Source organism: Artemia sp. Qi Xiang Cuo, chromosome 8 (assembly GCF_049724085.1).
Source record: "Artemia sp. Qi Xiang Cuo chromosome 8, ASM4972408v1, whole genome shotgun sequence".
NCBI classification, from domain to species: domain Eukaryota; kingdom Metazoa; phylum Arthropoda; class Branchiopoda; order Anostraca; family Artemiidae; genus Artemia; species Artemia sp. Qi Xiang Cuo.
The window spans coordinates 21,384,756-21,456,844 of NC_142801.1; the positions used below are offsets into that span (position 1 = coordinate 21,384,756).

At 34.9% G+C, this 72,089-nt stretch overlaps 1 protein-coding gene across 3 annotated transcripts; it reads left to right on the top strand.

Moving 5' to 3' along the window:
• The first annotated feature begins 16,639 nt into the window (after positions 1 to 16,639).
• Positions 16,640 to 59,028, top strand: LOC148949241 (GPN-loop GTPase 1). 3 transcript variants are annotated; one of them, XM_089092888.1, is made up of 2 exons: positions 16,640 to 16,691; positions 57,939 to 59,028. In XM_089092888.1, exon 2 carries the CDS (start codon positions 57,942 to 57,944, stop codon positions 58,965 to 58,967), a length of 1,026 nt encoding a protein of 341 aa, XP_088949014.1. In that variant the 5' UTR covers positions 16,640 to 16,691; positions 57,939 to 57,941; the 3' UTR covers positions 58,968 to 59,028. The 3 variants fall into 3 exon arrangements, with proteins under 3 accessions (XP_088949014.1, XP_088949013.1, XP_088949012.1); XM_089092887.1 differs by lacking the exon at positions 16,640 to 16,691 and adding an exon at positions 26,867 to 26,917; XM_089092886.1 differs by lacking the exon at positions 16,640 to 16,691 and adding an exon at positions 27,719 to 27,855.
• The last annotated feature ends 13,061 nt before the right edge of the window (positions 59,029 to 72,089 follow it).

The following is a 72,089-nucleotide window of genomic DNA, read 5'->3' on the forward strand; positions in this document are numbered from 1 at the left end:
ACCAAGGAAGCCCCTGAAGACAATGACCTGATGAAAATCCAAGTCGCCCGAGACTAGTACCAGGTAACACTACCCAAACTACTATTGGCGAACCAAGAACCCCATATATATATATATATATATATATATATATATATATATATATATATATATATATATATATATATATATATATATATATATATATCTGAATTAATGATTACCTAGAGAACCACCCCGACCAGTCATGTCATAAAACTGCATAAATATCCGTCAAATAACTATCTTTAGACGGCAAGGTCCCAAACATTAAATCTTAAGGACCAAGAACAACCCTAGAGTCAATCCCTCGTAGATTATATATCTTAAGCCCCAATTCAGAGACAATTTGACGGAACAAGAACCAAGTTTAAGTTTTGAACCTATCCCAATCATTATTAGATGTCGCAAAACCAAACCATCCTCCATGAGAAGAAGAACCAAACATAATCAATTTTGTGGGAAATATAAACTGTACGTGCTAAATTTTTCCCAAAATGAAGTGTTCAGAGAAGAGAACCAACCAGTTATTATTGTTTTAATCCCCATCATTAATCCCTCAATGATGGTGTATCATTAAAACAAAAATCAAAGACAATGCGTCAAACACAGAATCCGAGATCAAGTTTTTGCCCAACCATAGTTACCCTGACGTGTTGTAACGTAACCCATAGTACAAATAAAAGAAGGACTGAACGTGAACAATTTACGGGAAACACAGACTCTAGGAGTATTAGATTTTCCCAATGATAAAAGTGCCCAAGAAGAGATACCCAGCCCAGCGATCAAGATACCCATTTCATGTAATCAATTCTCCAAGAGTTATGTACCTAGTAAACATTTTAACAACTCGGTAACATCAATCCCTCGTATTTGACGTGACACACCACGCACGGACAATTTTGTGCAAGTAGTCATACTTATGAACAATGTAAACGCTTATCCCAAGCAACAAGTGCCAAAAGATGAAACACCATGAAGACAAAACACAAACAATTAGCCGACACATTAATTAGTTCAACGGAAGCTCAAAATTAAGTGACTACGTATGTGAGTATTATAGACACGTATAATGATGAAGTAAGTGTGAATCTTATGTATCTAACTTATAAATTTAGTGAATATTGAGAAACTTTTCATAATCAGATGAAAACAAGTGTAAATTACATTATCACAATATTGCAATCATACATCAAGTTTAAAAATTATATTGTGAAACCTTTTATTTGCATATCTTTTAATTTATATATATATCAGTGCTCTTGAAGTCAGTTATGTATCCTATCATTATAGCGTCAGGTGGAAGTACAGTCAAGTTTAGACAAAAAGCAAAAATGTACCATTTTAAGGGTTAAGATAGTCGCAAAGACAGAACTCAATAAGTTAGAACCATGTAGAAAATCAGTTACGCATCGTATCGTTATAGCGTCAGGTGGAAGTATAGTAAAGTTTAGAAAAAAAGCAAGTACGTACCATTTTGAGTGATAAAATAGTCGCAAAGGCAGAACTCAGTTAGTTAGAACCAGTTACGTATCGTATCATTATTGCTTCAGGTGGAAGTATAGTCAAATTTAAAAGCAAATATGTACCATTTTAAGTGATAAAATAATCGTAACGACAGATTAATTAGTTAGAACCATGAAGAATTATTATCATATCAGGTGAAGGAATTTTAGTATCAGGTGGAGGGAATAATAATTATTACATAATCATATAAACAAATGTGTTAGTCAATAGAAACTCTTTGACCCTTTCGTCAAATAGAGTGTATAGGTGGTGGACTTTAAAGTAATGCTTTAATGCATGTATACTTGTAAAACAATCGGGAACATGAAAAGAAAAAATATATATATCTTACCAACAAAAAGTTAATTCAAGTAACAAGTACTACGTCAAAATTTAAAAAAAAAGAGGAAAGCGAGATCAAAATTTGAAAGAATAGAAAGAGCAGGGTAACACAACGATGAGGACATCGTTAAGAATGGGAAGGATGATATGTAATGGAATCGATTTTCAAGACCCCGAAATTGTTCAGGTAAAATAAAACGGCTCAGAATATAAACACAAAAAATTCAGGTAACACTTGAATGTCAAATTTAAAAAGTAGTAAAACATTTTATTACAATTGTAACTACGAAAAAACCGTTCGCACTAAAAAGGTAACAGTAATAAACATTCAGAATGAGTAATTTCACATAACCTGCTACAAACCATGTAATCTAAATCTTGAGTTTGAAGTTCCAAACGATCAACAGATGGTCGCTTGAGATAAGAAATAAAACTAAATATTCCGCTATAATTACAAGGTAAAAACTTTAAAAATTAGTTTCTCGAGATACAAAAGTAGAACTAAATATTCCGCTGTAATTACAAGGTAAAGCTTTAAAAAATATTTTCTTGAGATACAATGTAGAACTATGTAGTTCACTCTAATTATAAGGTAAAAACTTTATTCCGTTAAGAAAATTTCCAAAGTGAAGTTTTAAAGAGTCATAAATCGTATCAAAAGCTAGTTAAAATCGACTAGCTGATTGGTACATCACTGACCAATAGTAATAGAGGACAAAAAATTTGAACCAATAGAATTAGTATAATGCGCTCTTTAGTAACGCCTGAATGTAACCTTAGGCGAAATCACAGAGTATAGTACTTTCGAACTTAGCAAATTTGAGTTAGTCTTTTTTCAGTTTTGGAGTCAGTCTTGTTTTAGTCTTATGGGAGTCTTACTTGAGACTCGTGCCAGTTTTATTGTAGACTAATTTTCAACCTATTATCCTATGTGAGTTTAATAGACAGTAGTACTGAACGTTACTTACATTGCCTGTGAGCAGTTCTAACCCATTGTCACATACTGCAAGTGTTTTAATATACCCGAAGCTCTGTTCCAATATATGAGCAAAAATATGCATCAGTTTCGTATTTTATTCTCCTTATGCTAGTCTTTCTGAAGATAGCTTGTCCTTGTGGCTTCACTTATTCTCGAGGAAACCTGACGCTATTCGATCTGATTTCGACTCAGTATGGCTGTCGATGACAGCTCCCTATTCAAACTGCTAATTTCAGTTCCCCACATGCGAAATTCCGCCTCCACTCAGGTATGCTACTCACGAACCGTCAACTAAGAGTTTAACTGAAAATTACCCATAGAAATAATTAAATGAGGAATTCATATGCAAAGAGATAACTTAAGGTAGATAAAAAAGAACTCCCCCTTTTTTATTAATAACTCCCCCCCATTAGACTAGTAAGAGAGGATCACGTCCAATGTTAAGAAATATGATAACCCATAACTCCTACAAATAGCGTCAGATCAAAACAAAAAGTACACTATTAGAACCGCCTTGTCTAAAACCCGTGTATAATAAACTTTCTGTCAATTTTCTTTAATAGCAAGGGAAATATATTGACTTGAAAATCAAGAAAAGTGGTAGCTACTACAGCATTCTGCCTAAACGGCATCTTTTTTTCTCTCTCTCTTTTTTTCCAGGGATAGCTTGGCACTGGAATATCGTAGTGAGTTGTTCCATGGCTCATTTTAAAGAAAATTTTTAGATCTAGTGTTATTTGTGGTTAAATTGTTTTTATTTTAAGTAAAATCAATTCTTCCACTAAAAACTGGATTTTTGTGGCCAATCTTGATGAATGACGTTAAAACCGTAGGTAGTAACCATATGTGAAGTAATAAGTGAATACAATATTTATACAAGCTTATATTTCGACAATATAATATAAGACATACATATTATATCGATATAGTTCATCCGGTTTGCAACGGTAGCTAGTAATCGTAGAGACGATCACGTCCAATGTTAAGAAATATAAAAACCCATAAGTCCTAATAAAAAGAGATAGGCCAAAAAAAGTACACTATTAGAACCGCCTTGTCCGAAACCCTGTATAGGCAGCTTTCTGTCCCTTTGCTTGAACAGCAAGGGAAATATATTGGCTTGAAAATCAACAAAAGTGGCAGCTACTACAGCATTCTGCCTAAACGGCATCTTTTTTTTCCACAGATAGCTTGGCACTTGATCATCGTAGAGAGTTGTTCAATGACTCATTTTAAAGGAAATTATTGGGATTGAAAACCTTTTGAATATAAAAGAAATTATTTTTAAAATACAATCAATTTTTTACGTGAAACTTTAAATTTCATGTTAAAGATTGATCAATGACGTCATAATCGTAGGATGAAGCCAGGTCGTCTCTTACTATTTAAGTTAATGTTTTCTAATACGCTGAACCTGATGGTGTTACTTTCATCAAGACTCTGTGACTGTTAGGGGTGTTTCCCCTAATTCGAAAATAAGAGACATTTTCTCAGGCTCATACCTTCTGATGGGTATAACTAAACTTTTTGAAACTTACATATTTAAAATCAGCATAAAAATACAATTATTTTGATGTATATATTTGAGTAGGAATCTGATAAATTCCTTTTATCAGAGATTTCGGCTACTATAGAGACAAGTCGCTCTTACTATACAGCTCGTTACCACGAACTGTTTGATAATAACCCTGATTACAAACAGGAAAATCCTACGGCTTTTTCTTATCTAGAATAGTATGAGACGAATCTCAAGGAATCAGGCAGCTAACTAGGGTCCAATATATGCAATGGCTTGGTATTCTAATGATAGTCTTTTAATATACAACATAAACTATTTTAAAATTGGGTCATTAGAAGCCTACGTGGCCCAGTGGATAATGTATTGAAATTCTGCTCCAAAGGTCACCGGTTCAATTCCGGACGAAGGCAATTTTTATACATTTGCCTTTTTAAAGTCTAAGCAAAACCTCCATTAATAACTACTAGATGACATCCTCTTGACTGACACATTTTATGATGAACTACTATACAGTTCTTATTATACAGTTCGTTACCACGAAATTTTTAATTGTTTCAAAAATCAAATATCTTTGAAAAGATTGCAATATGAAAAGACATCAAAAATGCATTTTTTGTAAAAATTTAATTCTGTTTTTAAATTTTTTGTTTCTTGATTCAATAGGCACTAGAACTTTTAATATCCGTTTAAATGAGCCCTCTCACGACATTCTAGGACCACTGGCTCGCTACGACCACCCCTGGTAAAAAAAAAACAGTAAATAAACACGCATCCGTGATCTTTCTTCTGGAAAAAATACGAAATTCCACAGTTTTGCAGATAGGAGCTTGAAACCTCTACAATAAAGTTCTCGGATACGCTGAAACTGATGGTGTGACTTTCATTCAGATTATTTGACTTTTGAGGGGTGTTTTTCCCTTTTTCGAAAATAGGGCAAACTTTCCCAGGCTCAAAACTTTTGACTAGTAAGACTAAACTTGATGAAACTTAAATATTTAAAATCAGCATGAAAATCCACTTCTTTTGATGTATCTATTGATATTGCAATTCCGTTTCTTAGAGTTTTGGTTGCTATTGAGACGAGTCGCTCTTACTATATGTCAAATAAGGAATGACTCGGCCCAATAGTAACCGAAAATCAAAAAAGCAGAATTTTGATAACAATAGATACATGAAAATAATTGGTTTTATACCCTGATTCCAAATATATAAAATTTATTAAATGCTGTGTTACCCACAAGCAGTTACGATCACGAGAAATTTTGCTTGATTTTCGAAAAAGGGTGAAATACCCCGAAAAAGGCAGGGGATCTTAACGAAAATCACACATCAAATTCAGCATAACAGATAACCCCGCTGTAGAGGTTTCAAAATCTTATCTACAAAAGTGTGGAATTGTGTATTTTTTCGCCAGAAGAAAGATCATGGATGCGTATTTTTTGCTGTTGTTTTTCCCAGGGGTGGTCGTATCCAAGTAATGGTTCTAAAAGATCGGGAAATGGCTTCTTCGAAAAACAATCATAAGTTCTAGTGTCCTTTTTAAATAATCAAAAAAATTTGTGGGCAGGTAGCCACCTCCCACACCCCCTTTTCTCCCAAGGACATCTGATGAAAATTTTGAGATAACCATTTGATTCAGCATAGTTAAAAGGTCCGATAATTATTCCTTTGAGGATGACCTAACCCTTAAAGTCCCAGGGGATAGGGCTGTAACTTACACAATTTGCCCATTGTTGACATATAGTATTTGTTTTTGAAAAACATACTTATTTCTTTTTTTGGGGGGGGGGGGGGATTTTCCACGGGGATAATTTTCCATGGAGAGGAAAGTTTCCGGGGAGAAAGTACCCAGTGGAAGTTTCACCGGGGAGGAGGTGGGGGAGGTTTCCTAGCATGAATTGAAAAACGGTCAAAAACTGAAAGTAAGGAGCAACTTCAAAACCTAAAACGGATTATGTGTATGAGGGACATTCTCCTTACTCAACCCTCGCTCTTTACGCTGACGTTTTGTCAGAATTCTTTAAGGGCGACTGCTCAAACACAAGGGCCGTTGAATTTGAATGAGAAGTATTTTAAGCTCTAAGACTATATATGAATACTAAGTAATCTGTTTGCTAAGGATACCATTTTATTGTCTCTATAATTACCACGTTCACTCTTATGACCTTTCTTATAGAAAGGTTTAATTAAAGTTTCCCTAAAATCGCTAGATAATTCTCCTTTTTCAAAAATCATATTCCCAATCTTCAGTAATTTATCTCTAACTTTATAACCACTATATTTAAAAACTCGCTTAGTAAACTATCAGCACCTGGGGCTTTTTTTATTTTTTTAATCCTTTTATTACTGTCTCTAGTTCTTCAGGAATGGTAACTATTATTTTGACTAATCCCAATGATGAAAGTTTATTGCCATGACATATTTTTGGGGATTTGGAAAAATAGTCTGAAACTCCACAAAAGCGATATAAGATGAAAATAAAACTGCATTGTTGAATCTCCATAGCCTAAAACTCCATTTATGAAAATTAAAGCCCCCCCCCCCTTCATTTTGATCAACAAGGAAAATCACTTTCGCACGGGAATCGGGGATGTGTCTCCTTTTTTTCCTCTCGCCGCTAGTGGGGCATTGAAAGGTCACGGAGAGATGTTTAAGGGATCATTTGAAAGGAAATCACTTTATCTAATGCGTTGTGTATGTGATAAATGTATATACGAGATGATGCAACACACGTATGTTTTGACAAGACAAGACAACACACCTTTTGAAAGGTTACTTCTCTGGGGTATACTTTTATGTTTGAGTGACTCCATTGCCCAATTCTCTATGATTCGTTCTTTACAAGCATAAAAGGGAAGGTCATTGGCTTTCCCTTTCACAAGCGTAAAGAATAATGTAATTATTTCACGAAAATACGTCACGGACGTAAACCAATGAAACCACCCAAATTTTTACCGCTGAATTATCGGAAGCAGTCTCTCTTTTCTTTTTGTTCAAATAAATGGAATTGCTCTTTTCTCTCTGTGTTACTTCTAAAATATACGTCTTGTATGAAACATCCTATAGGATTCCCTGCAAAGAATACATAAAAGTTTCGAAACTATGATCTTCGTTGTGATCAAGGACTAACGTCTCTAGAGCTAGACGCTAGGGGAGTAGGTTTTGATCTTACCATTTGCCGAAGTTCTTTGTTTCATTCATAGCGAATCTCATCCTATTATCCATTACTTCTATGTTGGAATATGGCGGCACCTGTAGACTCAAAGAGCACAAGTGACTTTCGGGTGAGCCATATTCTACCAAGCACCTTATTTCTAATTGCCCAGAATGGTGAGTCACCCAAAAAATCTTGAATCCTCCAACAGGAAAGTTCTCAAACCTTGTCCAAAATTTTAAAAGCTATCTTTTATCATTTTCACCAAGTGAAAATACAAAGTCCCAAAATAGAGTAAGGGTCTACTCATCAGGTTTGTAATATGAATAAGTCCTACAATCCTTCCACTTCTTAACACCGATATGGCGAAGCCCAACAAGACTATCTTTTCGCTGCTTAGCTGTTAAGTTGTTCAGCAACTCATAGGGTATTATGTCGTTGAAACCACCAATTATACCATTTATTTCTTCAATGGAACTTGTACCTGCCTTCCAAGAAAACATACTGTCAATGTAAAAAATTTTATTATCATTAGTTGGTTTGATAAACTGCCCCTCTCCAATTAGGGCCCATTTTTAGCTTCATCTACAGTAAATTGTAATCCAAGGTCATCGTTTTCCATAATAAAGTACAAGTTTTGTACGAATTTTGTTTGTTATATTCAAGGTCATTCTATTCGATTTCTTGCCTTAAGAACTGTTTATAAAATATCTTGGTGAAAGCTGGAAAACATGGACACTCATCTATTACAGACAGGGCAATTACTCTTCACAAAAAATGGAACCATTTCAAGTTTTTTTTATACAAAACTCACTTCGTCTATAAACTCGAATAACCCAAAACTAGTAGTAGTGGGGCCTCTATTGATTCAAACGCATGCCCTCCCTTTTTCGTAGGATTTCAAACGAATACCCTCCCTTTTCCATCGTATTCTAAACGTGTGCCCTATTTTCTAGCAGGAAATCCTCTAATATCACAACACCCCTGGCAAGAATCCCAGGTGCTATGACACAATATAATTACTTGTAATGTGATTGGGATAATAGAGAAGCATCAATAATAGGGATAGGGGTCGGCACCGTTTCTTTTTCCGTTTCTGCTTCCGTTTTTCTTCCATTGTTTTCTCCGTTTTTTTTTCTGTTTTTCTTAGAAAACGGAAAAACAGAAGACAGGTAGCCGTTTTCTTACAACCGTTTTTGTTTCTGTTCCTTTTTTTCGTATTGTTTTTGCCGTTTCTGTTTTTCTTAAAACCCGTTTTTCTTCATTTTCTATGTTTTGGTTGCTAAAAGAATCATGTTGCATTCTTGCGACTTTTATTGGATTCGGACACTTGCCATGTACTTAGTCTGGATTAAGCATGGGCACTGTTCTGTTTTTCTGAAGAAACAGAAAAAAACAGGGCTTGAATGAAACAGAACAGAAACAAAACAGGTCAACAAAAAACAGAAGACCTGTTTCTTTTTCTGATCTGTTTTTTGGTAAAAACAGAAAACAGCTGTTTACGTTCAAAAAACAGCTGTTTAAATAGCTGTTTTTCAAACACTTAAAGGTTAAAGAAGAGAAAAATTGTAAATGATAAGTTTTGGTTTAGTGGCGAAAACTGTCTATGCCCACAACATCGCCATCCTTTTTTATGGTTATTTTCTTCAATTTTTCCGTTTCTTTTTTCCAAAAATACGCTTTTATATTCATACAGAATCTCCTCGAGTTTCCCCAACATGCATACTAGTTATTTGAGACGTTTTGAAAATAAAATCATTTTCGTCGTCAAATTGCGCAGTCAGCTCAAAGTCATTAGTGTTTAAGCAGAGCCCATAGTTGCTTTTACGGGGGACAGTCTCCCCCTCCAGACAATGCTTTCCCCTACCCCCCATGCTGATTCTTGGAAGCCGTCTAAAACAATGTATCAAAGAAGAAAATGTACGGGAAAATGACACTTCTTTCCGCCAAGTCAAAAATTTTCGTTGCCTCGCGGCTCAAAACAATTTTTTAAGATTAATTATTTCCTAGCCAATTTGTGCGAGAGACAAATCAAAAGTAAAATTCATGTGTAAGGGTACTTTGCATATTTTTACGCCGCTTTGTGCTAAAAAACAATTTTCTAGGCCCTCCACCGAATTCATTCGGTGTAAATATGTAAAATGAATTCAAGTAAATATGTAAAATGAAATTTCTCAAATTCTGAATTTCAAAAAACTTAGACCATTTGCTACACAATAACTTTCTTTAAGCATTCTCTTCTCTTATATAGGTTTTCAAATGGATGCAACTATAAGAAAAACTGTACTTTTTGATAACTTAGTTGAAAATTTCTTTCGCTTTGCGACAGAAAATACCTTTTCCAACCCATATACTTGCTTTATTAGAGAAAGTTTTAATACTTCAAACTTTGGTTTTAAGAATACGAGTGAGCATACTTTCGATTATTGAGGCACGTTTTCATGGTCCATTCCCAAAGGAAACGGGGTAGTGACAACCTCGACTATTAATGTTTGAGCAAGTGTAACGTGTCTTCGGATAGCCTGTGCTGCAACCTCGTTTTTTGACAGACTCCCAGCTCCCCACTCTTCTTCTCCATTACTTTCACCGCCCTATTCCTTAGACACTGCTTCAGTTTATTCAGATTCTTCAGCAAACATATCTTCATTTCAGGAGTTTTCAGAACAAGGAACAGAAAGACCGTCTGAATCATTTTCACCAGTTGGATCGACATAGGCTATGCTTCGAGTGGACTAAAATCCAAAAACGCGTGGAACAGATGAATGAAGATCATGTTAAAAACATAAAGTCAAGGAACGGGCTCATATCCTACAGGCTTCGGTGACATTGTTCCCAGAATCAGTCACAACGCGGAACATCTTATCTTTCATTGAAAACTTCCTGATTACAACTTGGATTGATGAAAGGATGTTAGTAGTTATATGAGAATGCTTATGCCCCTTGAAATGTGAAAGATAGTGGTGCAACCTCTGCTCATTTTTCGTCTTCATGCAGTAATAGGCAGTGATACCTATAAAGCCAGATCCTTTTGCAGACCAGCAGTGAAAAGTCCAGCTAGGCTGAGTGGTAGATCTTAAAGTAGCCTTCAGAACTTCTTTTTTTCTGGAAGCAAAACTTATGTGACGATGGACCCCCAAACGATGCTTTCAAGCCCCTTGTTTTTTTTTTTTTTTTTTTTTTAAATAATATGTTTCATATCTGGCTTATCAAACACAGAAAGTGTCAATTTGCCCTTAAACAGGTTTGGCAGCAGAGCACCCGCAGACTAGCTTGTTTTAATCGATTGGAAATAAAGAACTGTCGTATTTCTGCTCTTCGTATTCCAGATTTCAAACAATCCATTGCCCTCTGTGTCACATGCTTTACTAACTGGAGCTTTCTCAAGGGAAGCAGCCTAGCTTGATATATTCTTTTTTAGTTGATTTGGGTTTGTTATTTTCTGCACCAGCCGCATATACTTTATCTTTGTGCATATCAATTGTATGCTTTCTTTTAAGATAGTATATAAATGTTATGGCAGAGACTTCCTTAGCCTTTAGAGACGCTCCTCAGAAGTTGCACCTAATACTTTCTTTGCTTCTTTTTTTCCGTAGAGTACCCAGGGAGGTGTCTTGGAACATCCAAGCCGTCATCAGAAAATGACATCATGCTTGTTATAAAACAAATGTTGATTTTAGCATTTCTCACAAAATTAGAAGCAACTTCCAGTGGCCTACCATTTTGAAAAATGCACCTCCAGCCAAATATCTGACCTCTTTCACCTCAGTGGCGTAATTAGGGGGAAAGGGGCCAATTCCCCCCTGAACGGTTTCGTTATAAACGGAACGGTAATATAAATGTATTTACTTTTATAACTTTATTATATCAAATAATATTAACATTTTGATTACTAAATATCAGTATATGTATAGTAAACTGACAATGCACATTCATTTGTATTTTTTTCAGTAAAGTGCAGCTTATGTTCTGGCCTTGGGAAGGCATAGGGGTTTTGAGCCCTACTCATGTTAATTTCTGCTCGTTTTGAGTTTGACTTGTTTATTTATTGTAATTTCTGTTCGTTTTGTGTTTCATTTATTTATCGATGTTTATTTATGGTAGTTTCACGCTTGGTAGATTATTTGATTTTATTTTTGTTCATTTTTTGTTTAATGGAGTTCTTTACTTTCCTTTGAAAAACTTATTTTGTGGAAAAAGTTTTTTTAATTAATTTCTGTTCGTTTTATATTGACATAGTCTTTTCAGGGAAGAAGAAAATAATACTTTAAATCTTTTCGTTTTTTAAGAATTTATAGTTTGGCCAGCTATTTGTATGCTGGAGAAAAATTTTCAGCAATTTTTAACAATATACTGTACACCCTTTTAAAAATCTGGACACAAATAGTAGTGTTTAATTTAGTTTCATACCTCCTCTAGTTGACCTGATACATAAAACAAGATACCATTCGCAAAAAAAAATCTGTTTATTTTCTTTGATAGTTTATACACTTACGCTATTTTGATTTGGTTAAATTTTAAGAGCAGAAGTAGCCCCAAAAGTTTGAAAATAATACCCTCAGTCGTTCTTGGGATACTGATGAGATGTCAAACTGGGAATTATCATTAACACAGTACATTTTGATTCAATATTAAGGTAACATTTAGTTTTTAAACATAAAGGGCAAATGGAAGGGTGGGCGGAGAGGGACTAGTTGACCTCCAATCACTTTCGACTATAAAAAGGGCATTAGCCCTTTCTATTTTCAATCGAATGAGCCCTTTTTGAAGTTCCTACGACAACTCCTTCGATACAAAGTGGCCTGGTCTAAACAAAAGAAAAAAAAAAAAAATACATTGTACCCACATCGATCTTTACTATAAAAATGTCAAGCCTTCCAATCACTTTCGACTGTTAAAAAGGGCACTAGCCCTTTCAATTTACCATCGAATGAGCCCTTTTTGAGGTTCTACGACAACGTTTTCTATAGACGCCTTATATGCACCTAGGGCATACATTAAAACCCTTGTCCTGAGGGCTGTGAGGAAGTTGTCATCCTCAAAGACCTAATTTTCAGAACTTTCAACTACGTTAAACATAACGGTTATCTCAAAATTTTTCTTGGATGTGTTTGAAGAAATGATGGGCGTGAGAGGGGCGTTAGTTGCTCTCCAATCACTTTCAACTATTAAAAAAGGAGTCCTTTCAATTTCAAATCAAATGAGACCTTTTGAAGTTTCTACGACAACGCTTTCAATAAAAAGCCTATATGTCCCATGAGCAGAACTTACAACCCTTGCCCTGAGGGCTGGGAAAGGGGGGATTGTCATCCTCAAAGACATAATTTTCTGACCATTCAACTATGTTAAAGAAAATTGCTACCTCGAACTTTTGATTGGATGTGTTCCGGGAAAAGGTGGGTGGGAGAGGGGGGTTAGTTGCCCTCCAATCCCTTTCGACTATTGAAAAGGGCACTATCCCTTTGAATTTCCAATCGAATGAGCCTTTTTTGAAGTTTCTACGACAACGCTTTCTATAGAAAACCTTATATGCCCCCAGGGCGTACTTACAACCCTTGCCCTGAGGGTTGTGGGGGAGTGTCCTCCTTAAAACCTTCATTTCTCTCTGCAAATCAACTACGCTGAACAAAATGGCTGTCTCACAATTTTGATCGGATGGTTTTCGGGAAACGGTGGGTGTGGAAGAGGTGTTAGTTGCCTTCCGATCACTTTCCACTATTTAAAGGGCACAAGCCACTCCAATTTCCAATTGAATTAGCCCTCTTCGAAGTTTCTATGACAACTTCTTTGATACGAAGTTCCCTGGTCTAAAGGAAAAAAATAATAAATAATACATTGTGCCAACATCGTTCTTATATGCCCCCAGGGCATAACTTACAACCCTTTTCCTGAGGGCTGGGGGGAGTGTCTTCCTCAGAAACATAATTTCCAGAATTTATAGCTACGTCGAACAAAATGGCTATCTCAAAATTTTGATTGGATGTGTTTGAGGTAATTGTGGGTGTGAGAGTTGTCTTAGTTATCCTCCAATCACTTTCGACTATTAAACAGCGCACATCCCCTTCTAATTTCTGATCGAATGAGCCCTTTTGGAAGTTTCTACAACATCACTATCTATAAAAAACCTTATATGCCCCTAGGGCATAACTTACAACCCTTGCTCCGAGGGCTCTTCCAAAAGGCCAACTTCCAAAAGGGCTCATTCGATCAGAAATTAGAAGGGCATGTACCCTGTTTAATAGTCGAAAGTGATTGGAGTTAATTTCTGCTCGTTTTGAGTTTGACTCGGTTATTTATTGTAATTTCTGTTCGTTTTGGGTTTCATTTATTTATCGATGCTGATTTGTGGTAGTTTCACGCTTGGTAGATTATTTGATTTTATTTTTGCTTATTTTTGTTTAATGGAGTTCTTCACTTTTCTTTGAAAAACTTATTTTTTGAAAACAGTTTTTTTAATTAATAATATGATACACCGTCATAATCATAGGTAGTGACCATATATGAAGTAATAAGTGAATGCAATAATAATGCGCGGTTAAATTTCAACAAGATAATATAAAACACACATATTGGATCGATATAGTTCATTATAAATGGGAAGTATGTAAGTTTCAACGGATATCCGGGTTGCAGCGGTAGATAGCAACCTAGTAATAGACGATCACATCCAATGTTTCCGGGTTGCTGCGGTAGCTATCAACTTAGTAGGAGACGATCACCTCCAATGCTAAGAAATATAATAGCTCATAACTCCTAAAAATAGAGTCAGATCGGAACAAAAATTACACCATCATAACCGTCTTGTCCAAAACCTCTGTATAAAAAACTACCGTCTCTTGACTTGAACAACAAAGGAAATATAATGGCTTGAAAACCAAGAAAAGTGGCAGCTATCACAATATTTTGCATAAACGACGTCTTTTTTTGTTTTTCCGCTTTTTTTCCCTCCTCAGCTAGCTGGGCACGGGAGATACATTGAGACCTGTATAATGGCTCCTTTTAAAGTAAATTGCTATATGTAGTGCCTTTTTTAATTAAAAATGAAATTGTTTTTAAAATACAATCAATTTTGACAAAAAACTGCATTTTCGTGTACAAGCTTGATGAATGACGATATAATCGTACAAGTTATACCGATATATGACGTAATAAGTGAATGCAATATTTATACACGCGTATCTTTGTGCCAGATAATAATATAAGAAATTACTTTTGCCTTTAGTAAGGCAAGGATTTTCGCTAGAAAATTTAATATCTACTGGTGGCGATGCATGTTGCTATCCTGGATATCTTACTGTAGTTGTTTCTAGTAATCGGGCCAAGTTTTGGGGGCGGGCACTCTGACTGTAGATCTTATAGCCTATCTGTTTTTAACATTTCCCAGAATTCCCTAATGTTATTTTCTCTAAAGCACTTTAAAAGAGTGGCTTGTTCTTTTCTTTTATAATTTTCCTTTTTCCTTTTTATTAATTTTTTGTGCTCTTTACGTGTTAAACGGTATCTTGTTAGAGCCTCGATTCCTGATTCATCATCCAGTGCACTCTGTACATTGTTTAATATTTTATCAAGGAGGCACACTTGTGCCTCTTTAAAGAGGCGACCCACCACAATGTTAAGTGATTTCCAGTCCTAGCGGTCACAGAGAGACGGTGGTGAAAGCATTTTGTAGCCTAAGCTCAAACTAAGAAACATGCAAAATTTCACCCCCCCCCCCTCCGCCTTTTTCTTCATGGGGGAAAGTGGGCCTGAAGTTTCGAACCTCCCACCACAGCCCCCTTTAACGTTGCCCGATCGGGCTGAAATTCAGAAGATAAGCTTTCCTAGGGCCTGGGAGCTTATCCTCAAAATTTCAGCTCAATCCGACCACTCCTTCCCTGTTTTCCAAAAAACAAATATACCCACTTTATGTTCATCAAATTTTTTTTTTGTTAGCCACACCTACAGGCCACAGTTGGTAACGGGTCCGGGTGAATGAGGACTCATTCGAAGCGGAATTCGACCTGTTAGGGCCTTTTGATATTTTCAGACCGAAAAAATTATCCCCGTAATTTACATTTACGAAAAACCTCGTTTTCCTATAAGAGCCCATGTTAATTTTTGAAATTTCTAAAAGTATAGTATTTCATTATTAAATTAGATCAAAATAGTTCTCTTAACCTGACAAGACCGACTGCAAGCTTCCAAAAATTCCAGCTCTTTCCCAGAAGTTTTTTTTGTCGAAAAACGAAAATCTTTCCTTTGTATTTGCTTGCGTCGAAAATAGATTGCAGAGACTAAAAATAAATTATCATCAGTCTCTGATGGTACAGTGGTCACTATTGTTGCCTGTCATGTGGAAGACCTGGGTTCCATTCCCCGTAGGAGTGAATTTTTTATATATAGAATTTAAAGTAGTATCTCTTAAATTTAAAATTTAAAAAAGAAACTCAGTTTCTTTTTTAAATCCAATCTATTAAATACTTCGGCTCAACAGGCGTCTCCAGAAAAATATCACAGTCGGACTTCAGCTTACAGGTAAGTCTCCACTGATTTGATAACATGCAGTATACCCGCATGCTCGAAGAAAAGTTGAAAAAAGAAAATCTTACTGTGCATTTGATTTGAGTATTCAGGAATTAAAAGCCTTTTTTTCAAATATTCTAGATTAATTCTGAATTTACAAAATATTTTTAAAAGAATTATAAAATATACCTTTCTTTTTCTGGGCTGGTTACACTGATGCCAGTGATTTGCTTAATATTTGTGAAAACCTACTCGCTAGTGTGTCCGGGTCGGCGTTCCGTATCTCGGCCTCATATTTCAGATGGTATATTTCTTTTGCTATATTCACTTTTGCTAACAGAATATATTTGAAAAATGATCTTTTTTATTCAAAAATATCACGTGTAGGTCCAAATTTCTAATAGTGGAAGATAGCTTCATTTTCTGATTAATTAAAGTGATTTCTTCAAATGAATATTTTGGATGTACCTAAATATTTAAGCAATAAACAATTGTTAAAGAATTTCTGGCAGTTGAGAGCTCCAGGGTGCCTTTTCTTCAAACAAATTAAAAAATAAATGGTTATCGATGGTGCTGCTACCTAATCAATCTTCATCTTTTTGGCAATAAATATGAGCTGTTAGAGACGTTAATATTTTCATACTAAGCATCAATCAATCAAAATTTCATATTAAGTAGGCAAAAAATAGTCTTGATTAAATTTTTCTTATTAAAGGAATTTTAGGCATAATTATTGTTAACCTAGTCATTATTCTATGACAATAGCACAGGAGAATGGTTGTTCAGAAGTAAACACTAATAAAAAAAAGTGTAGCCTTGTTCCATTAGGCTAGGTCCCCCAGTTGATGCACATACCAATTATAATATTTGCTACTCTGACGTTGCACCTCACTCCCCCTAATGGTCTTGGATATAGCCCCAAATAATAGCCTATTGATTTTAATCTCTTAATCCTTACTAGGCTATTTCATTGGGACATCCACCACAGGGCTAATATGGGAGTAAAGTTTATTTTTGATGCAAATGGGTATTATATTTAGATTGAAGATGCAATTCTATGTATATATTTGCACATTAGGAGGGTGAGGGTATATACTCTGTGAATTTATAGGTTCTAAGAAATTCATGAATTTCTCAGAAAAACAAGGAAAAAATTGAAGATAAAGGCTCTCCCCCTGCAAAATGTGTTAACTAGGATTATTCTTTATTCTGGAGTAAGAATTGTCCTCTTATTATGTTTCCTTATGTCCAGCTGGACTCCTAGCCTATGCTTAAAATACTGGTTGGCCAGTTGGCTAATTTAAAGATTTGTATATATATACACTGTCAAATAGCCATCTGGTGGTATCCCATTTCATTGCTATTATGCGACTATAGACTATTTCATTACTATTGGGCAACTCTAGGCTATTCTTTACCTGTCAAAAGTATTATCTGATTGCAAAGAATTGAGATCAGCTTATTTAGTGAACAAACTTTATTTCTAATTAAAAAGATATAATGTCACTAGGCTAAATGAGTAATAGCCTAAATGGACAGAACAGAAAAGAATCCAGTAAATTTTTTGTCATTCATATTATTGACTTACAAATAACATAAACATATCAGTCAACAATGAGAGGTAAGTTTAAACTTTCCCCTCACTTTTCTAATGTGCAAATATATACCCTGAATTGGTATATATAGGGGTGGGGGTTAAAATTCATTTCTGACAAAAATGATTATTATATTTGAAAAGAGCATAAAAAAGGCATCAAGTAGTAGGTTTGCTTTATTAGTAAGTCAATAATATGAATAACAAAAAATTTACCAAGAATCCAATAAGAAATGCAGAAATTACAATAAATAACTGAGTCAAACTCAAAACAAGCACAAATAGTCCAGTAAATAATTTCTTAGACCAAACTGCTTTTCCATTTACAAAAAATTAAGCAAGAAAAACGGGTTTTAATTTTTATAAAGTGGTGAATACAATAAAATAAACACTTAATTAAACAAAAATACTCCAAATATTTTGGCCCCACGTCCAGGGGCCTTTCTTGACAGAAAAAAAAGAAAAGAAAAAAATGAAACAAAAAATGTTCTTTTTAAAAACCTTAACTTACATCAAAACAAAAACATACTAAACACATAAAGAAAAAAAAGCAACAAAAGAAAAAATATAAATAAATAGGAAACAAAACTCACATATTAAATAAACACTTCCATTCACTGGCATATAAACAAAATCAAATGTCTATATTGATTCAAACAATGCCTCCTCATAGTACATAAATGGAAATCTATCAAAAAATGAAGAATATATTTATACTTAAACCAAAGCAATAAATTCAGTTATTTTTTAACTGACATTTATTATTTTGGTTTAAGTATAAATATATTTTTTAAGTATAAAAATGTAAGAAATGAAACAAATCAGGGAACTTCAATAATCACAGTAAAAGATAATTACAGATTATATTGAACTAAAAAGGATAAGAACAAGCATTTGTACTAAACATTGTCTTCTTCATTGTTATCAACAAAAACATCTTTATTGGAATGCACAATCCCTTGGCAGTCTTTGCAAGCAAGTGTGCAAGACAATCCATTTTTTGGCAACTACAACATGAACTGTCACAGTTGGGATGCATACAGCTGAAATGAATCACATTTAACAGATGAGGCAGAGAAGGTCCAATGTCTGTCATGATTGGAGTGAGGTGTCTGTCATGTAATTGCCAACCCCAGTCTTTTGGGTCAAGTTCTGATGCAGTATTACACCACTCCATTATCTGATAGAAGATTCTATAAGAATGAAACTTTGCAGCCAATGGTGTTGGTGGAAGTTCAGTTTCTCAGAAAAACCCTGTATCTAACTTTGCTGAGACCCTCCCCTTTCCTAGCCTTGTAGAAACACAGCAAAAGATTTTCACCAACTAGCTGGACTTCTTCCTTCCTAGATTGCAGATTAATGAACACTTCACAGTTATTCCTTAATTCTCCATGGCATTTTAGGAATGACAGGACAGGCTGCTTTCCTATCCCAAACAAATGGGACGTCATGTTGCAACCCAGAAGAGCATGGCCAACAGCAATATAGTGACAAACCTGTCCCAGCAATCTTTTGATAAAGTTGATGTGCCAGTATTTAGTTGACGGCACTCTTGATTTGGTACTGGTTTTGAAGTAGAGATCCCTGGCTTTTGGAGGCGGGTTATCAAGGAGAAGGACAATAAATCATTATTGTTTCTGGCTACAGTGGTAACCCCTTCCTTGTCGGCATCAACACCTGTCAATGCAATCAGAACGTCTGCATCTCTCTCTGCAGGAAGGACAGTGAGGCTGGCTTGGACAAGCTTCTTACCAATAGCTCAAATAATTTACCGCTTATTGTTGGGATTCTGCAAGAAGTCCTCCTTCGTCCTTTGCAGTTTTATACTCAGTGTGAAATTGATGGTTGGACACTGGATACCTTTTGTTTGTCTAACTAGGGTGGCATCTTTGGTTGACAGACCTAAAGTGTAACCATCAAAGCCAACAGAAGCATTTGGATACTCCTGTGTCAGGAAGGAAACATAACTGTTGCAAATCTGTTCAAAAGTGTTTCCTTTTTCCATGGAATATGTAGGAGTAGCCATCTGCCATCAATCATGTGTTTTTCTGGCTCTTTTGATAGGACATTCACAGGTTCTGCCTGTGCTAATTTCCAAATAGCTTTTGCTCACTCCTCTTTATCTGGCTGTCATGGCAGGCTTGACGATTCAAAAAGGGCAGTAGGATAGATGAAGTGTTCAAATCTGAGATTTTCTTCCACATCCCCTCCAGCTCTAGTTGCCACTGCTGCAAGACGTTGGAATAGAAGACTTGCATCAATTTGTATCTCTTCACTGTCAGCATCAGAAATGTTGCCTTGATAGGCCATTGTAATCGCTTTGCTTTAAGATTTGAAAATGTAGCAATCAGCATTGTCTATTGACTTCAGAATTTATTTTCCCATTGCCTTTGCTTCATCTGCATTAGCATCCGTTGATGCTGTCATCTAAATTTTGGGAAGGATCAAACTTCATTGAGGCAGCAAAGCAGGGTTTATCAGATGCCATGTACTTGCGGAAGCTCATATGTGGGACGTACTAACCAGAGTTTGGAAATGAGATTATTACAACACAAAGATTCTATTTCTTCGGCTTTAAAGCAAGATTCTAAGTCTGAAGATTTCACTTTAGCCCTTTCAGAACATATTTTTAATTTTCCAGACCATTTTATTTTGTTTGAGAATGTCTTTTTGATTTCTAGGGATTGGGGTTTAAAGCAAAAAAAAAAATTCTTGAAATAAAGAAAATCTTATTCAAGAATATTGCTTTGAATTGGGATACAGGTGAATATGGGCTGAACTCTATCTATGATAATTTATTAAAATCTGACAGAGTAAAGTTCAATTCACCCAATGTAGTTGACCTTTGTCCAAATGTTATATCATTGAACGCTAATGAACCGAATCCAAGAAGGTCAAAGAGAATAGTTTCCGCCTTTGCTTTGTAAAGAATTAGAGATTTAAACAATATGTAGTGGTATTTGATTTTGTATATAAACTTTTGTTTTAAATTGTTTTATTTTAGTTTTACTACTGATGACGGTCACTGTATATATGACCAAAATATCTCGTATTTTTGTGAATTTCTATCACTGTTATCATCATCACTGTCTATTAAAAGAATTTTATCCCTATTTGAATTTTTATTTATCGTCATGGAAAGGCAGTGTGGTCTCTAAAATTATCTATGTTATTTTGTGGGAAAAGTTTTCTTAATTAATTTCTGTTCATTTTATATTGACATAGTCTTTTCAGGGAAAAAGAAAATAATACTTCAAATCTTTTAGTTTTTTAAGACTTTACATTTTGGCCTGCTATTTGTATGCTGGAGAAAAATTTTCAGCAATTTTTAACAACATACACCCTTTTAAAAATCTGCACACAAATATTAGTGTTTAATTTTGTTTCATATCTCCTCTAGTTGACCTGAAATGGAAAACTTGATGCGATTTGCAAAAAAATCTGTTTACTTTCTTTGATAGCTGGATACACTTACACTATTTTGATTTTGTTAAATTTTAAGAGCAGAAGTAGCCCCAAATTTTTGAACATAATACCCTCAGTTGTTCTTGGGATACTGCTGAGATGCCTTATTGGGACTTAGCATAACCATAGTGCATTTTGATTTAATCTTAAGGCAACATTTAGTTTTTAAACATAATGGGCAAATGGGGGGGGGGTGGGAGGAGGATTAGTTGCCCTCTAATCACTTTTCAATCAAATGAGCATTTTTTGAAGTTCCCACAACAAATCCTTCAATACAAATTTCCCTGGTCTATACAACAACAACAACAAAAAATAATACATTATACCCACATCAATCTTTACTAGAAAAATGTGAAGCATTCCAATCACTTTTGACTATTAAAAAGGGCACTAGGCCTTTTGATTTCCAATCGAATGAGCCCTTTTTGAGTTTCTTTGACAAAGCCTTCTATAAACACCTTATATGCCCCTTGGGCATAAATTACAACTCTTACCCTAAGGGCTGTTAGGGTGGTAGTCATCCTCTAAGACCTAATTTCCAGAACTTTCAACTAAGTTAAACAAAATAGCTATCTTAAAATTTTGATTGGATGTGTTTGGGAAAATGGTGAGCGTGAGAGGGTGTTAGTTGCTCTTCAATCACTTTCAACTATTAAAAATTGCACTAGCCCTTTCAGTTTCCAATCAAATGAGCCCTTTTGAAGTTTCTACAACAACACTTTCAATATAAACCTTATATGCCCCCAGGACATACCTTACAACCCTTGCCCTGAGGGCTGGGGGGGGGGGGTTGTCATTCTCAAAGACCCAATTTCCAGAACTTTCTAATACATTGAACCAAATGGCTATCTGAAAATTTTGATTGGATGTGTTTGGAGGAATGGCGGGCGTGAAAGGGGGGTTGGTTACCCTCCAATCACTTTCGACTATTAAAAAGGGCACCAGCCCTCTCAATTTCCAATTGAATAAGCCCCTTTTGAAGTTTTACGACAACTCTATCTATAAAAACCTTATATGCCCCTAGGGCATAACTTACAACCTTTGCCCTGGGGGCTCTGAGGGGTTTTTCATCCTTAAATACATAATTTCCAGAAATTTCAACTACATTGAACAAAATGACTATCTCTAAACTTTGATTGAATGATTTTGGGGAGATGGTGGGCATGAAATGGGGGTTAATTACTCTCCACTCACTTTCAACTATTAAAAAGTGCAATTTCAATTTCCAATCAAATGAGCCCTTTTTGAAATTTCTACAACAACTTTCTATATAAACCTTATATGCCCCAGGGCATAACTTACAACCCTTGCACTGAGGGCTCTGGGGGGTTATCATCCTAAAAGACCTAATTTCCAGAACTTTTAACTACGTTGAATAAAATGGCTATCTAAAAATTTTGATTGGATGTGTTTGGGGAAAAGGTGGGCGTGAGAGTGGGGTTTGTTGCTCTCAAATCACTTTCGACTATTAAAAAGGGCACTAGTCCTTTGAATTATCAATTGAATGAGCCATTTTTCAAGTTTCCTATGACAAAGATTTCAATAAAAACCTTATATGTCTCCAGGGCATAACTTATAACCCTTGCCCAGAAGACTGTTGGGGGAGTGTCCTGCTCAAAGGTATAATTTCCTGAACTTTAAACTGTGTGGAACAAGGATGTGTTTGGTGCAATGGTGGGCGTGGAAGGGATGTTAGTTGCCTTCCAATCACTTTAGACTATTAAAAAGGGCACTAGCCTTTTCAATTTCCAATTGAATGAGCCCTTTTTGAAGTTTTCTACAACAATGTGTTCTATAAAAACATTATATGCCCCCAGAGCATAACTTACCACCCTGGCCCTGAGGGCTGTGGGGGGGGGGGGTGTCATCCTCAAAGACCTAATTTCCAGAACTCAGAACTAGGTTGAAAGAAACGGCTATTTCAAAATTTTGATTGGATGTGTTTGGGGAAAAGGTGGGCGTGAGAGGGGGGTTAGTTGCCCTCCAATCACTTTAGACTATTAAAAAGGGAACTAGCCCTTTGAATTTCCAATCAAATTAAACTTTTTTGAAGTTCTACAACAACACCTTGTATAAAAAGCCTTACATGCCCCCAGGGCATAACTTACAACCCTTGCCCTGAGGGCTGTGGTGGAATGTCCTCCTCAAAAACATAATTTCTGTCTGGAAATCAACTACACTGAACAAAATGGCTATCTCAAAATTTTGATTGGATGTGTTTCGGGAAATGGTGGGCGTGGAAGGGGTGTTAGTTGCCTTCAAATCACTTTTGACTATTAAAAAGGGCACAAGCCATCCCAATTTCCAATTGAAGGAGCCCTTTTCAAAGTTTCTACAACTTCTTTGATACGAAGTTCCCTGATCGAAAAGGAAAAAAAATAGTAAATAATACATTGTACCAACATTGTTCTTATATGCCCCCAGGGCATAACTCAAAACCCTTGCCCTGAGGGTTGTGGGGGAGTGACCTCCTCAAAAACATATTTTCTATCTGGAAATCAACTATGCTGAACCAAATGGCTATCAAAAAGTTTTGATTGGATGTGTTTGGGGAAATGGTGGGCATGGAAGGGGTGTTAGTTGCCTTCCAATCACTTTTGACTATTAAAAAGGGCACTAGCTACTCCAATTTGCAATCAAATGAACCCTTTTTGAAGTTTCTATGACAATGAAGTGATATGAAGTGCCCTGGTATGGAAAAAAAATAATAATAATACATTGTGCCAGCATTGTTCTTTACTTAGGCAGCGCGATTGTGCTGCCTATGATTTGAAATTGTGAATGTTGTGTATGGTTAAAATATTCAAGTCAATCACATACTTGATAAAAAGATTTTGACACATCCAATGGTGAAAAAATCTACTTTTTAGATAGTATGATAGAGATTTTTACAATGATGTAGCTGTTAAAGAATAAATTAGCCTGCTGACTACTGGGTATCTTACCCTATATATACATTTATTGTGCATCATAAATATAAAAACACAACACTGATGGAGCAATAAAGAAATTAAAGGAAAGAGACTTGAATACCATATAACAAGTGCAAACAAAACCAAAACAAAGAAGAACTGACAGGAAAAAATACAAATAAGGGCAATCTTACCCTGGGATTAACACATGATCATCAAAGAACAATTTCAAGGGTACTTTCGCCAATGATCTGCTTCCAATATATCTTGTATTTTTTTTTTTTTTTTTTTTTTTTTGCACCATAGATGATAGACTAACACTTTCTACTGCAAGGATAGGGAGCTGTTATTAATCCAGAGTGGCATATATTTTACATACTTATAAAAGCAGTTCCTTATATTCTTAATGGTGTATCGGAAGCAGTAAGAAGAAACCGAAATGGTGTAAGGGCAAATAAATTTGGTACAACAAATGTATTATACACACTAGCTGTGGTATTGTGGTTAAATTTGAATTTTAATGCAGCTAGTAAACTCTACTCTTTCCTAGAATTGCTGGCATGAAATTCTTCCAGAAGTTGATGCATGACACAAAAACTTGACCCAATCAGTAAACCCAAGTATGTTAAGGGATCTTGTGCTTTAATAATATGTTCACCTGACTGAGCATTTTTTGTGTAATGAGAATAGCAATCAAACACCAAGAACTCAGTCTTACTCCCATTAAAGCAAAGACATATTTTATACTGGCTATCAAGGATTCAAAATTTTTTCTCAGTTTTGAATGCTGTTCTACTGATGTTGAGGATTTTGTCCATATAGTAAGATAGGGAGACATTAATGCCATTAAAAATAGATGTGTTTGAAGTTTATCTTGCAGCACAATGCCAGTACTATTAAACTGAAGCTGATGTTTGTTAAATTTGCTGCTGATCACTGCATTATATAATCAGCTCTCTATGAGTACCTTTTTTTTACTTTGCTAATGGCGTCACAGATACTAGAGAAGGTTCCTATAAAGGCAGACTTTTTGTCTAGATCCTTTTCAATGGCCCATTCAAGCTGGCATAAAACTTGAGAAAACTTCTGAGTGTATAAAACTTGGAAGTGTTGTAATCAGTCATTCTTACTGCAAAGGGCTTGCATAGGAAGAGTCAGAATACTTAATACCTCTATTATTTTTACAAATTTCCTAACTGGGGAGGGGTTGATTTTAATTTGCATGCTATTTTTTTTTATAATTTAAGTCCAATGCTGAGTTAAACATTTTGTAAATTTGTGTTTTGTGTACAATCTGATTTTATTCACTGTATCCACTTTAGGCCTACTGTTTTTGCACAACAGCTGAACCAAAACTGTAACTGACAACAGGCTTCAGAGTTTTTGTCCACTTTAGTTTATCTGTTCTGATATGCATTTTCTAGTAGACACAGCTGCCATTTTTGCTATTCTCAATGTTTGTGCAAGTTTCACAACAACAGGTATTCAGTGGTAACTGCTTGTCAGTCTGACTTCAGCCTGAGCTAGTCTGCAATAGGTGGTAAGGCACTTTGATGTTTGACAATATGTTATCAAACACTAAATGGTAAGTAGGGACATTGATTTTTCCCCACTCCTGGCTCCAAACCCAGCAGTTAGGACTCTTAAGTTGGGTACTAGGATTGCTTGAACCAACATGGAACATATTCAATACCAGTAAATGGTCATAAACAGTGATTGCATTTTAACATGGCAGGAGGGGTAAATTGTATCTGTTTTTTTTTTTTTTTTTCAAGAGGAACAAGTCAAGGTTGGATGTAGACTTACTTTATACTTTTTTTTTTTTTTTTTTTTTTTTTTTTTTTTTTTTTTAGTTAACAAAATTTCCAGATACCTCGCTATTCGTCTGTATTTTGTTAGTGGCCATTTACCTAGAAAGAATTGTTTTCGGACTTCAAACTATCCAAATACTTTACCCCCCCCCCCTATGTGCAAATATATAGCCCAAATTATATATTTCACATATATTGTGTCAATTGTCTTTGTCTTGTCTCGCGCTAAGCTGAAAAAAAAAACTAAGAAAGAAACCGGTTTTGTTCTTCAGCCATTTTACACACCGTAAACTTGAATGAGTTGCCCATAATACACAAGTAACAAAACTCTTTCCCCCTATGGAAATTAAAAAATAAAACCCAAATAAAATTCTCAAATTTGGAAAGGCTTATTTTCCACAGGGGAGTATTTTCCGGGGTGGGGGGGGTAAACGCCTAGAACTGATCAGTTTACCACATAGTGCATTGTATAAAAACGCTTTAAAACTGTAGAAAACACTGGAAGGAAACTTTAAAAATCTGATTAATAGAATCATGCTCCATATTATAAAGTAAGATTTTCATTATTTTAGTTTTATTTATGTGTTTAGCCTAGGGCTATATCTGGGTTGTTAGAGGGGCTGAGTACATTTCTAGAGTAGCAAATGTTGTTTTTCACTGCTTGTTTCTTTTCTTTTGAAAAAGTCTTTCCTTCAGAATAGCCACTCTCTTGTGCTGTTACCTATTTTAGCCTTGTAGTGGTTAATTTTGCTTATAAGACAGAAAATGGTAACAGGGGATAATAGCTGCTCTACAGAACAAAACATTCTAAAAAAAATAAAAGTAATACTCTTCGATTCCTTATTTTATGTTCTTTCCAATATCATATTTATGTTTGTGATAATGTACTCTCCCCCCCCCCTAACAATCCCTTATTGACATAATAATCCCTTAGGGACATCAGTGTCCCTAAGACACTGATGACAAACCTATGCCATATGTGACAGTTCTGACAAGGTCATTTTTGGCGACACACATCTTCAAAGTTTTGACAGTGTCTTCATGATTATTTTTAGGAGGGATGGAGAACAAATCAGGTATTCATGCAGATGCCTTGCAGCAACGCCAACAATAACAAGGTACAATTTGTCTGGGGAAAAAATGTGAGATTTATAAAATCGTTAATGGAAGGAACATCCAGTTGTTCCTTTTCCTTGTGTTATCCATCAGGAAGTATTGTGTGCCATATCTAGATTTTTGGAATTAAATGATATAATATTAGTTCTCACAAAAATAGTGAATTTTTGTAGCTGCCTGGCAACTTCACAAGCAATGTGCAGTAACATGAGATGACTGTATTGAGGAAAGGTATTCATACATACATACATACGTTTATTTAAAAATCAGTGGCCATATACACGCAAATCAATCAACAAAAAATAATAAGGAAAAACAAAGACACTCAACAAATTTAAACTACAGCTTCTTTCCCCGCCATCCGACTATTCTCTATAAAATAACCTAACACACTAATGAAGTCCCTGGAAGCTGTCCCCAATGCACCGGGTAGCAGCGGTACATCCCCATGAAAAAAAATTATCCTTCAAATTTGCCAAACTTTGGCATCTACTCACAAAATGGTCCATCCCATCCCCAAACTCCCCACAGAGGGGGAATGCACGCCTACTTCCCGAGCCATCCTCATCATAATACTCCCAGTAGCCTTTACGCAGTGGTATGCAATTTGCCCGCGCCTGCAACCAATACTTAAGGGTTCTCCATGGTAGGTTCAGCTTCAAATAAAACTCCTCCCCATACACATCTTTAACCTGTCTATAAAAATGCAGACTACTAGACTTTTCCAGACCTGTTAGCCGAACCTGAATCTCTTGGTCCCGAAGGCACGATGCAAACTTACCGAGGAAATCTTCAGGTTTACCGAAAGGACTCTGCCCCTCATTCCATGCCCATGATAAGCAAGCATCATACAACTGTTCTTTAACTTGTTTTGGCCATGCTGTCTTTTTGGCAAAACTCAACACCTCTGTGTAGGCCGCTTTCGCCAGGTGGTTATCAGGTAAGCGCGTAAGCTGTAACCAAAACTTAATCAGTTGTATAGTCCTCATATGATGTAGATCCTGCAAACCCAAATCACCCTTTAGGGCCAAACTACTAAAATTATTTTGGAGACCTATAACTCTTTTAAAATACTTAAAGTGCAGATTTCAGTTGTTTTACCGTAGTAGTCCCCCACAACTCGCATCCATAATGGGCAACAGGTAGGACTTTAGTCATAAAAGGGTACTTGTGCATCTTCATATTTTTGATTCCCGTGATATGTTTTTGTCGAAGTAGAGCACAAGCAGCAGCCTTACCAAGTGAAATCATCAATTTAATGTGCTCGGTCCAATTCCCATTTGCTTTGACCACGAATCCCAGATATTTATACTTTGGGGTCACTTTTATTGCCTCATCTTTATAAGTAAAGGAATAATCCTGAGGACCATTGGGCTTCCTACTTTGGAAGATGACAATCTCTGTCTTAGGTGCGTCCAGCCTCAACTTCTTCGATTCTAAGTAAGATTCAGTTAAACTATTGGAGAGATTTGTGGAGTGTTTTTACAAAATGTTATTATTTATTGGAAAAAAAGATCTGAATCATATCTGAATCAGCAATTTAATGTTCTTTACTGATCTCTCTGTTCATATGAATGAATGACTTGAAATTACAAGGTTTAGGCAAAAGTATTGAGATTATATTTAGATATATCAAATCTTTTGAAACTTCAAGTTTCCCAGCAAGATATTGAAACTGAAACATATACAAACTTTCCTTGAATAAAGCAGTATTTTAAAGAGGCAACAACAGTATGGGGAATGGAGTCCATACTTCTGCACCAGAATATGATAAAGTCATAAACTAAATAGTTTTGTAAAATATTCAATGAGTTTAGAAGCCTCAGACAGACAACTTAAACAAATAAGTATCCAGATGTAGTTGATTATAATACTATGGAATTAAAGAACTTTCAATAGATGCAAATTGATGACTGAAGGATGCAACTGGTAGATTTCCAGAATAGAATTTGGATTCAAAGATTTATCATAGGCAGCACAATAATGCTGCATAAGTAAAGAAAATTGTTGGCACAATGTATTTTTATTTTTTTAGGCCAGGGCACTTTCCATAGAAGGAGTTGCCGAGAAACTTGGAAAGGAGCTCATTTGGTTGAAAATTAGGAGGGCTAGTGCCCTTTTTAATAGTCAAAAGTGATTGGAGGGTAAATAGCCCCCCCCCCCATGCCTATAATTTCCCCAAACACATTCAATGAAAACTTTGAGATAGCTATTTTGTTCAGCATAGTTGAAAGGTCCACAAATTATGTCTTTGAGGATGACGACCCCCTATAACCCTCTGGGTAAGGGTTCTAAGTTATGCCCTGAGGTTATATAAGGATTTTATAGAGAGGGTGGTCGTATAAACTTCGGAGGGGGGCTCATTAGATTGGAAATCATAATTTCTAGTGCTCTTTTCAAGAGTCAAAGGGACTGGAGGGCACCTACCCCCCCTCCCCCACACCAAGGCTGTATCCAGAGGGGAGGGTTAAGGGGGTTTGAACCCCTCCCGAAATGTTGTTTGGACTCGTAAAAACGTAACAAAAATGGATATAAAAAAAAATTGTATGCGTTTTTTTAGATTTGTTTTGTGTACCCCCCCCCCCCCCCCGAAAAAAAACTTTTGAGTAAAACCCTCTCCGAAAAGAAATCCTGGGTATAGCCTTGCCCCAGACACACACACACATCATATTTTTTCAAAATTAATCTAATAGAAATTTTGAGGTAGTTATTTTATTCAAAATAGTCCAAACATCATATAACAAGGCTATTGGGGTTGAAACCAACCCCCAGAGCCTAGGTACAAGTGTTGTAAGCTATGCCCCAGGGCATTTAAGGTTTTTATTAAAGGGAGGGTTGTATAAAATTTAGAGGAGGCTCATTTGGTTGAAAATTGGAAATTTTAATTATTTTTTAAGAGTCCAAAATGATGGAGGGCAACTAGCCCCCCCCCCCCTGGCTACTCTTTTCACAAATGCATCTGATTGAAATTGTGAGATAGCTATTTTGCTCAAAATAGTCCAAAGAACATATAATAATGCCTTCTGGATTAACACAACCCCCCAGAGGCTTGGGATAGGGGTTGTGAGTTATACCCTGGGGGCATAAAAGGTTTTTGTGGAATGGATGGTTGTATAAACTTCCGATGGGCCTCATTTGATTTGAAATTGGAAGTTATAATACCCTTTTTAAGAGTCAAAAGTGATTTTAGAGCAACCATCCAGCCCTCCTACCCCCCCCCCCCCATGTCCATCATTTCCCCAAGCACATCCAATCAACATTTTGAGAGAGCAATTTTGTTCAGCGTAGTTAAAGGGTCCGAAAATTATGTCTTTGAGGATGGCAACCCCCTACAGCCCTCAGGATAAGGGTTGTAAGTTATGCCCTAGGGGCATATAAGGTTTCTATAGAAAGGATGGTTATATATAATTTGGAGAGGGCTCATTGGATTGGTAATCAGAAGTTGTAGGGCTCTTTTAAAGAGTCAAAGCGATCAGAGGGCAGCTACCCCCTTCCCCCCACACACGTCATATTTTCCTGGAACGAATGCAATAGAAATGTGCACACTACTACTAATACAACTACCACTGCTACATTTACTAGTTCTACTACTACTATTGCTATTGCTCCAAAAACTGCTTCTTTTACAACTACTTGTAAGGCTAAGAGCATTCAGATGAAAATTTCAAGAAGTATTTGAATATGAATACCTAAGGGTATGAAGGTAAAATTTTCAGAGAAGTTTTAGGGGGGGGGGGGCAAAACTGAATCACAAGACGCCATCTGTATGCAGGTTGTCAAAACGGCATATCAGCAATATCTTAGGAACTGTTTTGTGTGTGGAATTAAAACCTGCTAGGCTTGTTGTGGGGGATGTTGAACTAAACAAAAGACAATATTTGCATCATAATGCTACTGATACTACTTCTACAACTTCTTCTACTGCTACTATTATTATTACTGCTACTACTGCTACTGCTACTAAAGCTAATAGTATTAAGGCGAAAATTTTGGACAATTGTTGTGAAGTGTTATTATTTGTGGTATTTGGGGGTTGTAGTCTTAGATGCCTTTATTCTCCCTTTATAGGGGAGATAAACTCTGGCCCTAAGGTAATTGAACTTTGGTAGCGTGCCTTAGGCTATGACTGAACTAATAAGGCGTACTGACTGAGTGTGTTCGAGAGGCTAAAAATAGATCGTAAAGAGTTCGTCTAAAATACAATACTTTTATTCATTTATCAGATAAAAAAATTGGATATATTCTGGCTACTGGGACTGGCTGTCCCAAGTAGCCCACAAGTCTCAATAAAACAACAATAAAATATAAATAAGATACTTAGACACTAACGGTTATAAGACAAAGTCCAAGGTATTTCTAATGAGAAAACAAACGGGCAGAGGTTCACCCGGCAAGTCAAAAAGTCTGCTTTCAGTCTCAAAAATCGGGGTATATATATGAAAAACCTAACCCCGTTCTTCCGGTAAATTGACGCATTTAGCCAGGAAATTGGTTATTGAGCAAGTTCTCTCCAAGCCCACACATTCTACGATTTGTATCCTTAGCTTAAAAAGTGATATTTGGAAAACTTTATATTTGCGTCATATATATTTTTACTAATTTAATAATTAACTAAATTAACTAGAAATCTTTAACGTATTTTTCTTTATATAAAAAAGAAAAGTCCTAATTCCCAAAATAATAACTTTAAAACAACTTAATTTTTTTTATATCTATTCTACTGACCTTTCTTGGTCAGTCTTTGCATATACTATAGCTGTGTTTTCGTAGGTTTCTGTTTCTGTGCCCATATTGGCAATGTTCCTTCTTTTTTTTTGTCGAAGGATTTCAATTTGAAATTTATCCTTTTTTCTCTTTTTCTCTGTCTCTATGACTGACAATTACTCTTTTACCCTCTTCATATGCATCTTCTGTTTTAACTTGACCCCAAGCGGCTTAAACATAATATTAATGGTTTTGCTAAAATTAAATTTCAAGTAATATTAGACAAGTTTATGAATTATTTGAGTTTAAATTTAATTCCCCTTAATAATTTAATTTATCTGTGTGACGTGGCTGATATACCGTTTATTTTTTTTTTTTTCGTTTTAGAAATGCCTTGGTTAGTCAATATATAACAATTTGTTTTGTAACCACAGATTTCTTTAAACACAACATTTTACATTTTCTTCACATTTTACAGTAACTAAGTGAATGTTTTGGCTATAAGCCATTTGCTTATACATCTTAAGCATTTAAAATTACGGATTTAAATTCACTTGTCAGTCAATAAATTGGTAGTAAATTCTCACTTATTATTGGATTCTGTTGACGTTCATTTCGGACAAGGTAAACATTTCGATCCTGGATAGAAAGATTATCTTGGGCTATGCTAACTACAAGCTCTTGCAATGCACCAGAAATTGGTTGATATTAGCATCATACATGAACCAAAATTGGCTGAAGTTGCATACAAATTTGGTTTGTATCGGCAAAAATTAACCAAAAATAGGTTGTAAAAAAAAAACTAGGTCTGTGATCTAAAGAAAAAAAATTGATATCAGCATAAAAAAACAAAGCATTAACGTTTGTATACATAAGGGAAAAAAAATCACACACTAATATATGCAAATAATTTTTTTTTTTTTTTTTTTTTTTGTTAAGTAAGAGGCTAATTATTTTCTTAATCGTTTCTAAACACAATGTGCCGCTAAAATAGAAAAATTCCGTTTCTGGTTTATTTTAATTGTATTTATATTGTTTACATATTAAAATTAGCATTAATTATTAAATACTTAAAATACCATATTAAACACTCATATTTTCGTATGTATCAATACATTCGAAAGTAAATTACTTTAATTACTTTCTCCACTTTTTTTTTCACTCCAAAAATAATATCCCGCTTAAATTGAAACATTATATTCCTTGCTTAAATACTAAACTGATTATTTTACTTATCACTGATTATTTATAAATTATTAATATTTTGACTCGAGGTCAAACATTTACATATAACATTACATCACTAGTTAAAATGTAAAGTAAATTAAAAACATAGTATATACACAAGCATTTTGTAATAAACTTACACAAGCATTGTTAAGTAACAAAACTTAGATACAACATTTATCAAAAAATACATTTGGTTAAAGTTTTAAAAGTTATTTTAAAACACTATATAGTAGTTTAAATATACACAAAGCATTTTTTTTCAAAGTAAATTTCTCAAAAAGGAACACTAAAATTTGTTATAACTCTTTTTTCAATTAACAAAACGCTCAAAATACCAATTTAATATATTTATATATTGTTTATACTGACATAAGTTAGGTTGATACATAACATAATTGTTTGAAAACAGACAATAACTATGTAATCTTACAATTTATTTAAACACTGCAATGTTTATTCTTTGTACACATTTTAAATCATCCAGCAAGACTTTTAATCTGATAAGTCTTAAACTGCACTTATAATATTTATACAATTTGTTTTTAACTCTAACAAATAGATTTATACACTATAACAGAGAACTGTGATTAGCTGCTATTTAAAGGCTTAGCAACAGTTCTTACAATACTACTGTTATTAAAATATATACATTTGTAATTTTAGACGATGCAAATTCCATATTTATTAAAGGTTTGCAAAATCATTTATAACTGTATATTTCGTCAATAACATGTGTTCAGTTTACTCTATGTCGGTTTGTTTGTACCAAAACTTGAGCATTTTTATTTTTTTTGAATTTCCGATCATTGAGACAGTTTAATAGAGTATTTAATAGTCATCTCTTTTTTCCCAGGTTTAATGTCCTTTTGGGACAAGGCTTAGCTTAAAGCTTAGATTTGATAAGCTCAGAATTTAGCTATTCGCCTTTTTACCTGTTTTGGCACTACCAATTTATTTGTGCCCTTACTCTGAAGGTTTGCTTACCAGGGCTGCCATATGGTAGCTCATATAACGTTTCTAAATTCTCTTGTCATCAGCTACAGCTACAAGACTGTTTTGAACCTGCATACAACATAATTAGTTTGAACAATTTGTGGCTACAATTTTTTTTTCTTGGGCTATTCTTTTTTTAGAAAAAGTGGCCCTTTTGCCGAAAATACCTGGCCTTCAGGGCACACAGTAATTTTTTTTTTGACATAAAAGTGACAATAACTGTTTCCACTATAGCTTCCCCACTTTTAGTGGTTTTAAACTTAATTAAAATTCTAAGGTTTCAAGGTCAATTTCTTAGGGCTATTATGTGCCTTACTTTTAATTTATGCCATGCTAGTCATTTTTCTGAAAACGACTTCCACATATGAGAGCCAAATTTCTTTTCTTGACTACTTTGAGCATTTCAAAATTAGACAAAATTTTGTCTAATTTTTGCAAACTGTATCTTTTGAAAATATTCAAAAATTTGTTTTTTTTTCTAAAGTTTTTGTGTTAGAAAAGTACTGAAGTTTTTCAGCTATTTTTTTTTTTAACATTTTTAATTAAGTTTGGCCTTGCATTTGCTAAATTTTATTTATTAATAAAAATGTACGTTTATCATATCATATAGCATTTTTGGTTTTCAAATGCAGTTCTGTCATTGGTGTTTTTCACCTGCAATGTCGTCACCCTGTGATTTCCGCCAATGGTTTGTTGTGAATTTATTTAATATGTGAAATTAATTATACCCGAGAAAAACTTTGCTTTACGCTGTGCTATACTTTTTAAATTGTGCCCGTTTTATCTACGGCTTCTTGTTTATACATATTTTCCTTATTGGTAAGTGTTTAATTTATTATATATTCTACTATTTATAACAAGATCACAGCTAGCTTTTACATGTAGTCGACTTAACGTAAACTCTTGCCGTTTTTCCTATTATAATTATTTTAAAATTTTCTAAAACAATTTTTTTCAAATTTGACTGAAAGTTTCACCTCAAAGAGTCAAAGGTCAGTAAATGCATTGCATGTACTTAACAACGAGAGACCAGCAGTGATTGAGCTCACTCCAAATTTGCTAGCTTCCAATGACCCTATTTCAGTAAACAATCCTCCTTCTTTTTTTTGACTTATTCCCCCCGAAAAAAAAATATAATTTTTTTTTCAATATGCATATCAAAAGAATTGCATTTTCATGCTGATTTTAAATATGTATAATTTAGTTAGGTTTACTACACCCATTTAAAAGTTACGTGGCCTTACTTATTTTCCTTTTTCTCTGAATTGAAGCCTAGTTCGTTTTGTCAATTTCACCACTCGCGGTGGTTATCTCATATTGGAAACAAAATTTGTTGCAGGAACCTACGATGTCACTTCCGATCAGAAATAATAATTTGGCGTTGGAATGTGACGTTCATAATAGATATTTCTTTAGTGGCTTTTATACTCGTTTGATTTTTATTTATTTATTTTTTTTATTTTTTTTTATTGTTTTATTCAAATATTAATCTGCTGGGTGCTGCGCTTGTTCTGCCTTTCTCCGTTTCCTGGTCCGAGTTTTGGACTCCAAATTTTTGCTTTTCTACTTTATAATATTCGCAAGTTTTTCCGTGATTTCTATAGTGTGGTTTGCAAGGCCGAGTGCTGTTTTGTTGCCTCGTCAAATCTCTTTAATCGTTGTTTCTCTTGACGTTTGGCCTTCTTCATGAGTGTTTTAGCGACTTGTGCTGCTGACAAAGGAACTTCTTGCTGGCCCTTTGGTTTCCTCACTGTTCTACATAATTTTTCTCTCAAAGAAGGTTTTCTTAACGATGGCCCAGGTATAGCTATATCGATTTCTGTCGAAGAATTTTTTGTGTCACATTTTGTTAGCTCGCGTTTGGTAGATGGCGTTTGGTTCAAAAGCCATTTTCGCTCTAGGACTGTAGGTGAGTCTAGCGTATTAAAATCTGATAATTCTTTGGTTTCTTCCAATTTTCCTTCCTCTTTGGATCTACCCTCTGGTTTATTATGTCTTAAACCAGTAGGTTGCGTTCGAGGCTCTTCTATGTCGCTTACATCACTTGTATCCGATGAGCATTGAACTTTTCTTTTTTCTCTTGTTTGTTGTGAAAAGTTTGCAGCCAAGACTGTGCTAAGTATTCCTTCCACTTCTCCCAACTGTTGTGGTCATTAAAAAGATTATAAAATGCATATGGTCTTCTGATATATACTGGTGAGATCGTTTCTTCTATTTCTTCTTCTGAAAGTATAGGCTCTGTTTTCCACGGTTTTGAAAAATATCCCTTTTTCATTCTATTATGGTGTATTACTTCTTCCTTTTCCTTATGCTGATGTTTTAGAACATATGTTAAGTTATTTGGTAGAATTTTTGTAATTCTATAAGGTCCGTCCCATTTTGGTTTTAACTTTTTTGGTTCTTCTAGACTTGTTTTTTGAACATAAACAAAATCTTCTATACAGTCAGTCGTTTTATTTTTGCTTGTTCTGTCATATTTTTCTTTTTGTTCTGTTTTCGCATCTTCTAGATTGTCTTTAACTTGTTCCATAGCTTTTTTCATTAGCATCACCATTTCTTGCTTATATTGGTCTAAGTTGTAATATATTTCGTCATTTTCTATTTCATTTAAACAAATTTTTGGATTTCTCATGTGTTGCAAAAAAAAATGGTCTTTATTTTAAGTACTTGAAAAAGCGGTATTTATTTCAAAGACTAAAAATGGTAAATGTTCATCCCAATTTTCTTTTTCCTCTCTAGTATGTATTCCCAGCGTATAAGCTAATTCCCTATACTTACGTTCAACCTTCCCATTGGCTGCTGCAAGATAAGACGAGGTAAACCATCGTTTAACTCCCAGATATTCTGCAATTTCGCCTAATAACTTGGCTCTAAAATATGGCCCATTCTCGCTAAGTAAAAATCTAGGGAAAATCCCGTCTTCCAAAAATATGCGATTTACCAAAACTTTTGCAATGGTTTTTGTCTTTTCAGCTTTAATTGGAAAAGCGTATAAATATGAATTAAAATGGTCGACTATGGTGAGTACACACCTGTTTCCTTTCCTGGAAACTGGTAAACTTCCCCCGGATCCCAAAACGTCTATTGACATTATTTCTCCTACCGCTGACGGGGTGGGGTATTGACCTAATTCAGCCCTAGGGGTCTTTGGTGGCGACTTTTGTTTGACGCACTCTTGGCAGCTTTGTATAAAAGCTTACTTTTGAGCGCATATTTGGAAAATTAAAATTCCCTTTAGTCTCCCCATAGTTTTTGCTTCTCCTATGTGACAGCCAATCGTTGCATGTGCCATCTGTAAAACTTCTCCTTCCAGAGATTTTGGAATTACTGGAATAGTTTTTAAGTCATTTTTTCTATATTCTTGTGATGGTCTATGGTATCTTACTAGAAGATTTTTACTTTCGTCCAGATCAAAATTATCTAGTTCCTTTAAAAAATGTTTAAAGTGCTCTGGCAGTTCCGTTCCTTTTGATAAAAAGGATTTCATTGCTAAACAAAAATCATCTTTATTTTGGTGCTTTGAAATATTCTCATTAGACAGTATTTCTACCCCTTCCAGTTCGTTCTGGATGGTTGCTATCACATTTTCTTCCTTATCTGGATTTCGTGATAAATAGTCTGGTAAAATATTTGTACGGCCCTTTATGTATATTAGAATATATGAATATGATTGCAGACGCAGTATCCACCGTGTTAGTCGAGCTGAAGTATTTTGCATCGTATGTAGCCAAACTAATGATTTTTGGTCTACTCTTAATATAATTTTTTTTCCAAGTAAAAATTGTCGAAAATATTCTGTAAATACTATAACTGCAAAACACTCCCTTTCAACTGTCGAGTATTTTTTTTCTGCTTCCGTCAGTGACCTACTGGCGTATTGAACTATTGATTCTACTCCATCAGAATTAATGTTTAATAATATGGCCCTTATACCCCGAAGCATCTGTTTGCAATCAGAAGTCTTGTGACAAATCTGGTAATTTAAGTATTGGTGCCAGTAATAGTTGCCGTTTTATTTCTTTTAGCGCTTGTTTTGCGTTCTCTGGACATTCGAATTTACCTGATTTCTTTAAAAGATTCGTCAAAGGCTGTGCTCTTGTGGCATAATATTCAATATATCGTCTGAAATAGATTAATAACCCACAAACTGATCTGCAGCCTTTTTGATCTTTAGGAGGCTGTAAATTTTCTATGACTGTAAATTTTTCTGGATTTGGTGAAATAGTACCTTGGTTTATCAGGTGTCCAAGAAATACTAATTTTGGTACTACTATTTTTAACTTTTCTGGTTTTAATTTTAAGCCTACTTTTTCAAACTTTTCCAGTATTTTTCTAAGTCCGACCAAGTGGTCTTTCAATTTTTAATTTAATAGACTTAAAACATCTTAATAAGTCAAAATATGTTATTCCCACATATGTTTGTTATACTGTAACACCGAATTCATCAGCTTGCAAATAATATATTTACTGCATAATAAGCCGAACAGCATCATTCCAAACATGATCATCCTGCTGTTGTATAAGCTTATTGTAACTTTACGAATATTTTCTGATGCTATAATGATGCAAAAGTATCCTTAACTTAAATCGGACCTAGAATAATATTTTGAGGCCCCTAACGAATCTAAAATTGAACCAACTTTTGTTAGTTTCATTTCAACTTTAACCGTGACGATGTTTGTTGGTCTAAAGTCTATTCATAATCTCCAGGTACTATCTTTTTTTCTGACTATCACTAATGGAAAGCACCAATCACTAATGCTTTCTTTAATTATACCCTGATCTTCCATTTCTTTTATTTGGCTATCTAGCCATGGCTTTAAATGATAAGGTGTTTTATACGGTGACTTTTTGATTGGAGGGCCCTCTGTTGATATCTTGTGCGTGATTAAGTGAGTTAATCCGTAATCTGATTTGTGTCTTGCAAAAGTCCATTTAAAATCCTAAAGAATATTTTCCACCCTAGTTTTTACGCTTTCCGGTAAATGTTTTAAATCAAATTGTTGGAAAAAATCCGTTCTCGATAGTCCATACTCTTCTCGTGGTTTCAGTTTTAATGAGAATAAATGTTTGTGGCTAGAAGTGAAGTTTATTCTTAATTCTGGACTGCTTAGAGATTTTATTCCTGAACTTGAAATCTTTTCTAATGATCTAAGTTCTACCTTTCTCAGTTTTATTTTATCATTACTTAGATTTGATATTTGTAAGTATGTTGTACCATTTTCAATTTTTATAACTTGATTTTCCACGAAAATCATTGGGTATTCTTTTATGGTGTACCCCCCTATCACGGCATCCATCGTTTTAACCTTTTCATCATTTTCATTTAATGTAGATAGGACTTGAGCTTTCGTTCCCCCTTTTATTTTGATTTTCTTGCTTATTCTTAGGTTGTAATTCGAATCTTCAGTTTCTCTACTTATTGTTACGCAAATTTGATTATTATGTTCATGTGCCTTGTTCATTGTTATTGTATTTGATATGGGCTCCCATACAATTCCATATTTTCTGATGGCATCTACTCCTAGATTACAAGGAAATGGTAGCTGCTTGCATATTATTACTGTTACTGTTATTTCTTTATCCCCTGCACAAAATTTTAGCGGACATTCTCCCAAAATTGTCAGTTTGTGCCCTGTCACTGATGTTAGGGTAATTTGGCGTCTGAGCAATTGATTTTTGACTCAAAGAGGAAATCTATTTCAAATGTTGTCTCAAGGTAAGTATTTGGATTCGCCTGCATCCAGCAAATAAATTGGATTTTTGAAATGCAATACTTTAAAAAAATGCAAAATCTATATATTGTTATTAATTACATTTGTATCACAGAAGTCTAAAATATACAGGGGTTTTTTTAAGGAAACAGCTGTGTCGACCCTTACAGGCTGGTTTCTCCGTTTAAATGCCCACTGTTTGACCAAAAATTTCTGGGATTATCCCAGTTTTCTTCAGCGCTGCTACTTTGACCCTGGGTATTATTAACCGTTTGCCTTCTAGGCCTGAATTCAGGAATATTATTAGGTGTTTGCCACGTATTATTTGTTCCCTGCCTTTCTAAATTTCTGTCCCCCTGCATTCTGAACTGGTGTTTTGTTTTGTACGTCTGACCTTCTTTGCGTATTCTATGCCAGCAATCTGCTGCATAGTGGTTTGGTTTGTTACAATAATAGCAATAAAATTTTCTCTTAATTTGTTTATTTATTTCCTGGTTATTTCTAAATATTTTTTATATGTCCTTGTTGTTTCTCCAACTATCTGTCTTTGGTGGGGGAGGATGCCCATATATTCTACAGTTATTAGCTGCTAATCTTTCAAGGTCATGGAAATTGTCTGCTATCTCCCTAGATAGTAACCTTTGGCCCCTATCATGCCTGTTTGTTTCATGATACGGCTCTTCGAAGTTCACTCTTTTCTGTCATCTTTCATATTTTATATTTTCTTGGGCTCCTGTGTTATTTATTGACATTTGGTCAAACTTTTTCATAGCCTCGTCAATTTTTACCTCTGTTTTGACTAGTATTATAGCCTGCTCTAAATTGTCAGGTTTCCGCGATAATATTAGTCTTAATAACTTTTTTGTTAACCCTCAGGTAAAATTAAATAGTTATACTTTCTGTACTGTCTCGTCATTTCTATCTTTCTCAAACTGTTAACACACGGATCTAAAAATTTTTTCTGATACTAGTTAAGATATCGAATGTCACTACCTCTGTTCTTAGCCTCTTGGAGATGCTTGTCTCAATGAATCTTGTTTTAAAAGATTCAATTAGAGTACTGATGTCCTTGGGCTCTTTTTCCTTAATTGCTTCAAAATATTTATGGGTGCTTCCCTTTAATCTGGCTGCAACGCATTGCTCTTTGACCTTATCTTTAACCCATTCTGTTAGTTCATCGAAATTTTTAATTTTTCGATAAACTCATCTACATCTGAATTTCCCGCGTCTTCTGGTATAATTTTTGCAATTTCATGTATTGTTGATAGGGAAGTAATTTTTTTCTCTGGTAAAGCCATTTTATTTCAATTTACTATTTGTATCTAGCCTTCTTAACCCAGTTTTTCTAGCGGCCACTAGTGGTTATGACGCTTTATTATTTGTGGTATTGAGGAGTTGTAGTCGTACATGCCTTAATTCTCCCTTTATAGGGGCGATAAACTCTGGCCCTAAGGTAATTTATCTTCGGTAGCGTGCCTTAGGCTATGACCGAACTAATGAGGCGTACCGACTGGGGATGTTTGAGAGGCTAAAAATAGATCGTAGAGAGTTCGTCTAAAATACAATACTTTTATTCATTTATCAGATAATAAAATTGGATATATTCTGGCTACTGGGACTGGCTGTCCCAAGTAGCCCACAAGTCTCAATAAAACAACAATAAAATATAAATAAGATACTTAGACAGTTACGATTATAAGACAAAGTCCAAGGTATTTCTAATGAGAAAACAAACGGGCAGAGGTTCACCCGGCAAGTCAAAAAGTCCGATTTCAGTCCCAAAAATCGGGGTATATATATGAAAAACCTAACCACGTTCTTCCGGTAAATTGACGCATTTAGCCAGGAAATTGGTTATTGAGCAAGTTCCCTCCAATCCCACACATTCCACGATTTGTATCCTTATCTTAAAAAGTGGTATTTTGAAAACTTTATATTTGCGTCATATATATTTTTACTAATTTAATAATTAACTAAATTAACTAGAAAGCTTTACCACACAATATTGAAACTGTATTGGACTAAATCGAAACACACTATGCCCACATAGGTTGCCAAGAGGACGTATCAGCAATGCTTCAGGAACGGTTGATGGTATTAAGTTGAAACTTTCATCGTATGTTGAAGGGGATGTTGAAAAAAAACCTAAGGTGCCATTTGCATAATTACCATTTGCCAGTGATGCTACTACTGCTACTACAACTATTGCTACTGCACAAGCTAAGGGTATTAAGGTGAAACTTTCAAGGAATATTTAAGTGGATGTTAAACTAAATCAAAACGAACTATTATCATGTAGATTGTCAAAATTGTAACAAAGCAATATCACAAAAACGGCTTACAATATTAAGTCAGACCTTTCAGGGCAAGTTGTGGCGGATTTTGAACCAGCCAGAAGACACTATGTGTATACTCTGAATGCTACTTCTACGGTTACTGTAACTAATGACACTAAGGGCATTAAGTTGAAACTTCTAGAGAACGTTTAGGGGAAGTTTTCATTAAACGAAAAAAGTATATACATGCAGGTATTAAAAGGGCATTTAAACAATATCGTGGGCAGCAGTGCTCTATCATAGCTACTAATATCGTTGATATTTTAAAAGTGCTAACTGGATTGGAAATTAAAAGTTCTATCGCCCTTTTTAAGAGTCAAAAGTTATTGGAGAGCAATCAGACCTCCTCTTTAGCTCATAATTTTCCCAACACTTCCAATCAAAATTTTAATACAGCCGTTTTGTTCAGCATAGCTGAACAGTCTAGTAACTGTATCTCTAGGGATATTGGACAGGTCAACCCCCTACGATTATGCAATTTGCCCATTATGCTGAAAAACTAAATTTTGCTTTAAAATTAAATCGAGATGCACTGTAAGTAGGCTGGTTGTCATTAAGACATCTCAGTAATATTCCACAAGCCACAGAGGGCATTAAGTTCAAGCTTTCGGGGCTACTTCTATTACTACTTCTAATTTTAAAATGTAATTAAATCAAAAGAGTGTGAGACTATTCAGGCTGTCAAAGAGCATAAATAGAATTGTTTAGGAATTGCATTAAGTTTCATTTTTTAGGTCAACTAGAGAAGGTATAAAACTAAATTTAATACTACTATTTGTGTCAAGATTTTCAAAAGGCGAATGTTGTTAAAAATTGTTGAAAAACTTTCTCCAGCATATAAATAGCAGACCAAACAATAAATTCTTAAAGAAAAACCCAAAAATATTTAAACTATTATTTTGGTTTTCCCTGAAAAAGTCTATGTCAATATAAAACTAACAGAAATTAATTTAAATAAAAACTTTTCCTATGAAATAAGTTTTTCAAAGAGAGGTAAAGAACTCCATTAAACCAAAAATGAGTAAAATAGAATCAAATAATCTACCAAGCGCAAAACTTCCGCAAATCACCATCAATAAATAAATGAAACCTAAAACGAACAGAAATTACTATAAATAACCAAGTCAAACTCAAAACGAGCAGAAATCAACATGTGTAGAGTTCGCAACCCCCTATGACTTCCCAAGGCCAGAACATAATTTACACTTTACTGAAAAGAATACAAATGAATTTACATTGTCAGTTTAATATACATATGCTGATATTTATTCCTTAAAATTTTAATTATTTTTTTATTATTAAAGCTATAAAAGTGAAAACATCTAAACAATAAAATTCAGTAAAAAATTTATGTTCTGGCCTTGAGAAGTCATAGGCGTGTTTCTACAGCATATCTATTAATCAGCTTATTGTGTTTCTCTCCATTGCTATCTACATTTTAAGTGATATATTTATCCCTCAGTCCTATTATAATGATACAGGCAAAATGCTTTTCACACGTCCTGACTGCAAGAAACCCATGAACAAAGACAAGTAATATATCACAAGATAAAAAGCAACACTGAAGTATTCATTCCAGGCTAGACCATCAGAAGGGATAGGGGCATTGTCTCAAATACAAATATTAGATTTGGAAAGAGCATAAAATAAGAAACTGAATGGTACTACTTTTATTAGTATGCTAGGGTTGGAATGCAACTACAACAATAGTGATTATTATATTTGGAAAGAGCATTAAATCTTGGAATGAGTAATTTTTCAAAATTTTTATTAAACACTCAATGTAGAGAAACAATGAATATTCAAACAGAGGCCAACAGAGAGCTAAGCTTGAATCAAAGGCTATCTACTATCAAATTAAATTTTATGATCCACTAACAGACACAAATAAAACAAAAAGAAAAGTTAGGAATTGAAGAATTAAAATGCAGAAAACAATATCAATACTTCCATTTAATTTCCTTCTTTGAATCTTTGCTGTGAAATATTAGAAAGTTTACGGGAAAAAATTTACAAGAGTATTCCTTCTTGTAAAGATCCAGTCCTAATTCAGAAAACAAAAAAAAACATTAATTTGTGTTTTGTTTCGGCACACAAAAATTAACCTTCAGGAATTGCATTACCCATGAATGTATATGCGTCACTCAGAGTCCCAACTTTAGTGTACTGAAAAGTATAAATGTTTTCACTTTTATAACTTTAATAAATCAAATAATATTTAACATTTTGATTACTAAATATTAGTATATGTATATTAAACTGACAGTGCACATTCATTTGTATTTTTTTCAGTAAAGTGCAAATTATGTTCTGGCCTTGGGAAGGCATAGGGATTTTGAGCCCTACTCATGTTAATTTCTGCTCGTTTTGAATTTGACTCGGTTATTTATTGTGATTTCTGTTCGTTATGGGTTTCATTTATTTATCGATGCTGATTTGTGGTAGTTTCACGCTTGGTAGATTATTGGATTTTATTTTTGCTCATTTGTGGTTTAATGGAAATCCTTACTTTTCTTTGAAAAACTTATTTTGTGGAAAAAGTTTTTTTAATTAATTTCTGTTCGTTTTATATTGACATGATTTTTTCAGGGAAAAGAAAATAAATAGTTAAATCTTTTCCTATTTCTTAAGATTTTGTAGTTTGGCCTGCTATTTGTATGCTGGAGAAAAACGTATCAGCAATTTTTAACAACATACACCCTTTTAATAATCTGGACACAAATAGTGTTTAATTTAGTTTCATACCTCCTCTAGTTGACCTGAAATAGAAAACTTGATACGCTTACGCTATTTTGATTTGGTTAAATTTTAAGAGCAGAGGTAGCGCCGAAAGTTTGAACATACCCTCAATCGTTCTTGGGATACTGCTGAGATGCCTTATTGGGAATTAGCATTAACACAGTGCATTTTGATTTCATCTTAAGGCAACATTTAGTTTTTAAACATAATGGGCAAGTGGGAGGGTGAACGTGGGAGGGGGACTAGTTGCCCTCCAACCACTTTCGACTATAAAAAGGGCACTAGCCCTTTCAATTTTCAATCAAATGAGCCCTTTTAGAGTTTCTACAACAACGCTTTCTATAAACATCTTATATGCCCCCAGGGCATAAATTACAGCCCTTGCCCTGGGGGCTGTGAGGTGGCTGTCATCATCAAAGAACTAATTTCCAGAACTTTCAACTAGGTTAAACAAAATGGCTATCTCAAAATTTTGATTGTATGTGTTTGGGGAACTGGTGGGCGTGAGAGGGGCGTTAGTTGCTCTCCAATCACTTTCAACTATTAAAAAAAGCACTAGCCCTTTCAATTTCGAATCGAATGAGCTCTTTTGAAAATTCTACTACAACGCTTTCTATAAAAACCTTATATGTCCCTAGGACACGACGTACCGTCCTTGCCCTGAGGGCTGGGGGGGTGTCATCCTCCAAGACCTAATTTCCAGAACTTTCAGCCAAGTTGAAGAAAATAGCTATCTCAAAATTTTTATTGGATGCGTTTGGGGAAATGGTGGGCGTGAGAGGGGGGTTAGTTGCCGTTCAATCACTTCCGACTATTAAAAATGACACTATCCCTCTCAATTTCCAATCGAATGAGCTTTTTTTGAAATTTCTACGACAACGCTTTCTATAAAAAAAAAAACTTATATGCCCCATGGCATAATTTACAACCCTTGACCTGAGGGCTGATAGGAGGTTGTCATCTCCAAAGACATTATTTCCGGACTTTTCAACTACATTGAACAAAATGGCTATCTCTAAATTTTGACTGTATTTGTTTGGGTACTAGATGGGCATGAGAGGGTGGATACTTGCCATCCAATCACTTTCGACTATTAAAAAGGGTGTAAACTTTCTTTGTTCACTTCTCTGTGAATTATCTATTTCTCTGTACAGTGAGACTTCTTCTCTTTAGGGCCTTATGGTAGCGTTGGCCTATTATCTGGGTTCTACCGGTGGAGGATGCCTAAAACTTCTAACCATCACATAGTCTGTGTTGTATAAAACGTTTATTTATACATATAATACAGTGAGTGTACATATGGCTAGGACAGATACAGAATTCGAACTGACTCAAATAATCTAATTTGGTAACGTATATTCAGATACACATCTGGCCATTTGACAGAACTGTAAACTTCTGATAAAGAAACATTCTAAGAAGTGGGGTTGTTGATTGTTGACAATTTGCAATGTTTGCATTTTAGATAATGGGTTTATTCTGGGTTCAAGTGACCATGGGAAGAATTACACATACGAATCTCCGACATATATTTAGAATCTTAATTATTGGTTTTAAGCAAGAAAAACCTATTTCCAAAGTTTACAGATTTTCCCCGGGGTTTTCAAAATCTTTTTTTTTCAAAAAAAAAACCGATTTTATATCCTCAAAACAAGGTACACTTAAAAGGACATAAAATAAAATAACGACACTAAAACTGAATCAACAAGACACAATAAAATATTATTCCAGTTGGCACTTTAATTTCACTTTATAGTATCATGCTAAGCTCGCATAAAATCCGCATAGCTACACCTAATATAAGATTTGCATATCGTCAGACTATCTTTTAAAAGAATTTAAATTTGAACAGAACACTAGAACAAAAACGATAATCTTCGACAGAAACACAATAAGATTTTCTTTTACTTTCCTTTTACCAAAGCTTTAATTCTTTTTTTCCAAATTATTCGGTTATTTTACTATCCATAAGATATCAAAAGGAAGTAAATACATCATTTGAAAAAGGTTGGTCAAACATCTTTCGCTTGTCATTTTTATCTTTCTATTTTTCCTATTTCAATGAAAGCATTTCTCCTGTCTAGTTAATCAGCATAAAAAACCAGCTACATCCTCATTTTGACTTAACATCAATTCCCAACACCGTTTGTACCGCAATAACATACTAATCTCTACAATCATCTTACTCTACTTATCTCTCTACAATTGTTTCAATACTCTCTATAATAACCTGGAGGTTTATTTCCTGTTTTCCTATTGCTTCTCCTAAGACTACTTGATTCTCCACTCGAGCCTGCCTTAACCTCTATTTTCCCTTTGTCTACTTCTACACTAACTAGACTAGATTCCATTTGAACCTCATGCTGTTTGCTAGAAACGGAGCTATCCTCCATTATTTCTGAAGTTACTACTGGAGTCTCCACTGGAAGCTGGCATACAGATGATGTTGAATCGATTCTCCTATGCCCACGATTCCCTAACTCCAATTCTACGATTCTTGAGTCCTCCGATATTGATTTATTTGTTATTGCTGGATGCTCAAGGCAATTTTGAACAACCAAAAGTTTCTCACACAGACGTTGACGTAAGCTATAATCATTACTGCTTTTCTTTTCATCATTAGATTTTACTTTACTATTAGCAATATTAGATTTATTAATCATATCAATTTTCTCCTGAAAATAGGATTTAAACGTAAGAAAGTTTCTGAATCCTTTACAGGCTTTATCAGACGACCGTTTACTGTCCTTCTTCCAGAAGTCCCTGAAAGTTCTTGTACCAAGAATAGGGAATCTTTTAAAACTTTTAAAATTATATATGGCCCACGAAATTTAGGCTTTAAACCCTTGATTTCTCTTGGATTCCGGACTTTGTCTTGGACATTAACTAAGTCCCCTTCTAGAAGAATTGGTAGTACTGCGGCATTCTCATCACATTGAAATCTTTGAGATTTTCTATGTTTTCCCCTTTGTTCATCATAAATCCTGTAAATCGTGAATAAATTTCTAACTAAGTTAACCATATAATCCTCATAACTGTTAAAATAGTCAATTGAAGGCAATGATAATTCAATATCCATAAATGAAAGAGGCTGCCTACCAAAAATTACGTGATGCGGTGAATATTTAATTGTGGAAGAAATAATAGAATTTAATACATTCTGAACGAAAGGCAAATAAGTATCCCAAGAATTGGGATGATCCTGACAATAAGCTTTTAATTCGGATTTTGTTCCCTTCACAAGTTTTTCACATAACCCATTCCATTGAAGATTATAAGATGACGAAAAATGATGTACAATTTTTAATTTTTCACACATCTGTGAAATGAGATTTGAACAGAAAGATTGATGGGAATCAGTGATCAAAACTTCAAAAAGACCAAAGTATGCTATCACTGACTCGCAAAGAAAATTACACATAGCTTCTGCTGTTATCTTCGGCACAGCTTTCAGGATACAAAATTTTGAAAAATGGTCAACGCCAACTAAAATATGAAAATTTCCGTTTTCAGTAGGCCCACATAATGCGCCCCCCATGGGACCAGCAGAGTCCACCGACAACACACGGAATGGGTATTTCGGTTCTTCATTTTTTCCTAACGTAGGTTTGACGTTCTGATGCATTTTATTACTACGCAAGCACAAATTACAGTTCTCGCAATACTCTCGAACTTTTGCACCCATTCTATCAAATACAAAGATACGGCTCACTCGATCTAATGTCTTCTCCATAGATATGTGACCACCAATGAGTAAGTGATCATGAGCCAGTTTTATTGCCGAATCTACTAGGACACTTGGCAAGACTATTTTAGCTGTTCTAGGGTACCCTTGGTCCTTGCCAACGCTTCCTAGCGGATAACAATAAAGAACACCGTCCTTCAGAAACAGGCCGTCAAAAATTTTCAACAGCCAAGACACAAAATTATTATTTGTCACTCCCCCTGGCACGGAACTCTTTTCAACCCTGTCGACGCCTGGCACGGAACTCTTTTCTGCCCTGTCGACTATTTTCCTTTCTGGCAGGGAACTCCTTTCCGCCCTGTCGACTCCTGGCACGGAACTCTTTTCCGCCCTGTCGACTATTTTCCTTTCTGGCACGGAACTCTTTTCCGCCCTGTCGACTTCTGGCACGGAACTCTTTTCCGCCCTGTCGACTATTTTCCATGGTACGAAACCTGCAGGGTTTTCGAGGTTCGGTGATCCACCGCCTACCTCTCTCTTCGCCCATGGGAGCTCAGACCTTCCTTTCCCAGGATCCGCTGAACCCGTTAACCGCTCAGACCTTCCTTTGTCAGGATCCTCCGAACCTGTTAACCGCTGGTCCGTTGGTCGACCGTCATCCGCCCCTTCACCAGACTCATCTCTCTCGACACAGCGCCTCATTACGTTGGTTCCTAACAAATTTTCAGTTGTCGACTCAAGGTACTTAATGGCCTTCTATAATTCGGGATCTTTTCTTTGAAGTTTTGCTACCTCTGACAATTCCAATCCTAAAAAGTCTATTTCAACACCAGCTGCTACAAATTCTGCTTCTTCTTCTGTAAAATTTAATGGGCGACATTCCTCAATTATCTCCGGACGCGATAGTAAATCCACAGGGTGATATTTTCCAGGTAAATGTGACCAATGGAATAACTCGTTATCTAAGATTAAAGCTATTCTATATAGCTTAGAGGAATGATCTTTACTCCTTCTTAAGTAAGTTAGAGCTTTACAATCAACTAAGAGATGTGTTTCTCTGCCCCAAATATAGTACTCAAAGTACTTAACTGCCTGGACAACACCATACAATTCTCTTGACATATTATCAATTTTCCCAAAATTTAAAGAAAGAACTTTACTGAAGGTTGATATAAGTCTAAATCGATCAAGATCATCCTTTTGCATAAGCAATGCTCCGAAAGCGATTGCACTTGTGTCAACTGCAATATAAAAGACTTTTGAGTAATCCGGGAATGACAAAAATATTGTTTCTGGATTACTTAATTCCTGTTTTAACTTTAAAAAACTTTCTTCCTGCTCATGGCCCCATTCAAACGGAACTCCTTTCCTCAAAAGCTTATTCAAAGGGTAAATCAACTCCCCAAAATTAAAGTAAAATATTCTATACCAGTTGACCAAGCCAATGAAGCTACGTAGCTCACTGACATTACGCGGTCTACTTATCTTTTGGATACTGTCAAGTTTATTAGCTAGAGGTGAAATACCTTGAGAAGAAACAGAAAAACCCAGCAGCTCAAAATTTTCTACAAAAAACTTGCATTTCTTTACACCTATCTTCACGTCACACTCCAACAATCTGGAAAAGACCTTCTCTAAATCTCGAAGATGCTCACTTTCATCCCCCTTGGATTCCACAACCAAATCATCAATGTACATCGAAATAATAGAATGAAAAATTTCCTACTGAAATAGAATTGAGGCCTATTGACAAAATGCCTTGGGGCTCACATTACTACCTTGGGGTAGTTTACGATACACATATTGTACACCATCTGGTCCTCTAAATGAGTAATAATGTTGGCTTTCCTTTGTCAATGATACATCGAAAAACGCATGTTTTAAATCAAAAATCCTAAAATTTATTTTTGAGCTAAGTCGGTTCAGCATATCCTGGATCCTCTTAATGGGCCAGGCACTGTCCTTGACTAGTTTATTAATCTCCCGGCAATCATAGATAACACTCGTATTCTCCATAGTCCACTCCTGCTTAGGGGGTATTTTTCCCCCTGAGCTCTTTGCAATAACAAATATAGGGCACCAGTCTTCACTTCTACCGGGTTTTATAATACCTGCCTTTGTCATAGCATAAATATGCTGTTGTAAAACCTCCTGCATTTTCAATGGTAAATTAAAGGACTTGGGTTTAGGTGGTGGTATACTTTTGTCAATATCTACTTTAAACTCCATCAGGTTATTCTGACCTATATCATATGCATGGACCGAAAATATTGTTTTATACTTTTTAAGCAAATCTTTCAATTTTTCACACAACTCAGGTTTTCGATTTAAATGTTTTAGGTCAAATTTCTCTAAAAGGTTTGCATCCGTCCAAGGGTTTTCCATATTTGTCCTATCTTAAAATTCATCAACCCTTCCCTCATTATTAATAATTTCAGCTCTGTAGGCTGCAATTACAGCATTGGACACTTCAATCAAGCTGCCAATTACCTCCCGTCGGTTCAACTTTAAATGGGTTTCCCCATTATTAAAAATAAAAATTATCCCCTTATCCTCTACAACTTTTACAGAGGCCACATAAAAAAATTCAGAACATTTATCAGCAAGTTTTGTAATGACCATTATCCCATCCGGTAAAGGCATCCCTTCTTTTGACCTAAAAAGAACTTCTACTCGCTTTTATTAATAATGGGTCTACAATTATTTTTTTGGGCATTACTATACTTCCAAATAATGACAGATTAATCAACTTATCATTCTTACCATTCAAGAAAGTCAATGTATTAGTTTGGAAATCAAGATTTGAGCCTATCTCGGAATATATCCCAGCCAAGAATAACATCATAGACTAGGCCAGGGACCACCAAGTATCCCCGAGAGATTTTTCGTGAATTATTTTCTTCAAAAATTATAATATCCAAAGTTACTTTTAATAAAGTAGGAATTGCCTTTGAATTTCTACCAATGGGTTTTATTTTAGCAAAGACGGCTCAGTTTTCACCTTTAGTTTGTCAAATATCTCAAATAAGTACTTCATCCATCAAAGATTGATGAAAACCATGATTTACGAAAGCTTGACACTCAATACTATTCACAATAACTTTTTTCATAATAGGGTACTCAGTTTCACCTAATCCCATATAACAAAAATATTCGCAATGAGGGGAACTTTCAACTTTGCCAGAAATCGCCCCCTCTTGGTCAATCTGGCCTACTAGTTTTCCTGTAACATTCCCGGCTTCACAGAGGAGGCTCCAGACGATTGAGCTTGAAAACGATTTATACATTCATAGGCCCTATGATCCAAACTACCACACACAAAACAGGCACCCCTCTCATGCTTGTAATTCTGCTTGTAACAAAACTTGGCACTATGTCCCCTTTTTCCACAACTGTTGCATACTCTACTGGGGCACTTGGCCGCTAAATGATTGGAGCTCTCACAGTTGTAACATTGTCTATTGGCGGGAACAACACTATTATCTCGAGGGGACACATCACCATAGGTTTTACTCAAATCTGAGTTCCTATAAATATTTTTTCCCTAAAATTTCTACCTATGTTTCTATTTTGACCCCCACCTCCTGCACTAAAATATCTCCCCCTCCCCTGGTCTTGTTTTACGACAGGTCAGTTCTGAAGGAGTCCTTCCTTCTGTCCCGTACAACGAAATTTAGTATCTACCGCGGTGGATAAAAATTCCTGTCTTTCTTCACCAATTGCATTTGCAATAGCTTCAAAACGCTGCGCAATCTTATACGCTTCAGAGAGGGAATTATAATCATCTTGGTGTTCTAATAAATATCTCTTAATATTGAGTCTCGAACCTTTAATAAAACAATCCAGGCCTATGTTATCAGAAAAACCTACTACTCCGCCATACCCCGATCAATATGATTTTGTGGCAATCTCCACCCTCTTATAAAACTGATACACTGTTTCATTGGATAATTGCCTCAATTCAGCTAAATCTTTGAATTTCTTTCCAGCTGTCTTTCCTGGTAAAAATGCCTGCGTCATTTCCTTTTCAAGTTCCTCTAAATTTATAATATTGGAGGAATCTCTATCCTCAAAAAATTAAGTAATGGCCCTGTTACTCTAAGCGGTACTGCATCTATCACCTGCGAGTCTGACCAGCCTAGCAATTTTTTTACCCTTCTCAATTGGCTAAAAAAAGGTTTTATAAATTTTACATTTTCAAGAACTGGAATATTTCCCAGGGGATTCATTACTGACCCAATTACTCTTTGATTCAAATTCTCAGTTGCTCTTATCCTCAATTGGTTTATCTGTTATATCATCCTCAGAACTATCCCAAATATTTACACTCCTTCTGACCGGTGCATTTTTTTTGTCCATTTAATTAGCCACATTAGTCGAAAATTTTATAATTGTATTGGGATTTTAATCCAGACTTGAAGAATCAAAATTCAAAGGGATACTTAAACCTTTACTTCCTATTCCTTTAAAAAAGTATGAAGAAATATATTTGTCAAATTCAGGATCTGAAGGATCTAAAATTGGAATTGCGCTCATTTTAAACGAGAGAAAAAAAAATTAGAAAAACAAATTAATTAAGTCAACGCTTTAAAAACAAGGAAAAATTAAAAACAAGTAAAAAACAACGCTTTAAAAACAAGCAACACTCCTAACAGATTTCCTACTCGCGTGCGAACTTAAAGTGCATGACTTACTTTCGTAAATTGTCCTTCGACGTTCTTCACTTTTTTTCAAAAACTTGAGTCTGGAGCGGGAACCTTAAATTGAAGCTGGAACCTGGAACTGAACTGAAGCTGGAACCAGAAACTGAAGCTGGAACCTGGAACTGAAGCTGGAACCTAGAACTGAAGATGGAACCTGGAAATGAAGCTGGAACCTAGAACTGTAGCTTGAGAGACGACACTGTAGGTGATGGGCCTCAATATAAAATGTTTACTGCAATCTTGTAGGTGACGGGCCTCAAAAGTAAATGTTAACTGCAATCCTCTCCGGCAAAAAAAACCGCTGCACCACTTTGTAAAATTTCTTTGTTAACTTCTCTGTGAATTGTCTACTTCTCTGTACAGTGAGACTTCTTCTCTTTAGGGCCTTATGGTAGCGTTGGCCTATTATCTGGGTTCTACCGGTGGAGGATGCCTAGAACCTGTAACCATCACATAGTCTGTGTTTAGAGTATAAAACGTTTATTTATACATATAATACAGTGAAGGTACATATGGCGAGGACAGATACAGAATTCGAACTGACTCAAATAATCTAAATTGGTAACTTATATTCAGATACACATCTGGCCATTTGACAGAACTGTAAACATCTGATAAAGAAAAATTCTAAGAAATGGGGTTGTGGATTGTTGACAATTTGCAGTGTTTGCATTTTAGATAAAGTTTATTGCGGGTTCAAGTGACCATGGGAAGAATTACACATACGAATCTCCAGCATATATTTAGAATCTTAATTATTGGTTTTAAGCAAGAAAAACCTATTTCCAAAGTTTACAAGGGCACTAGCCGTTTCAGTTCCCAATAGAATGGTTCCTATTTGAAGTTTCTGCGACAACGCTTTCTATAAAAAAAAAAACTCATATGCCCCATGGCATAATTTACAACCCTTGACCTGAGGGCTGATAGGAGGTTTTCATCCTCAAAGACATAATTTCCGGACCTTTCAACTACATTGAACAAAATGGCTATCTCAAAATTTTGATTGGATGTGTTTGGGGAAATGGTGGGCGTGAGAGGGGGGTTACTTGCCATCCAATCACTTTCGACTATTAAAAAGGGCACTAGCCGTTTCAGTTTCCAATCGAATGGTTCCTATTTGAAGTTTCTGCGACAACGCTTTCTATAAAAGAAAAACCTTATATGGCCCCAGGGCATAACTTACAACCCCTGCCCTGAGGGCTGTGGGGGGAGTGTCATCCTCAAAGACATAATTTCCAGACTTTTTAACTACGTCCAACAAAATGGCTCTGTCAAAATTTTGATAGGATGTGTGTGGGAAAATGGTGGGTGTTAGAGGGGTGTTAGTTACCCACCAATCACTTTCGACTATTAAAAAGGGCACAAGCCCTTCTTATTTCCAATTGAATGAGCCTTTTTTGTAGTTTCTACAACATTTTTTTATCAATAAAAACCTTATATGCCCCAGGACATAACTTACAACCCTTGCCCCGAGGGCTCTGAGGGGGCTATCATCCTCAAAGACCTAACTTCTAAAACTTTTAACTACGTTGAACAAAGTGGCTCTATAAATTTTGATTGGACGTGTTTGGGGAAAAGGTGGGCGTGATAGGGGGGTTAGTTGCCCTCAAATCACTTTCGACCATTAGAAAGGACACTAGCCCTTTGAATTTCCAATCAAATGAGCCCTTTTTCAAGTTTCTACGACAATGCTTTCAATAAAAACCTTATATACCCCCAGGGCATAACTTAAAACCCTGAGGGCTGGGGGGAGTGTCACCCTCTTAGATATAATTTCCGGACCTTTCAACTACTTTGAACAAAATGGCTATCTCAAAATTTTAATTGGATGTGTTTGGATAAATTGTGGGCGTGGAAGGGTTGTTAGTTGCCCTCCAATCACGTTCGACTATTAAAAAGGGCACTAGCCATTTCAATTTCCAATCAAATGATCCATTTTTGAAGTTTCTATGACAAAGCTTTCTATAAAAACCTAATATGCCCCAAGGGCATAACTTACAACCCTTGTCATGAGGGCTCCGGTGGGGTTGTCATCCTCAAAGACCTAATTTTTAGAACTTTCAACTACGGTGAACAAAATGGCTGTCTCAAAATTTTGATTGTATGTGTTTGGGGAAAAGGCGTGAGAGGGGGTTAGTTGCCCTCCAATCGCTTTCGAGTAATAAAAAGGGCACTAGCCCTTTTAATCTCCAATCGAACGAACCATTTTGAAGTTCCTACGACAACACTTTCTATAAAAACCTTATATGCCCCAGGGCATAACTTATAACCATTGCCCTGAGGGCTCTGGGGGAGTGCCCTCCTCAAAAACATAGTTTCTATCTGGAAATCAACTACGGTGAACAAAATGGCTAATTTTGATTGCATGTGTTTGGGGAAATAGTGGGCGTGGAAGGGGTTTTAGTTGCCTTCTAATCACTTTGGACTGTTAAAAAGGGCACAATCCGTTCCAATTTCCAATAGAATGAGCCCTTTTCGAAGTTTCTACGACAAATCCTTGGACACGAAGTGCCCTGGTCTAAAGAAATAAATAAATAATACATTGTGCCAACATCGTTCTTTACTTAGGCAGCGCTATTGCGCTGCCTATGATGAATTTCGACAAACTTCTTTCGCTAAAGAAGTTTTTCAAAGAAAAGTAAAGAGTTAGATTTAAACAAAGATGAGCAAAAATAAATTAAAATAATTTTTCAAGCATAAAACTATGATAAATCAGCATCAATGAATAAATGAAGCCAAAAGCGAACAGAAACTACAATGCTACTACGGGAAGGCAACCGTTAATAGATAAATCATCTAGGAAGAGTTTAACAGACCTTCATTTCAAAAATTTTTTAATTTTTAAATTTATTTATTTCTGGTGATGATGTACACAATTATCCTACTCGTCATGCTAGAGATATACGGACACCTCAAGTTACTAGTACTAGATCGCTATTTTCAATGCGTCATGTGGGGCCAGTTGTCTGGAATAATTTGCCTGTTTCTTTAAAAAGGTCAGCGAATCTATGTGAATTCCGTCGGGACCTTAAAACCCTTTGTCTTCATAGGTATGAATTTGTTTAAAGGGTGGTATAGTTGAGTCACTCTCAGGTTTGCCCGGAACCCGTTTTTCCTTGATTTTTTTTTTTTTTTTTTTTTGTTTATTTATTATTTATGGGATGGCGGCGGGAAGTTTTGGCGTATGTGAAGTATTGATTTTTGGTTATTGCGACCAGGAGCCGAGTGAGTGTAAGATTTTCATTTTTTCTTCTTTTTTTTCTTTCTTTCTTTTTTCTTTTTCTTTTTTTTCTCTTTAGTATGCTATTATAAGTGTTAATTTTAAGAGGGTAAATACTTCCGAACAAGCGTTAGCTTATGGAAGGTCATTTGTTTTTTTGTGTTGTGTTGTTTTTGGAATAAACCCTTATCTTATCTTCAATTATTAGACTATCAATTAACGAAACAATTATTCGGTTGTTAACTCAACGTAGTGCTAAAAAAACTAAAAAGATTGATTCGAAAATTCTAAAAGTTTGTACTTGGTTTTATTTATATGTCAATTTGCATAATTGTGAATGGAATGCAATCAAAAGGAAGGGATTTTACGTAAAAGAAAAGTTTTCCTATAAAATTTTAACACTAGATTTAAAGTCACAGATGTGTAATCTAATCTTTATTGGATTTGATGGGGGTGGTAACTCTTATTTGCAATAGTATCAGTCCTTACTACACTTAAATTGATAATTCTTCATGTCATCATTTATTTATTTGTAGTAATGTCTGTTACTTGAAGAATGAATTGGCTATTCATTTTCATTTCTGCTTTTATGCTTTCATTCATGCATTTATTGAAATCTGTTCGTTTCATGTTTCGCTTTTTATTTGACTTTATTTTTGCTCATTTTAAGTCTTAATGTTGCTCATGATTTTCCTTTGAAAAATTTTTTTTGGGAAAATATTTTTTAATTAACTAAGAGAAAAGAGTAGTAGAAATTAGGTAGCTTAAGCCTATTGATCAAACCTTGATAAATGCAAAATATACATTGGATGCTCATATCTGCTTAGAGAGGGGAGAGGAGGACTATCGGAATTTTCTGCACGAAAAATTTGAAAATAGATGCCTCAAATTGCACTTCAGTGTTTCAGACCCCATCCATCCTGTAAAAATTCTCCTTCTAAAGGTATTGGTATTTACCCCACATGTCTACTGCCATTCTAAGCGGATGAGATGTATCTATAAAAAACTCAACATTTGTAGCGAGTGATGTATTGAATGAATCCACTGCACTAATTTATATTAATGTATGCTTTAGTGATTATTTTTCATTTAATATCGTTCATTTCACATGTTTTGTTAATGAATTCTATTGAATTGGGAAGAAACCATTTTTTGCTTAGCAGGTAAGCAGAATAGGCATTTCATTGTTCAGCTACAAGTAGGAGTTGATAAGAATATTGAGATGCTACCAGCATGCTGAGGATAGCATATCTCTTCCAGATTTATTTTATTTAGTATTTCAAATGATTTATTGGCAGTGGCATTCGTAAGGGTCATTCTCTTCCCCCTCCCATGTTTTTCCTAGCTGAGCAAAAGTTTACTCTAATATTTATGCAAATCTGTTGTGTGAAAAGTAAGATCATCCAAATAAGATGACAAATCAGTCATTCGTAGAATGGACCCTCTGCCATCAGGCATCTGCCCCCTCCCTATCCTGTGAAGTCCTGTCACTTTTGCGACTTTTCTATAATTTGTTCAATTGTTTTACATGATTTCCGTATTCTGACGTAAAACCTGAGGCATGAGAGTTTTGGTAAAAAAAAATTCATGAGAAAAATGAATATAAAATTTTTAGTAAAAAAAAAGTTGTATCCATCTAACTATATGAATATACAAGTTTGTAGTAAGGGTTTTTTATTAAATATATATTTTTTTGCAGGTAATGGCTGATAAAAAACCAACATGTATAATAGTTCTGGGCATGGCTGGCTCTGGCAAAACGACATTTGTTAAGGCTTTGACTTCCTATATGATTGAACAACGTCTGTCAATATACACCATCAACTTAGACCCAGGCTGTGCAAGCATTCCTTACCCTGTCAAAATTGATATACGAGACACAGTCAAATATAAAGATGTAATGAAACATTATAATCTCGGTCCAAATGGAGCCATTGTGACTAGTTTGAATTTGTTTGCCACAAAATTTACAGAAGTTTTAGATCTTCTTGAAAAAAGATCAAAAGAAACTGATTATATTATTATTGACACCCCTGGACAAATTGAAGTATTTACTTGGTCTGCATCAGGACAGATTATTACAGAGACATTAGCAAATGTTTATCCAACTGTGATTATATATGTTGCTGATTCAGCTAAATGCATATCTCCTGTTACATTCATGTCAAATATGACTTATTCTTGTTCAATTATGTTCAAAACTAAGCTGCCTCTTGTTCTGGCTTTGAATAAGAGTGACGTTGTTTTTCCTAGTTTTGCCATTAAATGGATGACCGATTTTCAATCACTCTCAGATGAGATTGAAGCAACTTCAGAAACCTATGGTATCAACTCCAGATTGACATATAGTTTGAGTTTAGCTCTTGACGATTATTACTCAACATTGAAAGCTGTACCCGTATCAGCACTAGAGCGAACTGGTTTTGATAAAATAATTAAGGCTATTGAGGAAGCTAGAGTTGAATATGAAACTGATTATAAAGTAGCCTATAATAAACTGATGGAAAGGAAGTTGGAGACAGATAGAGAGAAAGCCTCTTCTAGCTCACGCAGAGCTCAGTCAGATATGGAAATGGACATTGGTATGCATTTGAAGTCACATGGTCTTGAAGACTCGGCAGAGGAAGAAGATGAGAAACTTGATGTTGATGAAACTGATGAAGTAAAGTACGAAGATTTTTTCAAAGCACGCAGCAAAAAAACGAAGCCGAAAGGTCATGCTGAGTAAATTTTTGCTTTATATGTTTTTTATATTCAAATTAAAAACTATATATCTAATATAAAAAAGAATTATGTCATGTTTTGTGCCATCGATAGAAAAATAGGAAAACTTAAATATAGAAATTACGTTTTAATATTTTCGCCCTTTTACACCTAAAGTGTTTATTAAGATTAATGTTTTATTTTATTATTATTTTAAATTATTATTTTTTTCAAATTAGGTTTTATTTTATTTAGGGTGGTTTATTAAACCTAAAGGGCTTTGCTAATATTTGTGAGTTAAGATAAAAATAAAATAAATATTAGAAATAATTTTATCTCTTCTTAGCAAAAATGTAAAATCGGAATAAAAAAATAAAATGTTGATTATTGAAATGCATTATCAAGGGATAATAGTAAATGTTATACCCCTAATAAATACTAATCCCAATAATGAACAAAATTAGATGCAGATAGTGACAAAGCCTCTAGTGCTTAATGTTGATGAATATGGAGAATAAATCAACAAGACGTCAGAATACTTATCCGAGTCAAGGCCTTTTCCAAATGATATTTAGCCAATAATGGGCCCATTCATAGCAAGATTAATCTAATCGGGTAGTTTTGTTGAGGTTGAATAGAAATTTTTCACTAGAATTTGAGTTAAAATTTCTATTAAATAAGTTAGTACATTTGAGGGTTGACTCTAGAGCTCTCTATTTGGATTCTTGCTCTAGCTACCTGTGGAATTTAGCTAATTCTTGGTATTAGCTGAATTTCTGTGGGAACCTGCTTTTAGACAACAAAGCTGATTTTGGAATAAATGTGCCTTGGCCAGAATTTGCTAGACTTGGGAAGTGATTCTAGACTGCAAGCGAAAAGTACCTTTGAACAGCAGCTTTTGAAAGAGCTGGAAATTGGACTATTCTTCTTATCTTGGAAATGATCTGCTTTTCTATTGGATGCCTCTAAAAATGAAGGATACAAAATGGAGATTCTGGGATACAAAATGGAGATTCTGGGATGAAGGATACAAAATGGAGATTTAGGCACAGAACAGTTTTAGCCAGAAATGATAGAATTGTAGAGAAGTAAGTTACGAATCTGCAAAGACCAAGGAATTTATTAATCTTCAAATATGCAACTCAATGCTGTAATTTCATGAGTATGGGGGGGGGTGAAATATATTTTTCGAAATCTAGAGGGGGAAGGATTTTTTCAGTGGAAATTGCGAAAAAAGGGTATTTTTCAATGAGAGTACCAAAAAGGTATTCTTTGAAACCTAATGAGGAGCAAATCGCCCCCCCCCCATTGGTACCACCGACACAACCGCACGAAACTCGTTTATGCGGCAGCAGAAAATAAGTTTACAAACCTTTGCAAAGATTGCCAAATTATGAATATTCAACTCTCTCATCTGTGAAGCTGCGTAACAAAAACCTCTACCTTAACCTCTAATCCTATTGAATATTGAGGTTTTGAAAACCTCTAAACCTAAAGCATATTGAATCTAAAGGAGCACACGAAGCTGGTATTGTCAAAGTTGGTTTTTTGGAAATTATGAATAAATTAATAGACACAGGACAGGCGTAAATACTTATTTTTCACTATCTGCGATGACAAGGGGGTACTAGTGAGTGAGGGTAGATGTCAAACCTAAGCACTCAGCGTTTTTGTCATATTTGCCCTCATGCTAAGTCGCGACAATCCAAGATGATTTTTTTTTCAGCAGAAGTCATCAGCCAATATCATTAGACGAGATCCAGCTAGTAAGTTCAATTGAAAGTAGTGGCGTTAGTTCACGGAAATTAACGGGGACAAAAATGTATTTTTCAAAATCTAGGGTGCAATTTTTTTTATCATTACTAGAAAAGGCCATTTCTCTATGAAAATACCAAAAAAAAAACGGGTGCTTTGAAAATCCAGGTTGGCCAATGCCAGACTTCCCGCACCCCCAATTAACTCCATTGATCCTATGGTACAAAACAACGGTATTGGTCTGAAGAGGGTCATAATGCAATCGTGGAAAAACTATGGTGTGGGCATTATAGCCATCTCAAAGCGATTGTTGCAGCGTCGCAGTTTCAGACGTTCATAATTCCGCGTTGTGGGACCTGCGTTCCTATGTGCGGTTCCTATAGCTGGTGCAATCATATGTTGTTGTTTTTTTTTTACATTTTGTTTTGCACGAATGCAACTGCCAATAAATCATTTGGAGTACATATGATGGTATCCCAACAAAACGGATGGTACAAAACAAGGTGTTGGACATTGATGTTGAGGAAGCGGAACGGTTTTAATTTAGTTTGTTAGACGCAATTGACATTGAAGCAAAATGAAAAATGTTAGGTGGAAAATTGTCTGGTTTTGTGGAGATTTAGGGTCCTTTTCATTTCTTCAATAATGATGAATTTTTGTTTACTGATTTCTTTTTCGTGTTGCCGAATTTTTAGAAAATAAGTTCCGCTCATTAGAATATTTCTGCTCCATGTTTATAATAATTAAGGATTATCAAACAGTTCTTAGTAACGAACTGTATAGTAAGGGCGACCCGGCTCAATAGTAACCGAAACTCTAAAAAACGGAATTTTGATACCAATAGATACATCCAAGAATCTTATTTTTATGCTGATTTTAAATATTTAAGTTTCGTCAAGTTTAGTCCTACCCAACAAAATTTACAGAAGAAAGATCATGGATGCGTGTTTATTTGTTTTTTCTTTCAGAGGTGATCGTATCGACCCAGTGCTCCTAGAATGTCGCGAGAGGGCTCATTTGAACGAAAATTAAAAGTTCTAGTGCCTTTTTTAATTATAAAATAAAATAGATATACTGCAAAGAACCGATTAGAGAGGAAGCTCAAGTTGGGCTTGAAAGAAAACAAGTAGTCAATGCCATCTACATTTACTTAATAATAAAATGCCTCAAAGGATTTTTAAACGGAAGGTAAAGGCGAAATAAAACTAGCTTAAATTAAGCCATTCAAGAAATGAGCTTAAAACCGTGCTCAGGCTCCCAAAATCTGGTCTTAAATTTCGATTGATGCTTCAAGTGTTGTTGACTCTCACACTTTTAAAATTAGCATCAAGAAAATGCGTTGTATCATGTATCGTCGTTAAATTTTCTACAGATTCGAAAAATTTTTCCCTTTTTGGATGGTTTAGGGTAAATTTAAATTTTATCAATACTTTTATATACCCCCATGTGAAAATAGTATATGTATTTGCTATGCTTATTATTATTTCACTAATTATATACGGTACTCTGTGTTTGTTCGTTCATATTATTTATTTCATTATTATTTTCGGTTTTTTCTCTTGATTGTCTTGTTAGTCAGCTTATTGGCTAACTATTTTTTTTTTTTTATTCCTAAATTCAAGGCATCAGATAGCCTACAATTGAAATCTGATTTACTACTAGTCTTTTATCGAGGTGTTTAGATGAATGTTGGATCTTGTTTTGAAAGTCAACAGAGAAACTTTTAGGGATAACTTTCTCAGGAGGATCATTCCGGATCGAAGTGCAACGTCAGATGAAGCTGTTCTTCAATTTTTCAATTCTTGGCTTGCCAGCCTAACGGTAATTGGACTGAGCCGTGTGCCTTCGTGTCTGTCTTGTTGGTTGGACAGTTGGAGACACAATGCGAGAAAGCTCTAGAGAAGGAGTTGAATTCAAGTATTTGTAGAAAACAGACATCGACGATACATCAAAACTCCCACTAACAGACTGGAGGGAGTCTTGAGTAACGGCTAATCCTACCTATTACCCCTATTTTGGATCCTTTGGAGTGTGCCAGCAATGTTTTCGGAGCACCAGCATACAGTGGGCGTCTATACTTGGCAATGGTCTGATGCAAGACCTGCAAAGTGGAATGATCGAGCTGAGAGGTAGAAGGTTTTTGTAGCGAAGGGTTATCCCCAGCTTTCTTGGAATCCATGGGGGTTAGCGTGCTAGACTTGGAATGCTATGTCCGCGAGGACAGGGGTTTTAATCCTGGTGTCGCAGGTTACTTGGTTTGGATCAGGAGTCAGTAGTGTGACTCTGTAAGCTCAGTCAGATTTGACCCAGCTCTAAATGGGAACCTGGAGAAATCCGGAAGAAAACACGGGAAGGGTTGGATTTTTTGCCCCCAACCACGCATTGTATTCCTGGTCAAAGGCAGAGAATCAGGAGATCAGTACCTGCGCTACGCAGACCATTGGTCAGCATGGGAATTTTTTTTTTCAGCAATGTCTTCGGAGTGCCAGCGTACAGCGGGCATCTATACTCAACAATGGGTCTGATGCAAGACTTCTAAGGTGGGACAATAGAGCTCAGTGGTAGAATGTTTTGCAGTGAAGGGTTATCCCCAGCTTTCTTGCGCAGGAGGTTCTTACCCAATCATGGTAAGTGTTCCAAGAGAGTTATGTGGAGAAGCGGACTCCAAGGAGACAAAGCTAGTTGACTTTCTATATAGTTTTGTTCAAGAAAATGAAGCTGAGGTGCACATCGGTTATTTCTCATGTGAGTTATGTAAAGAATGAAAAGCGTAGATCCCAATACACTACCCTGTTGTACGCATGCTTTTATTAGATATTCGAGGGAGGTGAACCCGTCAAGAACAACCCGCTATGAACGATCAGAAAAAAACCTTTCAATCGCCTTTAAAAGACATCCTCTGACACTATAAGTGTAAATTTTCTTCATTAGGCCGCGATGTCATGCTCGGTCGAAAGTTTTAGTAAAGTCGAATGACAATAAAATGATGTCGTATCCTTTTCCCAGAAGTTTGGTACGCTCCTGATGCTGGGCCATTAAGCAGTTAAGCGTTGAACCATTCCTCTGGAATTCATATTGACGGTTGCCTAAAAGTTCATTTGACTCCAGGTACTGATAAAGTGAATGATTTGAAACCTCTCGTAAACCTTCCCAATGCAGAATAGGAGGCTAATAGACATTTAAGAGCCCGTGCTCATTGAATCCCCTTCAGGTTTAGGTAGAGGGGTGACATAGGCAGATTTCCATATGCGCGGAAAGGCTCCAAAGGAAAAACACATCCGGAACTGACAAAGGTCCAGCCAATTCGGCACTGCAGGTCTTAAAGACAATAATGGGTATATTGTCAGGACCCAAGAACTTGATCTCATCAAGACTCTGTAGAATGCGAAGGACCTTAGGACTGGAATAGTTCACACGATAAAGGACAGCATCGGTTCGACAAGGGACATTGGGAACTTCTTTACCGTCGTCTTCCAGATTTGAGAATTCGGCAAGCGCCTTGACAAAATTTGCCAGTGGTTCTTGAACAATAATCTCGTCGCTAATTTTTAGGTAAGGAATTGAAGTTCCTTTAGACGACGGTAAGGCCTCTTTGACAACTCTCCACCAGCTCTTATATACTTTATTCCTTTTTTTCTTTCTTTTTGATTTTTTTGTCTCTTAATAAATTAGTTCTCTCGCAAATAAACAAAAAATAATAAATGAAGAAATGAGACCCAAAGGAACAAAAATCGCGATGAACTATGATTTCAAACGTAAAATTAACAGAATTTCCAAGATTAAGTGTAACCCCCCCCCCCCTCCCCCCACTTCCCAAAAATCCTTTCAAAGCCTATTGTACTATTTGGACTTATGGTACTAAGTGTATTTTGAACATGTTTTATTTTGAATAGTTTTTTTTTAAGACATTGCTGAAAGCTTCATGAGATTTTTTCTTTCCAATCAGTATATTTGTGGCAATCACTTTAGAATAACTAATCTAATATGGCGCAAATTTTTGTCAATGTTTTCTTCTTTTAAAAAATAATTCTTTCAAATAAATAGAAGATCAGTTGATTAAATAAAATCTTCAGTTTAAGCAAAGGAGACCAAAAATTACGTGTATTTGCGGTCATTCCTGTATGGTTTGATTTTAACTTCGATGTTCATTGTTCTGAATTTCTGATGTTTAGAACTTCTGGTGTTCTGATGTTCATTTCTGATTGTTCAGTTTTCATTATAATTTCTGATTTTAGCAATAGTCCTTATCCAAGCCTAAAAATATTTCCAGGGCGACTGTTGAAATTTTGTATCATTGCTAAAGAAAAAGAAAAAAATTACATTTTACTGACAGTAGAAACAATTTTTATTTACAGAGTAGGCCTATCATTTACGACAAACGATACGCGTAGATAGTTGTAAGTTTGCCTAAAACAAAATGGGTGATTCATTGACAGGGCTGAATCCAGGAAAGAGGGGATACTGAGTTTGAACCCCCAAATATGTCTACGACTCATAAATTGGTCGTAGAAATGCATGTAAAAAACGCTCTCTCCCACTGAACAAGATTTCTTTTGCTCTCCTCCCCCCCCCTAAAAAATCTCGGATATGGCCCTGTATGTTTATTATTCAGGAAAAAATCGCCTCTTAATGCATTAGTCTTCCTTTTTCTAGTTCTAGGTGGGGTTGGGCTTCTCAAGGTTTAGAGGTGAATTGGGAAAATATTAGGTATTTAAACTGGTAATTTCTCTGAAGACTCTAGGGTGATTTCAATCACTCCTTAATCTTAGATTTATTTTTTTAGTCTTAGATTTCTTAATCTCAGGTTAATCTTAGGTTAAGATTTAATCTCAGTTACTATTGGCCCTAGTTGCACCTTACTTACAGTTCCTTACTATAAATTGTTTGATTACTGAGAAAGAAAAAACAGTAAAGTGACAGTCATGCGTTAGTTGAAGGGTCGAGCTGTCTATGTCGTAAATTTTAGAAGTCAAAACTGTTTCTTCGTGCAAGCAGTTTAGAATTTTTTATATATTAATCCAATATTTCTCTCTTTGTCCAATTTATTAAGCTGTAATGTAGTCTAAGATTTTGGAAGGCAGTTTTAGAAAGTTACGTTACACATTTCCCTGTTTCATTCGGAATAATCTTCGACGTCACCAATATCCGGTGCTCCGAACATTCCTACTTATACATTCTAATTTGAAAAACAATTTGGCAGGACTTTTGAAATGGTGAAAGAAATAAAATAACTTTTACCTGGAATAAAGCATTGCAAAGTGCATGAAACTCAAGTCTCTGCCGTGAGAAGCATAATTGAATATCATCATCATAACCAGACCGGGGATTGCCCATTTACAAAAATTGTATACGCCAGGTTGCACTCGCCATAAGTGGTGGAAGTGTGCCATATGTGGCAGGAACTGTGCAATGCATGGCCAAACAGGTGGCGCTCTGAGACACACATTAGGGGCCGAAGAGCCGGGAATTCCTGGCATCAGACGAGCCTTTTTAATTCCAAGAGTCTTAAAGTTGTGTTTTGACTTCTTTCCTTTAAACAAAAAGGAGTTAAGGGTTAAGTTCTTCCAATCCGTCCAGAGCTGTTTTTAATTTGTATACTTTATATGAAATTTTCAAATGGAATTGATTGTGCAAGTTCAGCAGCAGTGTTTAGCTGAGCAATATTTTGTTGAAATAGGACACAAATCTAAGAAAGCTCAGAGGTGCCACTTCGGGGGGGGGACAACCGCTCCCCTGGATTTTGAAATTATCTGGTATTTTCATTAAAAAAATAGGAAAAAAACGAAAACAGCCCCCCTATTTTTCAAAAATATAATTTTTGTTTTTAAATTAAAAAACAAAATCCTTGTCCCTCCTGCATTTTCGTAAACTGGGCCCTGAGAAGGATATTGAAACAAAAAATAGACATATTTAAAAATTCTAAGCTCGGCAAAAGGCAAGTAGAATCCCCTTATCCAATACGAGACGAACACAGATGCTGCCACCTATAATCGAGTCTAACGGTACCTAACCGTATAGACAATGTTATTGATCTAAGAAGGGGACAGGATTTCTGAGTAATTGATTTACATAATAGACGGGGAATTCTATCATGAGGGGATTTCATTTTTAAATATGGCTTCTCTGGTCTATAGGTCTGAGAGATAAATTAGTATTCTATTTTTAAATATGGCTTCTTTGGTCTTTAGGTCTGAGAGATAAATTAATATTCTATTTTTAAATATGGCTTCTCAGGTCTATAGGTCTGAGAGATAAATTAATATTCTATTTTTAAATATGGCTTCTCAGGTCTTTAGGTCTGAGAGATAAATTAATATTCTATTTTTAAATATGGCTTCTCTGGTCTTTAGGTCTGAGAGATAAATTAATATTCTTTCGAAACCTTAATAGTGTAAGTAGGAATACCTTAGATATATTTTCAGAAATTCATCCGAGATCAAGAAAGATTGAATATATTTTACGCGGGAAATGGTTTTCTGGGAATTTCAAATGTGACAGCGCAGGGATGCCGAAACAAAGGAACACACAGGAATTACTTTTAGGGGATTATTTGGGCGAAACAAATTAATCGGCATTTTAGGGATTTTTTGGGCGAAACAGTTTGAGACATTTTAGAAGATGATTTGGGGTGAAACTCTTTGTTCGTTATAATACACAAGTTCCATTTGAACAGTGTTGTAAGGTCCCCTATCCAAACCAAAAGGGCCCCCCTCCCCCTGGACCCCAAAGGACCCCCTCCCCCGGGCCTCCAAATGGCCCCCTCCCCCGGGCTCCAAAGAGCCCCCTCCCCCAAGGCCCCCAAAGAGCCCCCCTGCCCCCCCTCCATGTTTTAATACTTTTTTTCGCGCACTTGAGACACAGAAGGGCCCCCTCTCTCCCCTCTCCCCCCAACTTTTTGGCTCCCCCGAATATATCCTTTCTGAACAAGTTCTTTACGTAATGTCCCTCATAAACTAATTTTACAAGTTGAAGTACTCATGCTTATCACCCACAATTTTACATTATGGGTTTTTGAATACCCCAACACCAAGCAATACTTTTCAAAAGGCTTTATCATATCTTTTCAGAACAAGTTCCTTTCTTCATATCCCTCTTAAATCTATTTTGCAACTTGAAATGCTCATCCTTTTCATCCATAACGTTACCTTACGGCCTTTTGTATAACCCAACACCAAGCAATACTTTTCGAAAGGCTTTATTATTATTTCATAACAAGTTATTTTCTTAATTTCCCTCCTAAACCAATTATATAAGTTGAACTACTCCTGCTTTTCACCCACAACTTTACTTTATGGCTTTTTTGAATACCCCAACACCAAGCAATACTTTTAAAAGGCTTTATTATATTTTTCCTAACAAGTTCTTTTCTTACTATCACTCTTAACACCATTTTACAAGTTGAAGTACTCATCTTTTTCACACACAACTTTACCTTACGACTTTTTGCATACCCCAGCACCAAGCAATACTTTTCAAAAGACATTATTATATTATTTCAGAACAAGTTCTTTTCTTAATGTCCCTCTTAAACCAATTTTACAAGTTGAAGTGCCCATCCTTTTCACCCACAGCTTTACTTTTTGGCTTTTTGAATACCCCAGCACCAAGCAATATTCATTTTAGTTTTAGTTAATTGTCTTTGGACTTGTAGTTTAGCTATAGCTAAGAGTTTTAGTTTAGAATTTTAGCCTAGAGTCTTAGCTTAGAGTTTTTCTTTACAATTTTAGGTTATTTTAGTATTAGTTAAGAGTTTTAGTTTAGAGTTGTAGTTTACTTTTAGTAAAGAGTTTTAGTTTAGAGTTGTAGTTTAGTTATAGTTCAGAGTTTTAGTTTAGACTTTAGAATTTTAGCTTAGGGCCTTAGCTTAGAGTTTTAGTTAGAGTTATAGTTTTGTTTAATTTTTGTTAAGAGTTTTAGTTTAGACTTTAGAGTTTTAGTTTAGAGTTTGGAGTTTTAGTTAGAGTTATAGTTTAGTTTAGTTGTAGTTTAGAGTCTAGAGTTTCAAGTTAGACTCTCAGCACTTAGAGTTTTAACTAGAGTTATATTTTATTTTAGTTTTAGTTAAGTGTTTTTTGGCGTGTAGTTTAGCTCTAGCTAAACGTTTTAGTTTAGAGTTTTAGCCTAGAGTCATAGTTTAGAGTTTTTCGTTGCACTTTCAGTTTAGTTTAGTTTAGAGCTTTAGTTTAGAGTCTTAGCTTAGAGTTTTAGTTCCATTTATAGTCTAGTTTAGTTTTAGTTGAGAATTTAGAATTTTAGTTTAGAGTCTTAGCTTAGAGTTTTTCGTTACACTTTTAGTTTAGTTTAGTATTAGTTAAGAGTTTTAGTTTGGAGTTGTAGTTTATTTTTAGTAAAGAGTTTTAGTTTAGAGTGTTAGCCAAGAGTTTTAGTTAGAGTTATAGTTTACTTTAGTTTTAGTTAAGAGTTTAGTTAGAGTTATAGTTTATTTTAGTTTTAGTTAAGAGTTTTAGTTTTGAGTTATTCTTTAGTTTTAGATAAGAGTTTTAGTTTAGAGTTTAGAGTTTTAGTTTGGAGTCTTACCCTACAGTTTTTGTTAGAGCTATAGATTAGTTTAGTTTTAGTTTAGAGACTAAAGCTTTAAGTTACAGTCTTAGCTTAGAGTTTTAGTTAGAGTTTAGAGTTATAGCTCAGAGTCTTAGCTTAGAGTTTTAGTTAGAGTTATAGTTTAGTTTAGCTTCAGTTAGGAGCTTTAGTTTAGATCTCTAGTTTAGTTTTACTCAAGAGTTTTAGTTTATAGTTTGTAGTTTTAGTATACAGTTTTACTTTAGAGTTATAGTTTTAGTTTGGTTTTAGTTAAGAGTTTTAGTTTAGATATTGGAGTTTTAGTTTTGAGTCTTAGCTTAGAGTTTTAGTTAGAGTTATAGTTTAGTTTAGTTTTAATTCAGAGTTTTAGTTTAGAGTCTTAGCTTAGAGTTTTAGTTAGAGTTATAGTTTAGTTTAGTTTTAGTTAAGAATTTTAGTTTAGAGGTGTTGTTTAGTTTTAGATAAAAGTTTTAGTTTAGAGTTTTAGTTAGAGTTATAGTTTAGTTTAGTTTTAGTTTAGATTCTAGAGTTTTAATTTAGAGTGTTAGCTTAGAGTTTTAGTTAGAGTTATAGTTTACTTTAGTTTTAGTTAAGAGTTTTAGTTTAGAGTTATGGTTTAGTTTTAGTTTAGAGTTTTAGTTTAGAGTTTAGAGTTTTAGTTTAGGTTTTTAAATTAGAGTTTTAGTTAGAGTCATAGTTTAGTTTAGTTTTAGTTTAGAATTGTAGTTTAGTTAAAAGTTTTAGTTTAGAGTTTTAGTTAGAGTTATAGTTTAGTTTATTTTTAGCTAAGAGTTTTAGTTTAGAGTTATAGTTTAGTTTTAGTTTATAGTTTTAGTTTAGTTTTAGTTAAGAGTTTTAGCTTATAGATGTAGTTTGGTTTTAGTTAAGAGTTTTAGTTTAGAGTTTTAGTTTGGTATTAGCTTACAGTTTCAGTTATAGTTATAGTTTAGTTTTAGTTAAGAGTTTTTGTTTTGAGTTGTTGTTTAGTTTTAGATAAGAGTTTTAGTTTAGAGTTTTAGTTTAGAGTCTTAGCCTACAGTTTTTTTTATAGTTATAGTTTAATTTAGTTTTAGTTTGGAGTCTAGAGTTTTGAGTTAGAGTCTTAGCTTAGAGTTTTAGTTAGAGTTTTAGTTTAGAGTCTTAGCTTAGAGTTTTAGTTCTATTTATAGTTTAGTTTAGTGTTAGTTGAGAATTTAGAGTTTTAGCTTAGAGTCTTAGCTTAGAGTTTTAGCTAGAGTTATAGTTTAGTTAGGAGCTTTAGTTTAGATCTCTAGTTTAGTTTTACTTAAGAGTTTTAGTTTAGAGTTTATAGTTTTAGTTTAAAGTCTTAGCCTACAGTTTTTGTTAGAGTTATAGTTTAATTTAGTTTTAGCTTGGAGTCTAGAGTTTTAAGTTAGAATCTTAGCTTAGAGTTTTAGTTTAGAGTATTAGCTTAGAGTTGTAGTTATATTTATAGTTTAGTTTAGTTTTAGTTGAGAATTTAGAGTTTTTGTTTCGAGTCTTAGCTTAGAGTTTTAGTTAGAGTTATAGTTTAGTTTTAGCTAGGAGCTTTAGTTTTGATCTCTAGTTTAGTTTTACTTAAGAGTTTTAGTTTAGAGTTTATAGTTTTAGTTTACAGTTTTACTTTAGAGTTTTAGCTAGAGTTATAGTTTTAATTTAGTTTTAGTTAAGAGTTTTAGTTTAGTTTTAGTTAAGAGTTTTAGTTTAGATATTGAAGTTATATTTTGAGTCTTAGCTTAGAGTTTTAGTTAGAGTCATAGTTTAGTTTAGTTTTAATTCAGAGTTTTAGTTTAGAGTCTTAGATTAGAGTTTTAGTTAGAGTTACAGTTTAGTTTAGTTTTAGTTAATCATGTTAGTTTAGAGTTATTGTTTAGTTTTAGTTAAGAGTATTTGTTTAGAGTTTAGAGTTTTAATTGGAGTTATAGTTTAGTTTTAGTTTAGAGTCTAGAGATTTAATTTAGAGTGTTAGCTTAGAGTTTTAGTTAGATTTATAGTTTAGTTTAGTTAAGAGTTTTAGTTTAGTTTTAGTTAAGAGTTTCACTTTAGAGTTGTAGTTTAGTTTTACTTAAGAGTTTTAGTCTAGAGTTTTAGCTTAGAATCTTAGCTTAGAGTTTTAGTTACACTTATAGTTTAGTTTAGTTTCAGTTAAGAGCTTTAGTTTAGACTTGTAGTTTAGTTTTAGTTAAGAGTTTTAGTTTAGAGTTTTGAGTTTTAGTTAGGCTTTTAGCTTAGAGATTTAGTTACAGTTATAGTTTAGTTTAGTTTTAGTTTAGAGTTGTAGTTTATTTAAGAGTTTTAGTTTAGAGTTTTAGTTAGAGTTATAGTTTAGTTTATTTTTAGTTAAGAGTTTCACTTGAGAGTTGTAATTTAGTTTTAATTAAGAGTTTTAGTTTAGAGTTGAGAGTTTTAGCTTAGATTCTTAGCTTAGAGTTTTAGTTATAGTTATAGTTTAGTTTAGTTTCAGTTAAGAGTTTTAGTTTAGACTTGTAGTTTAGTTTTAGTTAAGATTTTTAGTTTAGAGTTTTAGTTTAGGGTTTTAGCTTAGAGATTTAGTTAAAGTTATAGTTTAGTTTTAGTTTAGAGTTGTAATTTAGTTAAGAGTTTTAGTTTAGTGTTTTAGCTAGAGCTATAGTTTAATTTAGTTTTAGTTAAGAATTTTAGTTTAGAGTTATAGTTTAGTTTTAGTTAAGAGTTTTAGTTTAGAGTTGTTGTTTAATTTTAGTTAAGAGTTTTAGTTTAGAGTCTTAGCTTAGAGTTTTAGTTAGAGGTATAGTTTAGTATAGTTCTAGTTAAGAGTTTTAGTTTAGAGTTTTAGCTTAGAGTTTTAGTTTAGAGTCTTAGCTTAGAGTTT

Coding starts and splice junctions, on each gene's coding strand:
- LOC148949241 (XM_089092886.1), top strand. CDS start 27,793: ATGCTGTCTTTTTGGCAAAACTCAACACCTCTGTGTAGGCCGCTTTCG. Junction 27,856..57,938: donor TTTCGCCAGGTGGTTATCAG/GTAAGCGCGTAA, acceptor ATTTTTTTGCAG/GTAATGGCTGATAAAAAACC.